The 60948-nt window shown below is 42.5% G+C and overlaps 1 protein-coding gene across 2 annotated transcripts; it reads left to right on the forward strand.

Annotated features, from left to right (window-relative positions):
- Positions 1-18206: 18206 nt before the first annotated feature.
- YWHAZ (tyrosine 3-monooxygenase/tryptophan 5-monooxygenase activation protein zeta) lies at positions 18207-46562 on the forward strand. 2 transcript variants are annotated; one of them, XM_068396488.1, is made up of 6 exons: positions 18207-18315; positions 20711-21014; positions 37918-38041; positions 41842-42005; positions 42097-42192; positions 45500-46562. In XM_068396488.1, the coding sequence occupies exons 2-6, from the start codon at positions 20721-20723 to the stop codon at positions 45557-45559; spliced, it is 738 nt and encodes a 245-aa protein (XP_068252589.1). In that variant the 5' UTR covers positions 18207-18315; positions 20711-20720; the 3' UTR covers positions 45560-46562. The 2 variants fall into 2 exon arrangements, with proteins under 2 accessions (XP_068252589.1, XP_068252590.1); XM_068396489.1 differs by lacking the exon at positions 18207-18315 and adding an exon at positions 18502-18523.
- Positions 46563-60948: the final 14386 nt, after the last annotated feature.

The following is a 60948-nucleotide window of genomic DNA, read 5'->3' on the forward strand; positions in this document are numbered from 1 at the left end:
AGCCAAAGGCTCCTCAGAAGAGCTGGTGGCACGGAACATTGCCATCCTGAGGACAACCAGGGCTGGGTTGCTCCTGCCATAGGAAAGGGGAAGGAAGGGCAGCACTGTGACGGAAAACCAGGCGTGTTAACCGCTGCCTCTACTGCAGAGATAGGAAGGGTGAAGACAGAAGTGCTGTTGCAGGATGGGGCCCTCCCTTCACCCCTAACAGCAGCTGCTGCCCTGGCTATCTGCGCTCCTCTGCCGGCCGCTGCAGCTGGGAGCCTGGTTTCCCAAGGCAGATGCATCATGTTGCTGTGACAGCCTGCGGTCCTGTGCCCGTGCTGCCCATGCCCAGCACTCACCCTGTGTAGGGTGTGTGCAGCAGCGTACCTTCCCCTGGGGAGCTGTGGGTCTGCATCTGCAGCATGTCCACACTCGGTGGCAAAACACTGTCCGGTCCCTGCAGAACGCTTGGCTAATACCTAATATCTAGTTGGACTAGATGACCATTGCAGGTCCCTTCCAACTGAACTATTCTATTCTATTCTATTCTATTCTATTCTATTCTATTCTATTCTATTCTATTCTATTCTATTCTATTCTATTCCATTCCATTCCATTCCATTCCATATCACAGAGCCATCTTACTCTTCCCAGTGGTGGCACCCCATATAGTGGGCATTTTGCAAGATGTCTGGAGTTAAAGCTTCTCCTCCAGAGAGAGAAACCATCGTGGGGTGGCTGGGGTTGGCAGCAAGCAGAGCATCCCGCATTCATCCCCGGAACAACAGAACCACCAGGCAAAGGAGGAAAGAAGACAAAACAGCAGAGATGGGTGTTACTTACAGGGGATTCCAGCTACTTTAGTTGGGGACTGGAATATAGTAGTGGTACCCTGGCTCACTTGTAACGCAAGGGGGGATTTAACATTTGAATTAAATGTAATGTTCTTCTGTTCTCCATTCTCCCCTTGGATAAGGTGTTGAACTGATTTTTTTTCTTTTACCCATCTTTTTTTTTGAAAAGTAAGGTAGAAATTAAGGTTCCTAGACACTTCTGAAAGTTTAAATAGCCCCAATTTTGGAAAATGGTTCTTTTTTCACTAAGATGTTTTCTAATAAAAAGATGGTTTGCGAGCACTAAGCACATGACACACTGATGATGTATCACAGCTCTAGCACACCCACTTTGGGAAGCAGTAGATGGGAAAACTGCTGTTACAGAAAAGCCAGTGTAGATCTATCTTGAAATAAAAGGTCTACAATTTTACCAAGATTAGGCATCCTATTTTGGGAAGAAACTGAAGAGAGGACTTTTTTTTTCCCCAGAAGACACTGACATTTCCAAAAGCAAGATATTCATAGGTGTTGAGACTGATTCACAGCAATAGGTGCACACAAACATCCACTTGCTCCTAGACTGTGCGCAGGAATATCAGAGACTCATTTGTAAACTGGGTGCTTGCACCTGCATGTGTAATATTGCAAACATAGGTGCTTCTGACTGTCTTCCTATGTCCAATTTTGAGAAATCTGTTCCTTGCTAGATTGAACTCATTACTTCCCAAATATTTTCTTAAATACAATTTTAGATGTGATATTCATCCTGGAGTTCTCTGCAGGATCAGTTGCGATGTTATGTTTTTGGATGTTATTTGTTTTCATTGTTCCATAACATTTTTCTGTCCTCCCTTTCATTACTATCTGATCTCCCATTAAACCTGTATAATCCTGACATGCTGTTTTCATAGTTTCTCCAATAACCTCTTTGAAGAGACTGGACAAGCTAGACCATCCTTCAAATGATGTAAAACATTTCCCTAATGTGGACATTATGTGTGCCAAGAAATTCCTGACTAAGTTTGAGTGTTTCCATACTGCATTCATGTATGTCAGCAGCAGTCACGGGAGCTGTCTGTCCTCGCTGGAGACCGCTCATTCCCAGAGAGGCTATTTTACACCTCTAGGTCAATGCATCTGCCTCTGCCGGTTCCAATAAAGGGCTCCCCATCCCTCATCGGGAAATATCCACCCCCCGCTATCACCTGTCAAAAGCCCATCATGACAGATTCTTTTCAGCATCCTATGAAACAATCAGTTCAGATAGCCAATGTTGGTTTATTTTTATGGCTAAATACTGTCCAGACACCTCTTTCTAAAGACTGACCTTTTGCAAGTTCTGATCACCCAAGCAAGGCCAAAGCAAAGACACTGTAAGCAGAGAGAGAGAGAAACAGGATCCTCTCCCAAGGCAATTCTGGATTTCCAGCAGAGCTGCTCTTCAGTTGTTGCAACAGGCTTTACACAACTGCTGCTCCTCTGCTCCCACCCGTAGGGAGATTGCAACCGACGGAGCTCAGCACCCTGCCTCCCCTCAACATAAAGGCTGTGCACAGTCCGACAGGCTGGTGCGACACGCAGCCAAGGTGCACAGGCAGACCCGGGGGCCTCGCAGCTCAGTGCCTTGGCTCACTGGGAGGTCAGTACTGCCCACAGTACCCCTTTGCAGTCTGCTGACCCCTGCATAGAAGAACAGGGGTCCTCTTGTTCCAAGCTGCTGCAGGCTCGCTAAAGGGAACGAGGGTTTGTTCTTCTATCTCTATTTGTGAGATCGTTCAAATATTGAAGTTAAATCTAGGCTTATCCTCTCTTTTCTTTACATAAAAGCTCCCACTCAGAGCAGACATTCTCAAATCTATTATCCTCTATATTGTTCATAGTGGTTCTAATTTTTCCCACGTTGCTCAAAGCTCTATCCTCAGGTGACTGTTCTCAGAGCTTTCACAGCTCAGCTTTACCTTTCAAGTAAGATTTATCCGTTAAAAAACAATTCCACTGCTTTTTGCAGCTATCATTTTGTCACATATGGATTTATTCAATAAGTGCTTTTAATAGCAACATTCCTAGGCTTTGTTTGTCAAGAGCTGCCAGGTTTTACAAGCCAGGGTTGGCACAGACGCTGAATTGCCTCTCTGTACTACCCAGGGGAGAGTTCCCTGCTGGTCATGACAGAGGTCCTGCACACACAACTAAATGAAAGGAAATTAAAAATATGAGTATCTACATAATTCACAGCCAGTAAATGGTGGAGAATATCAGGCTTCCAGCACCTTCTGGACCTCAGCAAAGCTTCTAATAAAAGCAGGGATATGTGATTTTAATCTGCAATTCCAAGATCTACCCAAACGCTTAAAAGCCCAGCTTCAACACAAGTACCAGGACAGGGAAATATATAAAGGCCATCAGCAAGAGCAAATTCAGCCAGCCCAAGGGCACTGGGAAGTAACAGCTGACAGGACAGAAGAGAGAGGTCAAGATCAGTATGCCAAAAATGTTTTGTTCCTGGGTCAGCCTGTAATCAAGCAGCATTGCTGTTGTCTGTCTGCTGCCTGCTGCGGAGCAATGGGTCTCTAGCATTTGCATCTCAGTGTCTGTGGCATCCACCCATGCAGGACCTAACATGTGTCTCCTGAACAACTGTGAAACGTGGTGATTGTTGAAAAAAAGGGAGTAAGTCTTTCTTTTGTTCTGTTTCCTCAATTCCTTCCTTTTTCTGAAGTCTTCAGATGTCTATTGCTAAATCCTTGGCCCAAATTCTCCTCTTTGAAAGTGGTGCAGTACTGAGTTTGTCTAAAGCAAAACTGAAAGAGAAAAGAGAATACATTGCCTAATATTCTTTTTTAGTTTTTCCAAGAATTATAAACTGCTTTTAGTGCCTCTTTTGCTTTCTTTCAATGAAGTATTTAACATGTTCAGACATTAGGAGGATTTCTTTTTGCTCATCTTCCTCCATTCTTTCCACAGTCACCCACAGTCCCACAAGGACTTATTAATTAAATTCTCTCGGTACAGTGTTATCTCCCCCTGACTATCTCTATTTTCTGTACTGCAGCTTGTGTACATTGTCGAGAGGAATCAGAGAGAGCAAAGAACCAAATAAAAAGATCCCTCCGGGAATACAGTGTTCGATTATACAAAGAAAACCTGCAGTTTAGATTGCTCGTCCTTATTTCCCAGAGGAGGCCTCAAACGTCTTTGTTCCTTGGCTTTTTAAAAATAATTTCCTTTTCTGGTAAAATCATTTTACCTGTGAATGGCAGGCCAGGTTTTGGTCACATTTACCTGCTTTTCCATTATCAGCTGTTACATATTGTTCTTCCCCATGCTCTGCTTCCACCAAACACCTTCCAGGGGGTTTTGCAGCACTCCCTCCCAGTGGCTTTGTGCCCAGACTCCAGGTCCTTCCACCAGCTTTGGGTTTCCTGAGGGGGAGCCTGGCTTCATGTGAACAACACAGCAGGTTCTTCTCACAAATGACAAAGTGCCATAAATGCATCACTGTTGATAACAGTGATGATGAGATCCCTGGAGAGGCCAGGGGAAAGGAATAAGCGAGGGGCCCAAAGCCTGCTCTCATCTCCTGAAGTGCTGTACCTGTTTTATGGACAAAGAACAACTTCTGCTTCCAGAGTTGTCAGTCAAAGTCAGCTTCCTCAGTGCTAAAGTTACTATAAATAACAGAATAACTCTTAAAAACATAAATGGGAAGTACTGTAGTATACATAATTCACCAAGCCTTTCAAGCTTGTGAACTCCCTGCCTCCCTGAAGGCCACAAATTTATATGACTCACAGGCATCACACCTATGTTATATGTGCACGCATACACATTTTGATATGTTCAGTATTTTGCTTGTCTAAAAATAAAGCTGTAAAATGGAAGGCGAAAACCCATTTACTCCCTTACCCGTTATGCTGGGAACCTGATATTACCTCCAGTTTGCTGTCTTCCCAGCTGGCTGGATACCATATCGTTTATGTTGGACCTCCTCCAAGATTAATGGCATCAGCTGTACAGTTTTAACAGTCTAATCTTGCTAAATCTCTTTGTTTTGAAATTTGATTGTGCCTGATCTTCATTATTTTAATTGTTTAATGTATGATAATTAAGGCTCAATTAGATCTAGCAGATCCCAATTCAGCCCAAAACATTCACATCCGCCTGCGAGCTGCGGAAGCACAAGACAAACCAGGCTGATTCCGCACTGGTTTTTCAGTCCAGAGACCAGGTACTATTTTTGCCACTGACTCGTGTTCAACTGCAGGCAAGTCATCTATCTTTCTGTTTCTCCAAGGGATTCCAGCTCGCTGTGTTTATAACCTAATCGGGTCTCAGCACTGGTTGACATCTTTACATACAAGCGTTATGGAAACAACAATAACAACCCACAGCCCATCCCATATGCAGCTGCCTTCTAATTGGGACTGACTCCTTTTTTATGGAGCACAGGAAGAAAGACCGCGAACACGGGGGCTTGTAAATATGCGTGTCGTTTCAGTGTAAAACATGGAAACATCCCTTTCCTCCCCACCCACCTCATATCAAGTTCTGGCAAGATTTTGGTACTTCCCAGAGGACAGGCTCTCTGCCTACGTGGAGGGATGCCTTCTACTCGCTGTGCACGACGCAGCCCCATTGCAGCCATGCCAGTCGTCTGAAAACGCCGTCGCTGCAGCGCGCACGGGCCTGGCCTCCAGATCCCCTGCACCATCTCTCCAATGGTGTATCTTCATTCTGCCTGCATCCAGGCTGCAGGGAAGGATCTCTCTTTGCCAGGGGTTAAGAGCCAGTTGCTTCTTCCAAAGGTGGAGCTGGGCGAAGAGCAAGCAGGTATCATGTTTTCCTTTCAAACAGTGAACAAAGTTGCCTTCCTTCTCTTCCCCGTCACCTTAACCCAGCACTTCAGCGGGAAGACCATTCACTCAGGACACAGAGGATCCAGATTCAATTCACTCCTCCACCTGAAAGAAGACAAACCCATTTCTTCAGGGCACACTCTTGCTATTAGGCTCCACAAGGGGACTTTTAGCTCCTGCTAAAAATTTGTCATATTTATCCAAAAATTAATGACAGAACATTGATCCTGAGAGCAATCTCAGCCTGCTGGTCTGCTGGCCAGAGCTCACAGCCGAGGGTGAGGGGGCCTGGGTCTGCTCCATGCCCTAAGGACTGCTTCTGTGTCTTATCTGGTGATTATTACTGTGTAAAATAAATAAACTCAGATTACCTTTTTGAGGAGTATCAGGGTTCCCTAGCACCTTCTGTGCAGCAGTAAGCAGTATGGCGAAAGACCGAAACCACCCTATAGATAACAAATCAGACCTTGATTTACTTCACCATAAAAAAAAAAGATGAGAAGAAACAAACACACGCAGAAACCGGCCATTTTCATCTCCACAAGGGAACTACACATTAGTGCCCCCCAGCCTGATAAAAGACATTCCCTTCGGCATTGCAGGCAGCCAGCTGCGCGGGGTCGCTAACTGGACAGTAACGAACACACGCTCGAAGGAAGACGCAACAGGTATGAGAGGAAAAGAGCACACGCACAAGGCCCAGCAAAGATGCCCCCCACTGGGTTACAGAACAAGCCCCCACTAACGCTGCACTCCTCACAACCGCTGATACTGCAGTCTCAGTGGGTTTGTGGGCTCAGCAGCCAGCCTTTTCTGGAAGTGTTTCATTCAGATTAAGACCCTCCCCAAAAAACCCCAAGAAGGAATGTATTTTGCTTAGGAAGCTCGGTATAACAAAAGCAAAGAAAAGGATCTCTAGCAAGCATGGGGATAGATAGAATTTAGATTTTAAATCCCTAGGAGCAAAAAAAAAATGTGCCTCCTTTATTTTTAAATCCCTTTGAACGTTTTCAGATCTGTAAAAATATTCAGTTAGAACAACTGCAATCAAAATAATATACTGTGTATTTTTGCAGTCTAGTTTGGGGATTCTTTTCCACTCCCAAAACGTAACACAGGATCGGTTTTGGGTAGAGAAACATTTTTATTTTTGTAATTTATTTTTTCTCTGAAGAAAATGCGCTTTTAAATCACGTGCAGGATAGATTAATAAATTTGAAGTGTTTTGCAGGCTGTTAGAGCCAAAATAATAATTTAAGAGTTTGCAGTGTTGGGTCCAGGTACTCTCACATCCAGCCCTTTCTGATGAGACAGTCCCAATAATGGTTGGGTACAATTCTGCTGACGACTTGCTCTTTGTTATGCTGTCAGCGAGGCTGACGAGCATTTCTGACTCAGGTGGGCAGAACACTTCACACCCCAGTAGCCATGGCCACAGACTGGGAGGAACCCAGCAAGAGCTATTGTTGCCAAGGGAGAATTTGTCAGAGCAAGAAGCTCACTGAGGAAGTGCTGGGGAAGGGAGGAGCAAGCCAAAATCACCAGCAAGGCTGGTCTGTGGGAGGAAGATCATGGCAGGTGGGGGAAAATTTTTGGTTGATGGCAAAGCACCAAGGCATAGAAAAAGAGCACTTTAGCGCCGTGTGTATCCAAATGAATGTATTGAAGAGCCCTCTGAACATCATTTGAGCTGCTGTGCCTTATTTCTTTGGAGAGGTGATAGGCTGGAGATACAAATCGCTCTGTGACTGTCGGAGTGGTGCCAGGGACTGCGTGAGCCAGGGGCAGGACATGCCTAGCAAACTCCCCAGTCTTCCTGGGAGTGGCACACTGCACAAGTGCCAGGAGAGGCTTCTCCATTTACAGCTGAGGTGCACATATGTCAGCCTAGCTTGTTACCCAAGAATCTGCAGGAAAAGTCTTCCCCAACTTTGCGTCCAGCTGTTTGAGGGGTAGGTTTGCTATTGTAGATAAGTACCTGTTGCCCCAAGAGCTTAAAAGTTTCATCAGAAAGAGAACTCTTAACCGTCTTTGCCTCATCACCAGCTATCTGTAGGAGATGGAGAAAACAAATAGTTTGGAGAACTTCTTGCTCAGTGCTGAGTAGCTGTAGCATATACCACACTGACTCATGGAGTTCAGGACATCTCAAGAACTTCCTGCCTGAACATCAACCATAGCTCTAGATGGACACTTCCGAATCTCCACCTTGTCTTATGATCTGCTTATTAACATCCCCACCCCATTGCTTTTCCAATAGTGGCAGGATGCAGTATGGATCTTTCCATCCCTTAAGACCATCTATGGATTTCATCTGTAGCAGTGATTTTTGTTGCTTCTTTTTCTTCAGCCAAATTCTGAAACTAGATATACCTCAGACTTCTTTTAATACCTTACTTTCTTTTTATTTTCACAGCAGGTGATGATCTTAAAGGTCCCTTCCAACCAAAATGATTCTATATGATTTTCTACCTTAGGTTTTTTGGGTTTATTTTTTTCCCCCAAATCTTGTCCCTCCACCTATTCTCCTTAGACGAGCACCCAATCTCTGGTTTTGAGTTTTGATCTTTCCTTGCGCAAACCATCTTCTCTGAAAATTGGCACTGGTACACATCTTAATCCATGGCCTAGCAAGTCTTCCTGTGCGCTTTTGTCTCCGTACAACTTTTTGCATTTGCAGGCGAGAGCTGTAACCAGCTCTGGTGACAGTTTTTCTGTTAAAGAAGAAAAATGACATTGTAAAATCTGGATCTGATCAACAAATCTGTTGGTGAAGCTCAGAGGAACGCACAGATTCTAAAGTTAGTCTACTGCTATTATTGCTGCTTGCATGCTACTTATTGTATCATAGAGATCATTTCGTTACAGCCTAGTTGCACTCTTAATTAGACTAACCAGAAGCCTGCCAAGTTTGAAAAAAAAACCTGTTTAAAACTGACAATTGAGACATATTAACTATTTGAGAGATAATAACATCCATAAACTTGGTAGTCTCCTTCAGCAGTTTAACTTTCTTGCCATCGAAACCTCATTTTCAAGTTAAGTAATAAGAAAATTCAGAAGTTGGAGAAAAAAAAAGAGTACCTGCCCTGTGAGACCTTAGGCCTGGAGTTTTTGCTTCAAAAATCTTTCCTCGAGGCTTAGGTTTCAAAGTCTGCCCTAGATAAATGACGAGAAAGATTGGCTTAGTAGCTGTGGCCCTGGATTGCAAGTGACAGGGTGGGATCTCAGCCCCTTATTCGGCCTCAGGTTTTCCATATGGCCACAGGCAAACCACGCGGACTTTTCCCTGAGAGCTTTGTCCCCACAGAGCCTTATCCTGCAGGACTGGGTGTAGATGTCAATTTGCTGCTGACCTTTAAATGACTGTAAAACTGTAACTCAGCCACACTGGAAGCACTCCCACTAATTTTATAATTCCTGGGGCTTATCTATTATGCAAAACCAGGCAGGTTTCACAAGCTGTGAAGCTGTGCAGAAGAGCAGCATTTGTCATAGCCCAGTACTATGTATATGTCTATTCTTTGTTTTGACATCAGCTCAGTTGTGTCCTGTTTAGATAATTGATCAGAGAAGAGCTACAAAAACTTTCCATGCTAGATAAAGTATCCATCTTGAGGAAGAACCTGACAGAAAAGACAAGAAGGAGATAAGGCATTTTTCTTTGTTTCTCCAGCTAAGCTAATTTGTAAAATACACAATTCTCACATGTTTTTTTACATGCGGGACAGTCGTAAGCCTCCATACCTTATAGGAATATTCTAAAAACAATGTGCTATTGGGTTGGATATACTATTTGAAATGTTTGTATGGATTTAAAAAAAAAATCATTTGCTTAATTCTAGTTAGCTTCTTTTAAACTAGATTCACTAGTCTCACCACACAACGTCTGGATCTTTAAAATGTCAGGTAGCTGGCAGGGGGCACAACAAGAATCCACAAATGTTTGACAAGTCTATATACCAAAGCAGGAGATTCTCTAGTCAGGATGGAAAGGGGTCTGTACCAATTAGTTTTGTTACAGCTATTGATATGAGCACATCCTAACAGCCTGGTTGAACTTTTTGGGTGAAGAGACAGCCATTAACTGGCTCCCACCAGGGTATATCTGAGACCTCATTACTAAATCGGACAGAATTCTTAGGCCGGTTAAGTTACAGGAATTGATGCTGAGCCAGGAGAGCAAGGGGAATACAAAGATAGTAACAGACTCTGGAGATTCTGGGAGGAAAAAAAGTGTCCAGGGTGGGAAGGAGGAAGAAGAGGCAGGGCAAGAGAACGGAGTTGCTCTGCAAGAAATAAAACAAACAAGTCAGGGTTTGATGGATTGTTTTCATGGACTTGTATTCTTTGTCTCCTAAAATCTCCTCTGCCATAACAACCTCAGGTTTTCTTCTGAAACCCACTCTCCATATAGGGCACATGCTATGCTCCATCAAAAATCTTTGAGCATCCTCTGGCAGGCTGGTGGCCTCTCAACCACTATATAAAGGCTGGCTTCCTCCTGCCTTTTCCACAGTGCAGGCATTTAATTACGCGCTTTGTCCTCTGTACAGCTGCAGTTTTTCACAGACCTTATTTATCTTGAGATTTCAGCTCATCTTTCAAATTTGGTTGAAAATGGGCCCCAAAGTTTTTAAGGGGAATTGCTGAATGTACAGAGAGATAAACAACACAATCTCATAAGCCTCATTTCAAAGGCAACCAGGCTAAAAAATGCCAGTTTTTAATTTCTGATCCTGTTCATGCCAAATGTTGTCTAACATTTCAGCAGCAATCTGTGGCCCTGAGAGCCTCTTTCAATATCCTATCAAGAATATAAAATAAATTCTGATAAATGTAGTCAGTATAAAATAAAATCAGTTGAAATTGGTTGCTGGGATGCAAACCTGAAGTTGACAGGCAGTTGAGAGGAAACTTGCAAGAAAATGCTTATTTTATGTATTTCTTTGGGGCTTAGCAGCCTGGAGCTGTCAAGATGGTTTTGCACATGCTCAGCAGCAAAAACAAGGGAACTGAGCGATTTTACCAGTGGAAAATGTAAGTTCCTATTGTATTAAGAAAACCTTTAAGGTTAGAAATGCTATTAATGCCTATAACTTGAATAAAGTTACTTAGATGTTTATTTAGGGTCCCAATTTTCCCTTGTAAAACTACATCCTGAATTTCTTTAGTAGCCTGTTGTGATAATTTTACCAAGGGCTTGTGAAAATCTAAATAGAATATATTAGTAAGTTCTTTGTCCATACCGCTATTGAACCGTTCAGATACAGTAAGAGATGAATGAGACAGATTGTTCTACTCTAGAAATTGTTGTTTCTTAGATCACCTCAGAAAATGACCTTTGAGATGCTGTACCATTCCATTTTTAAGTAGAACTTCAAATGATCATCTAATACACAATTCACTGTATTAATAACTCCTTTCATTACCTTTTAAAAATACAGGTTCAATACATTACCCATTGATCCTTTTAATGGCAAATGTTTATAGTGAGAGTCTACATATATCCTATAGCAGCTATGCTATTTCATTTTTGAGGTCCTCCAGAAATCCTTAGGGCATACCCTATGAGACTGGTCACTTGTACCTTGGCATTTTTCTGATGCCTTCAACTCTAACAGCTACTGTATATTTCTAAAAAACGTAAACAAAATAAATAATTTATAGTTTAAAAAAATAATAGACAAGCTAACTCAGGATAAATGCATACAAGACAAGAAGGTCTGAAATTAAGTGGCAGAACTTATTTGAAACAAGGCATTATGGAGCCTTTTTCCTGACAATCAATGTTAACGTAGCATTATCTAGTAAGCTCAAATAAATAAAAAATAAGTCCCAAAATAAATCAAAGTAGGTATAATAGAATGATGTTAGTCTTAAGTTTGCTTCAAGACACCCTGTCTCTTCTGGTAACACTTTTTAAGTTTTATCTTGCTCACTCAAGAGCAGTTACACATAACGGAAATGAATACAAGCTAAAAAGGGTTCCAAGTTCCCAAATCCCAATGGCTATTGTTTGTGAAAAGAAAAGAACTGTTTTCATCTATAAACCAACAGAATTACTCAGGATTCAGTAATTCAGGGTGTATTTTAGTCCTGTGTAGAGCATCAGGATCAGACCAATGCACAGTTAATTTATCAACACCATATTAAATTCACTCGAACTTGTACTTCCAGCCCCGGAGGACCCACGTTCGGTCGGTGCTCCCAGCAGAGCAGGTGGCCAACTGCCTTCACGCATCCCAGGGCAATGCACGCCCGTTTCAGCGCCATCCATCTTGCTTCCTGTAGGGAGAAATGGAGAAGAAAACACAGGTGGTACGCTCTTTCAGTATATCTTTGGAAGACACACAAATACCTCAGCATTGGGCAATTGGTTAGGAATGAGAATATAATAAAAACATAATATATAAACCATATATATTCCACTTGCAGGCCTCTGTCTAGCCAAGTGTTTTCCAACCCTCGTGTTTGTTGCTGATGGTTGAGGATATTTCATTTGATTTCTTCACAGTTCTGATGACTGCAGCAGCATCCCTAAAACGCTCCTTAGCTGCATCTCAAAATAGTCTGATTAATCAATCTTGTTCAAGGGAGATAAACTTTGTTATTCCATGCAGCTTTTGAGTTTGCATCTAATATTGTAAAATCAACTCAGGTACAACACAGAAACAAACTGAACTTTCCATGGGAAAGCAGATACACCCAAAGCAATGCCAAATTGCCCATTTTCAAAATGAGCTCTCAGCAATTCCATTTGCACACTTTTACATTCAATATGTAGGTGCTCAGATGTCCGACGTACTCACACGCTACAATGAAAGGAACCAAATGAGATCCATGTATGGACCAACATTTTATACGTAACAACCTTGCTACCCAGACCTCTCAAACCCTCCTTCCAGCTAACTGGTTACTGAAAGCTATTGCAGCCCTTCAAGTGCAGACAGGTCCCGATGTTCTCCCCCATCTCACACACCAAATGTCAGAAATAAAAGATTTTTAGATTAAATTCAGCTCTTTAATGACACCTGTGCACACTTAAGTCTTTCATACCTTTCTGGAGCTTTTTCTAAACAAGGAAGAACAGCATCTTGCTTCCTTTCTCAGAAAGGTCAGTAGGAAGTGAAGAGCAGTGCTGATTTATCTTCATCATTTGGTGACAAGTTCTGTGAAGGAAGTTGCCATTTTACATCACTTTTTTTCAGAATGAAGGAATGTGCTAACTTACAATTCATCACTTCTATGCCATTTATGTGGTGGGTATCCAGACATCCTTCTTAGATACTTGTCACTTTGTTGACAAGATGTTTGCAAACATTTTTAAATTATTTTTGTGAAAATTACCTTCGCATTTTATTGATGGCCGAATCTGAGGAATCATCCTTTGGGACACTTTCAATCATGCAGTAACTCTCTAATATATATATTTAAACTAGTCCACATCCAAAATCATGTCAGGATTTTAATCCAAGGTACAGAATTACTTAAGCAGGACTCATTGGTACTTTGATTCTTCAGCTAAATGTGTCATTTTTTTGTAAAACTAGACTATGGACAGGTGGGTGAGGAGATTAGAGAAGGTTCTCAGGACATCTTCGATGAGGCAGAGAGAAAAGCCATGTGAGATCCAGCAGCTCTAACTACTTTCCACTCAGTGATGGAAAACAGCAGCTTTATCCACAATGTGTATGTTTTATCACTGGCACCTGACACAGAGTCAGAATCTGACTCATTTTAGACCACTGAGGAGGAGAAAAGGAACAAAAAGTCTAAAATGCATCCATCCTTCACTAAAGTCTCTCAGTTGGGTCAACCTACAAGAGTGTCCTGAGGATGAAGGGTGTCAGTTGTTCCAAAAGCACAATCAGACTACAAAGGAGAGGAATGAAATATCTCATTCCCTTGTGAAAAACTTGAAGTTTGGCTTGTAAATCACAAGCTGTGGCCAAGGGGAGAAATAAAGATAGCTAGGACATATTCCTATAAATGTTAATAAATGTTTTATTCCAGAAAGGTGGTAATACTCCGACAATCTTTCTTTTGCTAAGTGGGGGGCGAGAAGCTCAAAGACCTACAGAAGCACGCAAAGGCTGCGTAAGGATACTTCTATACACAGTATAATCATGTAGCCCGAGAATCAGCACAGAAAGGTATGCAACGAAGTCACAACAGTCAGGATCTTGAGCAAGCAGCTTTCAGAAAAGTAGCTCCTGACAGCAGGAGAGCACACAACACGGCTGCCAACTCTTCTATTTTTCCCTCACAGGCCATAGATTTGCAGAATCATCTCCTGGTCTCTGGAGAAATGCCCTTTGCTAGGCTGCCTTTCCTCATTTTCCTGTTCCCAGGAAAAAAACAGTCAATCAATCAGAACATCTCCATTTTCTAGCAGCAGCCCGGTTAGCACCGACAGCAACCACCACTGCGCCTTCCAGTCCTGACAGCATTCGTGGACTTCTAAGAGCTATTCCTATGGACTTCCTGCAGTGCCTTCCCTGGCCTGTGTGGGGGTAACCCCCAAAAATCCTACCATCCTCTTCCAGTGCGTGGATATCCCTGCCTCACTACCCATCCACTTTTAATTAAATATGGTTAAGCACAGGGAAGAATAACTGAAAAATTACCTGAGAAAGGATGAGAGGGAAGAAGAAAGAACTAAATGCTGTGTTAGAGGGAGAATGAAAAGATATCTGGGGTCACTTTCTTCCCCCCATCCCTCAATTTCTTCCTTTCATATAAGAAAGAAAGAAGCAATGTAAATAAACATACATCTATGTACTTTTATATGCAAATGTGTCTAACTCTACAATTGAGTTTTTGCTCCTAGCTGCCGAGAAGTACGCCTGACAATCTGAGATAGTGAAAGTGCAAGTCATCGAACAGAAAGCTGTGTGAGAGCAGCAGGAAAAATGCATTTGAAGAAAAGGGAAACTGCTTAAAGCCTATGTTTTAAGAGACAAAGTTCCCTGGTCAAAACTGCAACAAGCAAGACAAAATAAAACATAACACACTGGGGGAAAGTGCAGGAAATATAAGAATAGAAGACGGCAGGAGAGTATCTGTTCACGAGATGGCATATGCAAAGGTAAGTAATGTCTAATTCCTTGGATCTGTTTCAAATGGCAGTGTTCATGCAATCCAGAGGAGTGGAAATGGTGTTTGGCAAAAATAGCCCACTTAAAGGGGAACGAGTGCAGCGTCTATTGACATCTGAGGCTGTGAGCAAACAAAAACTACGGGTAGTGGCAATGAGGGTTGTTGCAGGAGCCCTTCCATTCACTCAAAACCAGAAATGATGGAAAGGAGTGAATGGAAAGGTTGATGTTTTCCTTCCACAAAACTACTAACATTGCCCACAGCATTGCAGCCTACAACACCAGGGGTTCCCCTATATTTCCTGGAGATATCAAAAAGCAATACATACCTGTGCTTCCTCTAACATACACTCCAGTCTGGATTCTTTATGCACTTTGAAGGATTATTATTTTTCCTGTATCAGTTAGTTTTTCATCATGTTACTGCAAAATATTCAAGTACCTCTGAAAATGTATAGTCTATATTTGGGTGGTTGCCATTTCAATAAGACTTTTCTACAAAATAAAGGTTTAAAGCTTATGTTAAAAATGAACTCTGTAACATAACTTGAAGCAAGTTGCAGCAAATGCTGTGCCATCATACCATCTGTGTTCAAGTACAGCTCTCAAGCTCTCCTCCTATTGCTTCCTAAAGTGGAAAATAATGATAAAAAATAAAAACAGATAAGATGAAGCAGCATTGTGTATTGGAATGCATTATGAACCTGAGCCTTACGATGCTTGTTTCAAAAATGAACTCCTCTGTATCTGTATACCCCAACAAAGCATCACTGCGGAAGTAAAAAGGAAGGGAAGAATTCTTCTTCACATTTAAATTAAGCAATTATGTTCCCACCTGACACAGCTAGTAAGTTTTGGTGAGCTTTGCTCTACCCGATATTGCCCACTTTGGTTTTTTTTAGCTCTCTTCACAAGCATTCCAGCAATATTCCACAGAAACGTGAGTGAAATTCATTAAGCCTTAGAGTAAATGGAAAGCACTAGAACTGATGAGAAATAAAAAAAAAATACCCCACTGTTAAATCAATGTCTAAGATAACAGAAGTTGCTGGACAAAACTTATACGGAGAAAAATGTACATTATGGCAAACCCCAACATACATCTTAGGCCATGAGAAAGGGTAGTAAGAGATCCATAGTAAGAGATTCATAAACCAATGCTATATGTAAAAAGCCACCACAGAAAACGTAACTGTTCTTTATATGATACAGCTTTAAGGGTAAATGAAAAAAGCCCTATTCTTAAAAAGCCAACTTTGTCATGCGGAGCTTAAAATAGCACCTTTCTGATATTCAGTCGCAACACAGGATCGTTGTTTTGAAGATTTAGAAACAAAACCCCCGTTCTGGTCATTTTATCGCACTGTCAGGCCTACAGTCACTTCCATCAATGCAGGGTGGAAGGAAGACAAGGAACACGCCGAGAAGCTACTCCAGAAGCCCCTGGAGAAGACAGAAAGAGGCAAGACCAGGAAGCACGAGACAGAAGGCAGCATGTCTGCAGGAGAACCTGTTGATGCTGCTTCCTCTGGTACCGTACCAATCTGGTCCTGGGCAGTCACTTGTCAAGAACACGAATACATTCCTAACTTCCTCTTGCTTTCCAAGAAGCAAGCACCTTGCTCTTCCTATGCTATTCCCACATACTGCCCTACCAACAGATTTTTATGACTCTGTCTACATAAATACATGTCTGTCCTGCGCTGTGGCTATTTCGGCGTGAGGTGTTTTGAGTGATTAGTCAAGCAAGTATTTGTGATCCGAGCAGGAATCGCTCAGGAAGCTGCTGTCGCTTGATTTCCAGTTACGGCTCCACAGCTGGGATATGGTAACCGACCACATAACCAGAGCCTGAGGTTTTATATGAGACCTGGCACTGAACAGGGATGGGGCGGAGCGCTCACCAGGGCTTCCCACAGGCACTAGAGCCTGGAGCAAGGCCCTGGGGGGGCATCTCCCTCTCCCGCTAGAGATGCTCCTGCTCCATGGCATTGCCACATACAACGTGAGTCTGGAAGGGAAAATCTCCTTACCCCCTCTATCCTACCCAACCCTTTTCAAAAAACATGGAGGTGCTTTCTCCATCTTATTCTTCTCCATCTTATTTCTAATTCTGTGAGACAGTGCTGATCCCAGACCCCATATGAGAGGTCGGGACACCGCATTCTTGAGTCAGGGAATCAAGCTGGGGCAAGCTCTTCAAAAAGGGGACAAGTGAATGCAGGCTTTGAACACCTTTGGGAAACACTCTTTTTCCAAAAAAAAAAAAAGCATTTCCAACAACAGCAATGTTTATTATATTAATACTCTTCCTACTCCTGTCAGCACATTCTCATTGACGTTTGCGTGCTGCTGGCCAAAATGCCCGTTCGCCTGTCCAAGGGAGAGACTTGCAAAAGGATTGTTTGCATCTGCAGAGCCCGGCTGCGTGTCCACCCCTCCATCCTCAGGCAGGGTCTCTCAGGGCCCTGTGCCATTCCCCAGGCTCCTTCGAGAGCCTGGGGGTGCCGCTGCCCAGGCTCCCTGTGCCGTGCTCCTCTTCTGGGTCTTTCCTTTCCAACCTACAACCCCCTTCCCGCTCCTGGTCCGGGATTAGGGTCCCAGCACGCAGTTCGATGCCTTGCTGGGCACACGCAGGCCGTCAGGCAGACCCGTGTGCCCCTGAACAGTCCCCATCCCCTCAGCACCCCGGAGCTCACCCATTGACCTGGCCCAGGTGCCCCACACTGCGGCCCTGCAACTGGAAGAGACACTCAGCCAGGCCCCGCGGGGGCTTGGCGAGGTGGGTTAACTGGAAAAACTCGGCCCTCGTGGAAAGCACAAAGGCAGGAGAGGCCGCCTGGGGTGTGCGGCAAGGGCGGGGGGGGGGGGGGGGTGACACCCACACCAAACCCCCGGTCACATTAGGCGGTGCCACCCCCCGCCCCGTTCCCACACGGCGCCCTATGCCGCAGGCCCGGGGACAGCTCCGCCGCCGCCGATCTCCTCAGCCGGCCAGCGACGAAGGCGGGGGAGGGTGGAGGGGGCTCCCCGCCGGGCGGCGGCCGCATTGGACCGCGCCGTGCCGGCCGAGGCGAGGCGGCTGGCGGAGTGTCAGAGGCCAGGGCTGAGGGGCGGGACACCGCCCCGCCTCATCCCGGCCGGGCCCGGCCCTGCGGCAGTCCCGCGGCGCGACCCCCCCGGCTCGGCTCCGCAGTCGGGGGAGGGGGGGGGGAGAGGCGCGCGCTCGCGGGCGGGGCCGGCTCCAGGCGTGTCCCGCCGGCCCGCGCGCCGCCGGCGCCCGCGGCGGTTGGCGAGGCCTCCGCCCTGTGGCGCGCCGGGGGAGGCGCGAGCCCGCGCCTCCGCCGTTGCCATGGCCCCGCTTGACGTCACGGGCGGTGCGCTGCCCGTGCGCTGCGGCGCGGTGATTGGCGGAGACGCCGTGTGTGGCGCTGGGAGAGAGGCTGCAGCGCAGCGAGCCGCCAGACAGGCACAGTCCGCGCCGGCCGCCCGCCCGCCCCGAGACACCCGCCGCCGCCGCGCTCCCGCCGCGCACAGGTAACGGGGCCCGCCGCCGCCCCGCCTCCGGACCCCGGCGCCGGGCGGCCGCCCCAGTACCCTGCCCCCGGGGGCTTGGGAGGGGGGCCCGAGCCCTCCCTACCCCTCCCCTCCGGCCCCGGTGGCGGCAGCGGGGCGCCTCCGCGGGGAGGGAGCGGGGCGGCGGGAGCAGCGGGGGCTGCTGCGGAGGGCGGCGGGGGCCGCGCAGGTGAGGCCGCGGCTGCCCCTCCCCGCCGGCGCGGAGGGAGGGAGGGGGGAAGGGGAAGAGCGGCCGGGGGCGGCAGGTGAGGGCCCCGCCCGTGGCGCGGCGGGCGGGGGCGACCCCGCGCGCGTGGGGGGGGGGGGGTACGCGCCGCCTCCGGCGGGGGCGGGGGGCCGGGGCGCGGGCGGCCGCCGCTGGGTGTGGTCTCCCGCCGGGAACGGTGCCCGGGCGCGGAAGAGCCGCAGCGGCCGCCCCTCGGTCGGGCTCGGTTCCCTCCTCTGCACCGAACTCCCCCTGCCTCCGCCCATCCTCCCCCCCGCCTCCGCCCCGGGCGAGGGGTCCAGGCGGTAGTGGCGGCGGCTCCCCGGGAACGGGGGGGGGGGGGGGGGGGGGCTCCTCTTCCGCTGCCCCCTCTTTCCCCCCCTCCGTCCCCCGGCGCTGGGCCCGCGGGCTTCTCGTCCGGCCGTTACCGGGGTGGGGGCGCGGCATCCTCCTCCGCCGCCCCCGGCGCTGGGCGGAGGTGAGCGGGATTAGCGCGCGCTGAAGTGGGCTGGGCTCCGGCGCCCACCCGCCATGACAAAGGCGGCCGGCGAGGCGCTCGGTGTCCCCGCGGCGGGCGGATGCGGCGACCGCAGCGCGCCGCCTCGCCCCGGGGTGCAGCGCCGCCCGCTCCTCCCCTCCCCGGGCCGCTCCATTTTCTGCTGTCACCTCGCCTCGAGGGGAATCGCGGGCAGCGCCCAGCCCTCGCCGCGCCTGCGGGCCGTCGCCCTCGGCCGCCGGGAAGGCCGGGCGGCCTAGGAAGGATGCTGCCGTAGCAGCCTGCGGGCAGCCTGGTGCCCCGATAGACTGGCGTTGCGGCCGGCGTTTTAACCACGCTCGTCCTGGTCCCGCCGGGTGGTAAATAACCGTAGTCAAAACCTTTGCCTTAAAATGGCTCCTTAACAGGCTCTTGGCGGTGCGGTCAAGATCTCATCGCATGTTAGCAAACGCTGGGGAGCAGCCGCTGAGTTTGTGCCCCGGTGTTGGTGGTAGATGCTACTAAAACTTTCCCTTTCAGGTGACTCGAATGCTAAAACGTGCTTAATTTATTCCTAAATGGAAGGTAGTACTGCTATTGTTGGTGGTAACCTCATGTGAAAGGACGAAAAGGTTAGTGGTTAAAGATGAAGATGCTGGATTGTTGGGTATGGAACATACAGAAACACATAAAGCATACATGACCAAGATTGGTTCTTGCTTTAATAAGCTAGTCAGACTTAAAAGGATGGTGTACCCCAAAGCACATTGCCAGGGCCTCAAAATGATCAAGTCAAGATACATAAAAGGATGGAGGGTGAGGGAGGACTACTGATGTACCAAAAAAAAATACCTGTTATCTCTGTTCAGCAGAGATTGATTTTTGTAAAAGAGCTGATAAGATGCAGGTTATGAAGTATCTCAGCCAGGTTGTGCTATCTCAAATTCTGATGTTGAAGTAATATTTTTAAATAGTATAATTTCCTTTTGTCTCTGAAAGCATAGCCGCTCAGGCTAAGAAGTGGTACCTTGCTCAGAACGTCTACTGTATCCCATTTTGGGACAGGAAGTTAACGTTGTTGAAGAGTGTACACCTTGAAATTTAGATATTTGGAGGATTATGACTCTAACATCCAGTGTAGAATTTGATTTGCAGATCCCTATGCCAAGTCTTTCTGCATGTGACTGTAAGATTCTGTTAAAACACAGAGTTGCCTGGTGCTGTTTGTTTAGCCTTTGTTTGGTTTGTTCCTGTGAAAAACTTACTATTGGATATTTTCTTTGTCAATTTTGTTATATTGGTAATTGGATGCAGTCGATGCTGCAGCTTGAGTGTAGTATTATGAGAGTGATGGCAAAGAACCAGGATCGTCTATGTGCCTAAGATTGGAGTGATTTGCTTTCAGTTCATCTTTGGATGCTTTTGTTTGCATTGATTAAAATAATAACATACTTTTAAAAGTTAACAATTTTTCAGGAGGAAGCAGTGACTTCGATTCACGTATCTGTGTGTTAGAGCATTGAGTGTTTGTATGTCTTGTGTTCTGGATTTCAGTCATACTTCTTACAACTAAGTAGTTGCAAACTACTGAGAGAATGGTTGCTCTGCATATGAAGCTAAAACACCTTTGTCCTTGATCAATGTCTGAATAATGCCTCACTGTTTTTCCTCTTCAGAAATATCAGCATGGATAAAAATGAGCTGGTGCAGAAGGCCAAACTGGCTGAGCAGGCTGAAAGATATGATGACATGGCAAGTTGCATGAAGTCTGTGACTGAGCAAGGAGCTGAGTTGTCCAACGAAGAGAGGAATCTTCTCTCTGTTGCCTATAAAAATGTTGTAGGAGCCCGTAGGTCATCTTGGAGAGTCGTCTCAAGTATTGAACAAAAGACGGAAGGCGCTGAGAAAAAACAGCAAATGGCTCGAGAATACAGAGAGAAAATTGAGACTGAGCTAAGAGACATCTGCAATGATGTGCTGGTGAGAAATAATGAAACTGTTGATCCATTTTTGCTTAGAGTTGCAGGGTAAATGATGCTGGGCCCTTTGGGACTGTTTCTAGTCTGTCAGTAAAGTTGTGGTCTCCTATGCTATTTCTGAAGGATAAGGTTTAAAAAAAAAAAAAGGTCTTAACTTTTCTTTCCTTCTAATCTATTGATTATTTATTTACAAATCATCATAGTTATGAATGCTAGTGAATTTGGAGACATGTTGCAACATTATTGTATATAAAGTAATAGGTATGAAAAGTCAACATATTTCAGACTGAACTAGATACAGGTTTAGTTTGGGGTTTTCGCCTCTGCCCTCCCCCCTCAGTGCAGCATTTGTATCCTAGATCACTTTGATTTCTGCAACTTTAATATACTGCTCTAGTTGTAAGAGGTAGTTCTTACAATACGGAAATTGTGCCCCTCCCTGGGTAAGATGATGTAATGACTCAGCCATGCAGAAAATTGTCTGCAGGAAGAGGCAGTAAAAATGCTGTGATACCCTCTTAAACTTAAACACCCTTTTAGTTTGCTACTAAAAATTTTAAGTGAGACATTTTCTGTGGCTTGTAGTTATGTTAAAATGTGCATGTAGCCGGCAAACAACCCTGTGTTTTTGTTACGAGACTGGTGTATGAAATCCAAACCTCTTCCAAATGCTTATTCCAGATTGTCAGGTTTTTTCAGCTGAGCACACGATTAACGGATGTCCAGTCCTGAAGCCACTTGTGAGGTAGATCTTACTGTCAGCAATAGAATTGTAGAGTTGTCCACTGGACTGTGGACCCTGCTTGTGTGTCATCCTGTATGTGATGAGTGATCACGTACCTGGAGGTGACAGAATGACATGTGGTCTGAGGGAAGTGTTAAATAGCTAAGTATGTGCTTGAAGATTGATGTCAAATGAAAATTAAGATCAATGAGTAGCATAAATTTTGCTTACTGTGTAAGATAACTAAATGACATGGGTAGTAATTGCTTCTAGAAGACTGGTTCTCCAAGGGTTTGTAAAAGTCGGCATGGGTAACTCGTGAGTCTCAGCTTCCAGTTTAGGCTGGCTTCCATGGTTATTATAACACACCCAGTTTTGTATGTTTTGTTATCTCATGTAAGGATAACTCTTAAACTTCCACTATGAAAATGGAAATACCAAATTTACACATAGGAAAGAACTGATTTACTAGTGTTGTTAAGTGGTGGCTCGTCTACTTAAGCCAGGGAAATAAGGATCCAAATCTGGAATTCTAATTTCTTGTTATTTCCTTTTAAAATTAATTACTTATTTTATTATTGGGAAAGCCCTTAGGGGTGGATGCTTTCAGTTCAGAGTGATCTGAAATTCTTTTGTAAACTACGTTTGGGTTTAAGTAATCATTTCAATTAAGTCATTTGGCTTAGAAACCCCCTTTTAGAAGAACTTAGTGTTTGCAATTAAATTGTTTTTCTGATAATGGAAACCAGATTGAGGTGAAACTAGCTTTTATTGTGCATGCTAAATAGAAAAACTAAAACAAAAACCCAGCTTTCGAGTTTGCTGCAGCAGCTAAAGTATCTAAGGGGGGGCACACGGGTGGAGACTCTTGTTAAATCTTCTGAATCTCAAAATGGACTTGAATTTCTCTTTGTGTTTAGTGAGAGATACATACATTATTCAAATAAATTATTATTCTTTCACATATTGCTACTTTTAGGCAATTAATGTCTTACTAATTTTTACTGTTGCCAGTCCAATTTTTCCTAATAGATTAAGGAAAAATAACTGTCCAGAAGAAACAATGCCTTAGGCAGTGATTAGCAGTAATAAAACTACTTTTTTTAGGCTTAGGCTGAAAAAGGAAAAAGAAAAACTTTCTTTTTTCATTCGAGGGATAGGATTTAAAAATGCTTTCAAATGGCATGCACTACATTTGACATTGCTAATTGCATTGAAGAATTAGCTTTATATTTAAAAACATATTCTTGTTTCCTTGTTGGAATATCCTGTTCACGTACATTCTTACTTACCTAGAAAGATGACTGACTGTATTGCTTTATTTGACATCCACTTTGCTTTAACAAAGAAAAGAGAACTGTGGTAACATATTTAGTTGGATTTTATTAACAGGAGTCTGCACAATGCTACATGCAAACGTAGAACTGGGATTTTTTTTTTCATAAGATCCTCCATAATTTTTGTACTGCATCCTCTAGTCTATAACTGTTCACAGAAGTGAAATACAAGGCTTACCAAATCTTGATTGGCGTGAAGTATGCCATTAATAGGACCTGAAGTGTTAAACTTTCAAAGCTTTCAGTCATGAGCCTTATCAATTACAGTACAAAAGCACCTCGGAAACTTTGGTATCTTCTGTTATAATCTGTTTGAGCTGTTGTGTCTTCAGTTGCCTGCTAGGCTCTTAAGTAATATTTAATACCCTGGGGTGTTACATCACAGCTGAGTGTGGAAGTGACTGGTATCCTAACTTCAGTGTTGAAGGGAGGAAACCAATTAAGAGAATGTGTTTGTGACTAGCAGAATGTAGCCAAAGCTGGCTCCTCTGCAGCTTCTCGATCTCTTCCCTCATTTGTTGGAATCAAATTACTAGTGGATAGGAAGAAATAGCTCCTCTAATCCAGTAGACACAGGGTATACTAAACTGTGCCTGGGTTCTGTTCCCAGCTCTTCCGCTAACTTACAGAGTGAGTAAGAACAATTTATGCTGGACTTTTTTCTTGCTTCATAACTATTAGATTCAGTGATAAAAATTCTAGTGGTTATGTGGGTCAGATTTGACTGTTTATTTTTTTTCTTTACACTGACCTTGCAGCAGGAAAAGCCAGCATCTATGTCCTTACCACTTTGTAAATCTTCCCTCACTTGAACCTGCTGTGGAGTACCTCTACAGCTCTACAAACAGCTGAACTTGTTCTCTTGTTTGCTGCAGTCTCAGAGTGCTGCTGTACAAAGAAGAGACACCTAAAATCTCTTGGTCCAGCACCAATTCTGTCAGATATGCATGGGAGTGTATTCAGGTGTAGTATAACCGACTCTAATTTGGAGTTGGTCTGGTAGTGCTGATAAACTGCAAATAATTGTGACACATTGTGCATAGTACAAGTTCCTCCCACTGTAACAATAAAGACTGAATTTCCAGATTCTTCAAGAATTAGTATAGTGTGTATGGGAAAGGAAGCATATTGCCATACATCTTAAATGTACTTGAGTATTATAGAAAATTTCCAGCCTCAGAAATTTCATATTGATACAGGAAATTAAGCTTTTTGTTAAGTACTTTTCCTCATGTTAGCTGTGTGCTTCACATCCTGTGTCACTTTCTGTAGTAGAAGGGAGGGTCTGTCTAAAATACCAGTATAATGATCTTTTATTTGTTATTTCCATAATAAAAATTGTTATTAATCTAACAGGTGTGGATTTTCTTCAAAATGCTTTTTGTGGTTAATGGGAAACAGAGCTGTAGCTGAAGTGGTTCAAATTAAATCTGTCGTAAGATGAATTTTTCAGCTAATGAGAGTTCTGAAGTACAGAGAAGAATGTATGGAGAGGTCTTTGAATAGCTAACAATACTGCTTGAATGTTAGAAGTTCTCAGGAGCTCTAAACTACTAGTAGCTTTCAGGTAGTCTTTGACGTGAGCTAAATGTAAACTAATCAAAACACAACTGGCTATCTTCACTTCAGTATGAATGTAATTCTGGACAGTTACACTCTCTTCCCTAGGCTGGCACATACAGCAGTAGTTCCCTGCATGTCCTCCAAAGTGTACCGTATGTGACAGTTTCCATGTTCTCGCCTGTGCCCAGCCTTCAGGGTGATGTCTATTCCTCCCCCAGCTTCCCCCACAGTCATGCCTTGAGTAAATCTATTCGCTTGCAGTGCCCAAGTGCTTTGTTTCACTGTTTCTTTGTGCTTTTGCTTGTTCCCCTTAAGGTCTAGAGAGCTTCCTGAAACCTTGGGTGCCCTTCAGCATTTCAGAGTTACTGTTGCGTATAGGTGCTACACAGCTCTTTTTCTCCACTCCCTCCCCCCCGGCAGAAAAGCTGGAGGTCAATGGTGCTGTTCAGGACCCTCTCAGTAAGATGAATTGTTTGCTTTCTTCGCCAGCTTGTTATTTGTTCCTAACTTCATACTCAGAAGCGTAAAATGGTAGTTCTTGTGGGCTTATACTATTTAGATTTCCTTGCACTTGTTATGGGTGCTTCGCTTTTTAGAAATGGTAATTGTTGTGCAAAGAGAAGGTGAAATTAAATCTCAACTAAGTGACTTCAGTTTTGCAGTTCTTTCATATGTATATTGGTTTTGGGGGGAAGTAGGAGAAGGTTTAGTAACCTGTCATTGGGCTGCAGTTCACTGGGGGGAAGGGAGTGTAATTCCATTCAGAATGCATCTAAATGGCTTTTTAAAGAACATACCACAGAATTAATGCCTATTGCCATCACATTCAAATCACTGTGGGACTCTTTTCTAGTTGCCTGCAAACATCTAATAGATTACTATGTTAACATGTATAAAACCTGTTTCTGCACTAATTCTTGATGACAGGATTAGGAAATGTAGTCCTCTCTCTGACATGCACATGTGTGGTTTTTTTTTTGAAGTCAACCATTTTATGCTTAGTGTGTCCTACTGATGGTCAAAGAGCACAGCTAACCTATAGAGTGGTGCTGACAAGCAGAGGAGCAGATTGTTTGTGAGCTTGAGTGACTGATAATACCACACAACCTTCTATGCTATGAAGATATCTGATACTACCAAAAAATTAAATGTTCTGACTGAAAATTGCTACCTTTAGTTCTGTGACTCTTTCATGCTTGCTTATGTTTTTATTTTTGACTGCACTTTGTTTCTGACTTTGAGATCTGTGTCCTTTATTGATATTTTTGGAAAAGAAGGGGATGCGTTTGTAGAAGCTTCTATTTGCAGATGTTGATCACAGAAGGGGGGTGGTTAATTTGTTGAAATCTAGGAATTAGGTGCCCAGAATCTTTGTGTTGAAAAACTTAGTCCTAGCTTAGTCTAAGCTGTTTTGATTGAATAATATAGTTTGGAAGGGAGGTCATTTAGTTCAACTCTGATCAGAACAGATCCAGTTAGATCCCATTGCTCAAGGCCTTGTCAGTCAAATTTTGAATATCTTCAAGGATGGAGATTCCACAACCTTTCTAGACAGCCTGGCATAATATTTGGTCTTACTTATGGTTAAAAGGAAAGTAAAAATCATTCTATGTAGTCAGAACTTTTCATGTTCCAACTTGTCTACTGCCTCTCGTCATTTCACTGTAGACCTCCAGGAAGAGTCTGGCTCCATCTTCTCTAGGCAGCTGTACACAGCAGCAGGATCTGCTGGTCTTCTCCAGGCTGAAGAAACCCAGCTGTCTCAGCCTTTCCTTGTACATCAGGTGCTCCAGCCCCATAATCATGCTGGTGGCCTCCACTGGACTTGCTTCAGTATATCTGTGTCTCGCTTGTACTGTGGAGCCCAAACCTGGATATAGAACTCCATGTGTCATTTCAAGTTGTTAAAATTTGTATTAAAAGATGGTAATTGGTAATGTGCTAGTGGCCTATGTGAAAATATGCGAGTACCTCTGGTTCACGAATGCTTCTTTCAATGAACTTCTGTATTGCAGAGCAAAATGTAGCCAGGGTTTACTAACTACCCAGGATGGTTACAATTTAAGCTTTTGATTAACTCTCCAAGCCTAGCTTTTTCAGTTAGGGTTTGGCTGGTGTGATTGCTCACATATATTGAAGGTAGGAGGCTGAGGCAATTTGCATCAACCTCATGATTTCACTTTGTTAATCCTTTAATCACTTTCTTGGTTGTAGCTACACCCCTTCAGGGTTGTTTTTTTGGCTGATGGGTTTTTAGTTTGGTGGGTTTTTTTTCCTTTTTTTTTTCCTTCAGTGAAAGCACTGCCTAAACCAGAGTAATTTCCTTTACTTTTTTTAAGCAAATTAAACTGTTGAAAAACTGTTGAATCTTGGAGAATTAAAACATCATCATGGATCAGCTCAAATATGAGATGACTTGTATTGGTTTGTATTTATTCTACATTGTTCATTGAATTGTTGGTAAACGCATGAAACTTCAGCTCATGTTTGAAAGGATTTTAGATTCCGGCATATATAAGTAATTTACTGATGGTTGGGCTGCATGAGCAAGGGTGAGCTTGTACTTACTAATCTTAGCAAGAAGTGCATCCATAATGTTGATACATGTGTTTAATGCACCCATTTATCATAAAATCAGCTAAGGTGCTCTGCATAAATGCAAAAAAATATTTAAACATGTAGTTACCTCTCATATTAGCTATGTACACACATTTGTATACATATATATACACGTATCTATATCCTCTTGCATTTATTGGAAGTAGAACAAATCTTTACTATGACCAATAGTGTACTGTATTAATTTCACTTGGCATTAATGTTTAATAATTGGCTTTGATTTAAAAAAAAAGTACATGGATGCTTTTGAACAGTATAAGCACTAAGAAACGACTTGCTTTATTTGACAGCAACCTTCAGTGTTCAAATACTTCATGCACTTACTGCTGATATGCAGTTCTAAGCAGCAAAATACAGTAAGTAGATCAGTTTAGTCACCTGTGACAGATACTCTCCTCCTTCTTCCGTGCTGTTGAAGTAAGAACTTCATTGCCTGTACTTGTCATTTTGTGAAGCTGCTAAGTGTGTTTGTTTCACTGGTTGGTTACTTAGAAGGACAAGAGTAGGAACATTGCATTGTTAAGATACCAGCTTTTACTGTGCCTGTGAAAGCCATAAATGGTAGAAATACAAAATTTAGAATATGAGCAGAGTTAGTGCATTATCTCTGTATATCTGTATGAACAGATGCCACACTATCTTTGGTTTTATCTGGAAACTTCTGTATTGTTACTATGCACTTGACAGAAGTACGTGTTTCTGAAACAGATTCTCAACGCTTTACTTGTCCTTTGCTGTAGGCAGACACAGCGACTCCTGGCTCTGAACCTGAAGTTGATTGTCCATTCAGGCAGTAGTTGACTACCATTTTGAAATAGTTTGAGAAAGCTTGTGCTGTTAAAGTTGGTTGAAGAGCATTAAGATTGTGATTATTTCTTAAACTTGTTTTTTACTGAATGTCAGCTCTTGTGTAGTTGCTTATTTTTCTTGAAATCTGACAAAAGACTGGCAATGCCTCTTCTAATGAGAAGGAATAATAAGTCATAGAACCATAGAATCATTTTGGTTGGAAAAGACCTTTAAGATCATCAAGTCCAACCATTAACCTAGCACTGCCAAGTCCACCACTAAACCCATGTCCCTAAGCACCACATCTACACCACAGCATGCTGCTGCTGAGATGGACAGTAAATTCTTAAATTTTTTGATCAGATTTAATGCAGCTCAGATGAGGTAGGGAGCAGTTGTGGGTTGTGGATTTTTTTCTGGATGTTGTTACCCTCTGTGATTATGCAGGTAACAAAATATTTAACAATGGGAATCCGATCTCTAACTGATCGGATTCTCTTAGTGCAGAGTAGGCTTACATCGCTAAAATGGCATTTTTGCTTACAAAATGCTTTTATTAACAGCCTGTGCTATAATGAACTCCTAATAGGTACGTAGTCTACTTCAGGAGGTTTCAGGTCTGCTCAGAGTGCAAGCTGCTAAAGATAAATGGTTCCTATTTCTGTTTCTTACCAAGGATAAAAAGTGTTACATCATGTTTATGGGGCTTTTTAGTAGTATTCTTCAGAGACCAGAACTGTAGAGGCATGGGACATGTAGAACATGTTCTGATTCAGAGTACAGCCACAATAGCTATTGCTTAGACCTGCCTGTCTAGCAGAAATACCCAGCTCAATTCGCCTCAATTTTGTTTTATCTCAAGTTTCTCAGAAGATGTTTTTTTTCTTCAAAGAATAATGAGGGATGCATTTGGAACCATTCTATTTTGTTGCAAGTCCCCAATATTCAAGAAAGAAAATAATGAGATGGTGCAAAAAGAAAGGTAGAAATTGCGTATTTGCTTTGATCCCCAGCGCAAACTGTTTTGTGTGTTAATGTCTATAGCAATGCCTCAACAAATTTAATACTTTAATCCTAACTATTTTTCTATTAAAAGTCTTATTGGCTGCTGCCTTTTGTATAAGTTTTCTCAGAGTTGGTTACTGAAATGGAGGGGTATTTTTGCCTATGCACCAGAATTTAGTTCCTTCACTGTCATGTGCTGTTAAGCATCCTTTGGTAAAAACCTGTAATCATTGGCATGAAAGACTTTGAAGGGGTGACTTCATCACAGTCTACAGCTTCCTCAAGGCGGGCAGTAGAGGAGGGGGTGCTCATCTCGTCTTTCTGGTGACCAGCGATAGACACAAGGAAATGGAATGAAGCTGCGTCAGGGGAAGTTCAGACTGGACATTAGGGAAAGGTTCTTCACTGGGAGGGTGATCGGTCACTGGAACATGGTCCCCAGCAAAGTGGTCACAGCACCAAGCCTGTCAGAGTTCAAGGAGCATCTGGATGACACTCTTAGTCATGGTTTAGTTTTAGGTAGTCATGCAAGGAGCAGGGAGTTGGACTCAGTGATCCTTATGGGTCCCTTCCAACTCGAGATACTCTGTGATTCTGTAAATAATCTCAAAGATTGTGTCCTAGTATTAAGCACATTTGCTTTTTTTGCCATAAACACTAATTGGAAAGCAAAGTGGTACAAGGAACAAGGTAGCGAAGGGCATGATAGTCTTAAGTTGGGGAGGGTAGTTCTGCAAGGAGAGCTATGTGTATGGCTGCAAAAGTGTGGAATGAGAGATACTGCTCCCCATTGCCTCACTTCCCATCCTTTTCTTTTTGTGCAGACCGGTGGTGTGTCCGTCCATACATGCTGTATCTTGCCTCTAACCACCCTGTAGGCGTTGTAGTGCATACACCTACTTCTTATTGTCTTCGTTCTATCCCCTAGCATATGTGTCAGCATGACGATGACTTTTCTGGGTGGTGTTCTCCTTTCTTCTCTGTTTTCCTCTGCGTGCCCATGTGTGATACTGCTTTTGTTTTCTTTTCTTAAGAAACACATTTAGACTGTTCCAGTAGTATATTTTTGAATAAGCTAAAATTTCTTGCCATTCTTTCTGTTATACAGGATTCCCTTTTCTCCATTAGTCCTTTAGTTCTTTTTTCAGTTATCCTCTTATTAGTCAGGCATCGTTTCCTCCATATTTTTTCCCTTTCTAGATCTTCACCAGGTGGACTACAGCAAAACTGCTAACCAAGCGTACCTTTTTCCTGCTCTTACCAATCCCAGGTGTCCCTGTGCATGTCACATCTCCCACTGTTGCATGAACTCCTTCCTCTGTCCCTGCCCCCTGAAGATCCTTTGTCTCAAATTCTGAGTTTCCCCCCTGCTGAGGCTCATCATTCTCACCTCACCTGTTCCAGCCAGGCTTCTCTTCTCACCTTTTTCAAACTTGTGCTGCTGACTGTTTGTGTGGGCAGCCAATCTGATGGGAAGAGAGAATAACTGGTACTGAGAACAGGCAGCCGGCTTGCTTCCTTCTTCAGCAGATGTTTTACCAGAGAGATCTCCAGTACCAGAGAGATCTCCAGTGCCACAGCAGCCACTAGCATTTGGCAGATTTTCTTGTATTCCTGTTCTAGTGAGCAAAGGAGTACGTAGAAATCTCTAGCCAACTTTAAGCAAGAGGCTTTGCTTTTGGCCAGAGTAGAAGGCTGACAGCAGAACGGTCCTTTTGGTTTTCCCCCAAGAGGGTTGGAGGTCACCTGTGAGGCAGCAGCTGCAGAGCCCTGATCCCGAGCTCTGGGTAGAACTGTAATCAGAAGCAGCATAATGAGCCTGTCTCAAAACAGCCTGGGTTTGGGAAGGGATTGTCTAAAAATATTCCCATTAAAAATACAAATATTTGTAATTTTCCTCCAACAGTTCAGATAGATGTGTGTAAATAAAATTTCTACTGGCTGCAAATGGCTTGGTTAAACCCTTTGTAGTGTGTGTGCCAATCTGCAGTGCAGCTAATTGCACGTGTTGTTTTATAGCTCAAGTAACTTTCCTAACTGTGGTGCTGAGGCAGAAAACACATGGAAAATCACACGCTAGCTTTTTATGGGAATCATAGGTGTCTTGAACTTATCCGAGACAGGTGTCTGACTTCCATAACTTTGTCATCAAAATAGAAGTTTGTAAAAGAATAGCTTAACAAAGGTGTGCTACAGTTACTGTGCTGGTTGGTTAGTGGGTTCCACCTGATGAAACCAAGTACGTGTACCTCTTCCCCTGAAGTGTGTACCTGGAAACACTGATCTGAATCAATATTTTTGAATGCCTACCTAAGTACACCTGATACTTTATATGTGTAATTCTTTAAAATACTCATGCTCAGCTGTGCAGGTAGTCAGAAAACAGCAAGTCAATGTTGCAATGGTGGTCTGGATACTTTTGTGTCGCCTGCTGCAAAGGAAGGGTTGTTGCCCTAGGAGCACTGGGACACAAGAGGAGCTTGGTACTCTCTGGGTTGCAGTGGTAAGTGTATCTTGATGCATCTGGAAAGCTGAATCTTAAGATTCAATAGACTGTAATTTTATTGCTTGTTCTAATACAGTGCTTCAGCTGGATGTCCCTTTTCTTAATGTCCATCACATCTTATTTTTCTTTCCCTCCTCCTCTGCTGACCCTCTTCCTTTGTAGCAAATAAAGTAAATAAGGTACCTGGATGGTGTGAAAGTGCAGTGGAGGCTTTTGATTCCTGGTTGGAAACGGTACTGAAACTCTTCAAATAATCTGAAGTTAAATGGTAGTCTTCTAAAAGAAATGCAGACTTGAGTACCAGTGCTTTTATAAGCTAAACTTTTTTTTTTTTTTAAATGAAACTGCAAAGTGGGTTTAAGACAAAAGTAACACTTTCTCGTGTGCAAGTAGTCAAGTATCTCCAGCTTCTCCATAGTGTATTGTGGGTATTAAGGTTGTGTTGATGTTAGGGGAGTTTGGACAATGTGTGGAATGTGGATGAGAAGCCTATCAAAGGTTACTATATTCAGAGGATCCACATCTGGTTCAGGAAGTCCCTAGGCATTGATGGACATAATGGAAGCATGACATTTTGTTGCTTTTTTAATGTGCTTATCTAATGACATTCTCTTCTGGGCAGTGTTGCAGGTAGGTTAGTAGACAGAAGAGTCCTGTCAGCCAGTACAGTCCTTCCTGTGTTCTTGTAATGTCTTGGAGAATGATAGTGGCATACTGCTTACGTGATGAAAATATTAGGCCATTGTCAGTTAGTGTGAAATAGGTTTCAGGCTGAGCTTAAAAAAGGATATGATGTTTCTTTTATGTCTTCCATGAATTTAAAAAAACAAAGAGTTCTTCAATGTTGCCTTCATGCCTATGCCGTATACCACAATGGATGACGAATGAATTAAAGTTCAGCTAATACTCCTGTGGAATTTAGGAATAATGTCATAACTATGTCAGGTGGCTTTCGATACTGCATGAAAACAAAAGGCCTGCCTGGTTAGCTCTGAGCAGAACTGATACTGTTTAAATTACCTAATGTTTGTCAGTGTACTCTTGGATTTTTGCCATTCTACACCTTGGTTCTTTTGTGTGAGAGCAATATCTTTTTGTTTCTCCAATAGTTCTAGAGTTTTTACTCAATTGTGTCTCTTAATTATGAATTTTTGGTATTTAAAAACAAAGTTTCTTCCTCTCAGCACTTTAACTATACATTTAACTATACATTACCTGCTCATTTACAACTATATTTTTCTAGAGATGGTGATTTTATTCTTCTGTTTGTCAGGAGGGAAATATCTTAAATAGAAAATTGAGCTATTGATGCAATCCTCAAGTGCATTAATAGTTATCTAAAGTTCCCAGGCAATAACGTGTACAGAGACCAAGCCTTTAATAAAGGGAAATATCCAGAGAACTATAAGCAACAAGGCAAAACTGAGGCATTGATTTCAATGCTATTGTGATGAATTTCAGAATAGTCTTCTGGCCTACCCAAGTCATTTGCCAAATATGTAAACAAATGCTTTTAAAAGAAGGGTAATTTTAGGCTTCAAGTGTCAGGAAAGGACTATTCAAGTCTTTATGGGTTGGCTTCCTGTCTTCAACTGAAGTTTGCACCACAGCTTGACAAACTGAAGCATGTCTACTTGCAGTAAGAAGCAGGCAGACTTTTTGTAGAGGGTTGGGCGGTGTGGGGTTTTTTTTTTGTTGTTGTTGTTACACAGAATTACTTATTATGCTTCCTTCACACTCCTAATTGAACCTGCTAACTCTTACCTTTTAGACTTACCTTGCAAAGCCATAGGAACAAGTCCATAGGGCCTTTCATCAGAATAGGCTCAAAACCCATTGTGCTTAATGTTGCCATCTGGTGACTGTGTCCTGCCATGGCAAAAGAGTGTGTGTAATAGTGAAGAAAGTGAATCTCTTTCCAGCTTAGTGTTTAAAATAAGCCAGGATTGAAGTTTGCCAGTAGAATAACAAAGCTGTGTGCATGCAGCCTCTGTCACATCTTTGGAGACAAAGAGTTTTCTCTAGTGCATGCTTGCTGGGGGTGGGGGAATGTACCAATTCGAGATTTCTTCTCTGTGGTATGTGTGAGTATAGCTGACATCTCCTGAGTTCGAATGTGCTGTCTGGCCCAGTCCAGAGTACCAGAAAGCTGTTAATTTAGTCGTAATCACAGTTGCAGATGTGAAGTGTTAAAGCCTGTTCTTTTCATGGCCAAGCATATTAGTAAGAGTTGATATTCAAATTTAGTACATGCATGTTGTTTTTTAAAAAAAAAAAAGGTAATAAGTTTCCATTAAGTCTGTCTGGAAAGACTGTGTATGACTTTGCTATAAAAAGTATTAGAAGCTTTTTTTTTTTTTTTACAAGCTGTTACAGATTTTGGCTGAAAAGTGCTCTAAGATGCTGCTGCATGTGCCTAATTGACTACAATGCTATGGTTTGTTTCACAGCAGTTAGATTCTTGCTGTCAAATTAAAAGCTCTGACAATTACAGCTGAGTAGTGGGGTTTGGGGGGCAGGGAGTCGTGTTTTGGTTTTCTTTAAAAAGCTATTTCTACCAGATTCTGATTGAGGCACTGTAATTAATTGCCCATGGAGTTGTAGTTAGTGCATACTAGTATATATCAAAAATGGATGGAATTTGGCACGATAGCAGTAATGTCACAAGTGAGCGTGAGGGCTTAGCTACGTACCATGTAGCTATAATGCACCCGTGCTATATGGACTTCAGTTGTCGGGGTGTTGTATGCATTGCAGTGACATGGATCACCTAACAAATTTAGTCATTACAGATCAGCTTATTGGTCCTGTCTTGGACTAGCTGTTAGCACTTCAGTGGCCCGTATGGTGGTCAGCTCTATACTGATAAACATTGTCATATCAGCTGGTAAAGGAGAGAGAAGGTAGGCATGGATTGGTGGTACTATTGAAACAGTTCTTGTTTCTGTTTCTTCTGCTTTAGACAAACAGAACTCATCGATAGCATTTAAATATGAAGGTATTCCTCCTTGTGGAAAAAATTGTATCCTCCAGAGAAGCCTTGCAGTTAAAGCTATTTTTAAAAAAAAAAAATAATAAAAAAGATAAACAGTATTCCCCATAAGAAGATGTGTTAGCAGATAACAAAGTGTTAGATTGGTTATGCCTAACATTTTATGTTATCTTCTGTAATTGAATTCTAGAAGGTCAGTAGTTTTAGTGGTCTCACCTGTATGACCTTCTGTAGCCACACCACCTCCATGCAGGTTGTGGCTTTCACAGCCACTCTCTAGGATCAGTCAGTGTACTCTGAATATTCAGGCTAACTTTAAAGGAGTGTTTTGACTTTACTTATACCAGTAAAAGAAAATATATCCTGAAATAAAGAGACTGGTACAAACAGGAGAAACTGAATATATAGTACTAGATAAATAATAGGGTAGAGAGCTTCTTTCAGTAATTTCACATGCTAGCTTTTAAATGTTAATCTGCTTTCAGGTTTTGTTGTTGCTGTTTATGAAGTATTTGGCATACGTAAAATTCTCTCAAAGATACGTAGCCTACCAGTCCTACGTGTTGTTTGTATAGAATAGAGTCTTTCGTCCAGATATGAGCAAGCTACCAGTGCAGTCCCAGAGTCAGAGCCTCTTTGCATCGGCTGTATTCTATGAATAGCTGTTCAAAGGGATTTTCTTAGTTCGTCAGTCTTCTAAATTTGACAGAAGTTTAAAACTTTTTTTCAATACAAGATTTACACACTGTCTGAGCTGCTGTTGCCCTGCTAGTATCTATCTGATTAGGAAGACTTTCTCAATTGGTAGTCTTTCCTCTTCTCTGTCTGCTGGTGCAATTCACCCATTCAATTAGGTGTTCCTTGGCAGTGTTCAAGGCCAGGTTGGATGGGGTTTTGAGCAACCTGATCTAGTGGAAGGTGTCCCGGCCCGTGGCAGGGGAGTTGGAACTGGATGATCTTTAAGGTCCACCGTTCTATGATTCTGTGAACTCTACCTCATTTGTGACCTGAGAAAAGTTTAGGTCTGAAAGTTTGGTTGCATGGGAGTGAGTAATTGAAACAACCTTCTATACGGATGATGAATAATTTCTGTTTCTAGAATCACTGAAAATGTTTTGGTCTGACCAATTAATGGAGGGTACAGAAGGAGGGCAACTCCCTATGGTGCCAGAAGGGTAGGTGCAGACTGACACGCCTGACTTAATTGCAGTCTTAGAGAGAAAAGCTAATAAGGAGCCTTATTCTCAGTAGCTGGGAACCTTCAGTTGTCATTGAAGACGAAGTTTCTTGGCACTGATGAAAAATGTCATAGCTGTGAATCTTGAAGTTCTCTAATGGTGAGAACAGAGCGTGCAAGTAGTTACAGAGAGCTGAAGCGTGTCAGCCATATACCTCATGGCCTTCCACTTCGTTCCAGCCACACTGGGGCAGAGGTGGCTTGGAACCCTTCTCCTCGCATAGTGATAAGCCCTGCAGAAGGGTGCCCTTGGCATGAGGCAGCTCGGCAGCCCGTTTGACTGTCTCCATAAAAATACTGTTGCTGCCGACATGCTCGTGTTGTGTTTCCTTTGTTGCCAAAGGGTTGTCTCTGCTGTCATTCAGACGGGAAGCAAGGACACGCAGCATTTTTCGATGTCTCCCTGTGTGGTTATAAAATGAAGCTATATACCAACCCCCACAATACTGGAAATATCTAATATTGAAGATGATTGAATTAATACATTCCATTATGTTGAAACTAATAAAGTAAGTCCACTGACAGGTTTTTATCTCATTGGAGCATAGGCATAGCTGAACCTTGTCTGGCTTTGGTTTCTGTCAGCTAGACTTCTTCATTATCCTGTCTGCTGAGACAGAAATGAGAGAGAGCTGCCATAATAGGTCACTTCCTTTGAGGGGTTTCACATGAGTTTGAGTCTACCAGGCTAAATATTCATGATATATATAAATGAATTGGCAGTTTAAAAAAAAAAAAAAAAAAAAAAACCAAACAACCAACCAAACTTGTTTACTCTTCTTGCTCTTTCTGTGAATTACAAGCAGTTTTCTGTAGCTTTATGTTGGTTGGCCTGTTAAGCTGAGCAGGTACCACAGGTGTCTGTCACAAGACAGTGGTTACAGCCCACCATACTCAGGCATGCCTATCCCAGGAGTACGTCATGTGAGATATTCACTTAACCTGTGGGGTGCTATCTAGAGGAAAGTACTGTAAAGCAGCCATCATTCTGTGGGTTGGAACTGAATTAGATAGTCCATTTCTTTGGTGTCATTGGAAATACAAGCTAAAACCAGTGAGGCAAAACTGAAATGTCAGTCATCTAATTTACAGGGGAAAAAAGACACCTGAGAATTCTTATTAAAACCTGTTTTAATAAATTGTTTGCTACATAGCCTTAGCAAAGTGTATGTAACAGCTTCTGATTTAATTTTGAGTATTGAAGAGCACTTCTGCACTTTTATGGCTTTTAAATAACTGGCTTGTCTTTCAAAGTCTGACTTTCAGCCCTCAATAGCAAGAAGTTTGACAAGCTTATACCTTAATTTGACTAAATGTGTTGGAGCTAGTGATTTTTTTTTTCCTTTTTTTTGTTTTCATCATAGTAGAACTCTTGACATGAATGCCACAGCTGGGAACTTGCTATCTTAATTTAATAAGCAGTTCAAACAATCTAGAAAAACCTGGTCTTAACTGGCAGCCCACAGGGAGGATTTGGTGGAGTAACTCCAGAGAGCAACCTTTGCTTTGGAAGATATAGGAAACACCTGTTAGGGCAGCACATAAAGTCAAATGGCTGATCCTTTTCAGTGCTACACAGCTGACTATCAGATTGTCACCTGTCTGGAAATGCAAGAATCCGGGTTCACCTTGTAGTTTCTTGCTGGTGATGCCAGTACAGTGTTCCAGTTAATGGGAACTAGGTTAACGAGGGTTATTTATTGCCTGTGTATGTAAGATGTTTGGGTCTCTGATTTGGCAGCTGATACTTCAAATCCTTTTATTATCTTCTGTGGATGCAGACTTTCTTCCATTGTATACACTCTGCCCAGACTCTTTGGATTACCATATTTTTGTCAGGGTGCTGTACAACAGCTTACAGAAAACCTTCCTTTGGTCATACAAGACTCGTCTTCTAAATTAACATAGCTGCCTTCTCCCCTTCGAGTCACAGCATGCAACGTTCCTTTTTGTACCTAGAATTGTGAAACAGAACACATTCTCCTTAGCTGAATATGCTATGTAGGATGTGAAGAAAATAGGCAAAAAGTAAAGCTGTCTTGACTTTGAAATAGATTGTGGTATAATTTTTGGTTCAGCGTGCTGTAAAAGTATGTATGTTCAAAACACTATGTTCTTTGTTTCTCTTTTAGTCTCTGTTGGAAAAGTTCTTGATCCCTAATGCTTCACAAGCAGAAAGTAAAGTTTTCTATTTGAAAATGAAAGGAGACTACTACCGTTACTTGGCTGAGGTTGCTGCTGGAGATGACAAGAAAGGTATTGTATGTCAGCTTGTGGCTAAATATTGTCAAATTAGATTGCTTTTGGTGGGGCGGTGGCAGGACTCTAATTTTAGAATAATTCTGACTTGGATGTAAATTTCTTTAGTAACAGGCTTCCTGTTTTCTGAAGAAAAATCATAGGTCGTTGGCTTTCAAATGAGTTATGAACGTTTCCATGTACCTCTGCTGTTTGAAGCAGGCAACACAAGTTCAATCATGAAATTTTGAAATCAGCTCCAACTTACGCATGCATGCATCTGGTTTATCACTGAAGTACAGATTTGTGCATTTTCTGCCTGACAAAGTATTGGTTTTTTACCCCTTTGTGTAGGGGGTCAAAGTCTTGTAGCTTTTTGAAGTCTTGTTTGTGCTATTTCTTCTGCATTTCTACAGAATACAAAAAGTCTACGTAGGTTCAGTGAGCAGAGACTAGAAACCACCTGGAGAAAAAAAGGATTGATAAAACTAATCTTACTGTTAGGAAAATTTCTTCCATAACCATGGTAGTTCAATGTCCAAATGTTTTTTATTTCCTCAAGTTTCTTGTATCTTCATGTAAGCAGCTTGTCATAATTGCAGGTAAGTTGCCTTCACCTAAATTTAGTTAGAAGAGTTAATATAAGGCACTTATATATTAGGTGGCTTAACTGCTGTAGTTGAAGAGACACCCTAACAGCACGCTGACTCCATGCAGAGTCACCTTCGATTCAGAACGACACATTATGTTTAGATACGGCTTGTTGCAAACAGTGATAAAGCTATTTCCTGGAGGCAGTTTAGGACTGGTGGCAGCATGCCCTGAAGAGCAGTGCACTTCAGCACAGAGCCCAATCTGGTAACTTCTGCTAGCCCTGAGCTATGTTCTTGCAAGCTCAGCTTAATCTGCACTCAGTCTGCAGAAGTATGGGATGCTTGGGAGTGTGCCAACAATCTGAGTTCATGGAGTTGGGACCCTCGGGGATCATTGGAGAACCGTTCAGCTGTGCAGCTGGTGCTCGGTAACACTCTGCCCTTTTGTAGGACTTACTAGGTTCCTTGCGGTGCCCCTGTGGCCTTGTGCCACTCTCAAGCTAATAAGCTCTCCCAGTATGACACAGAAAGATGTCTGTGTGACTTCACAGAAACTAGGTTGAGTTTGGTATAGAGGTGAAACAGACTTGGAATAATTTCAAGGGGATAGATGTGTCTGCTTTAGCTTTGTGGCTTATGTGTTATATCCATATGACATAGGGTAGCTGAGTTTCCCCAGTATGCTGGATAATAGGGAGTTGCATAAAGATACTAAGACTTTGTATAATAGGGCTTGGTTTGACTTCTGATGCTTTACTGAGTGCAAACTGACCCAGTCTTGGTGGTGGCAGAATTGCATATGTAACAAGTACTTTAGATCTGTAACTGTATGGAGAGTAATTATAATTTCCTTTTAGTAATCTCTATTCACATGCATAGAAGGTACAATATTTTGAGTCCCAAAGTTTCTTTTTCTGTTGAGGATTAAGTTGTAGACTCTAAAATTAGACTGGAAATCTTTGTTTAAAGTGGTTTTGAAGTTCATTTTTATTTAACCCAGTCTCCTGGCTGAGCAGTTTTTGGTGGGTTTCCAGATGAAGAAATTTTTTCGAAAGCCCATCTAGCTCATAGTTGCTGTGGCTCCTAAATTTAAGTTGTTGTTTTTTTTTTTTTCTCCCTCCCCCCCCCTTTTTTTTTTTCCATCTCACAGGCTTTTTCTGTATGCTCTCTGTGACCTTGAAGAAGAGCAGTTTATAATTATTGTTTAGGAAATAATGGCCACGTAGTTGGACAGTATCCTTTCAGCCCTTTGCAATAAATACAGCAACAGTGTAAAGCTCCCAAGTCTAGGAATTGGTTTTTTATCTGCAAAAAACAGATTGTTTATTTTATTGACTGGGGTTTTCTTACAGCAATCTAGAAGACAGGAATGTCAAGCAGGTACCTCACCCTACTATTTTAGCTGTGAACTTTGGAACTGTACAACACTTTCTAAAGAATTCAAGTTTAAAAATCTTGCAACTTCTTTCATACTGGGTGACTGATTTAAAAACTAACAGAATTTAAAAACTGACAGAATACATCAAATTTTGCACTAAGTTCCCCAAATCACTGCTCAAAAGGTAACTGTATTTTCTCAAATAAGGAGAAAAAAATAGGCCCTTTTTCGGGGTGGTGGGGGGAAGTTATTTATGTTAAAGAAAAATGATTAAAAAATAAAATGCTCAGCTTCATTCCTTGAAGCTACTTGTTTTTCATGCTGCTTGTTTTGCCTTCCATAACCAGTGCCATTTTCTAAGGGTTTTCCATTGTGAGAAGAGTGAAACACTTCTCACTATTTCTAAATTTAGCTTACAGTAAACCTGATTCTTCTCAGCCGTAACATACCAATTTACGGTAATTTTCAAGGTGTTATGGCAGTGTCTGATTTTTCTGAAACACTCCATTATTAGGGATGAGTGTAGAGAGGACAAAGTGTTGCATAAGAGTGCAGTGAGTGTCCTCCCTCTTCCACGTTGAAGAGGACAATATGGTGCTTTAATTTTTGTGAGTACGTAAAGGTGAACAAATAGAGATTGCATAGACATCCTGAACATTGGTATTCAGTTATTCTAAGACTTTGAGTACTCCTGACTTAGATACTGATGTATTTTTGAGTCTTTAGCCTAAAATTCCTTTCACTATTTTTGAATACATGTGACTGGCGCTGTTGCAGAGATAGTGCTGGATGCATTTCTGGTTTGATCGAGAACTATTAGGATTGGAATCCTTTTGCATCTGAATTGAATGACTTCCTGCCCACCTTTTTATCAGATGCTATTAACAGTCTTGGAGCTGCAGGAACAGTGGTCCCTTTGTGCTCAGTGTCTAGCGGGTCTCTTGCCTCCTACAGTCATCAAGGGCATAGTCCAGCTTGTGGGCTGTGTTGGGCCATGATCTCTGACTTGTGCAGGCATAGTCTACTCATAAGTTCAAGTGTGTTTAGTGAGAATGGAAACTGTTGAGCTCTTTAATCTTAGTACACAAAATATAGTTGTTTTTTTCTGCCAAGCACTTATAACTTGTACAATTGAACCAATTAAGAGAATGGCAAAAGATTAATCTCTTAAAAAAAAAAAAGAGACTAGTTGTTATTTTTTCTCCCTTACTTCAAAGTTTATAGGTACTAGAACTTTTAAGTTAGGTAAAAATGCTTTCCATGTGTGCATTGGAAATGGAACTATGTTGGAAGCTTTTAAAAATATATGTTCAGGTTGAGGTATGCCACACTATCTTTGCCAAGCAGTTTAAATGGGAATTCATAGATGACTGTTACTGAAAGGGTTCAGCATGATAGGCAAAGGTCGGTCAGTGTTTTCTGTGACTAAAATGTGGATCTGTAATGCTTTGCGGTGTTTAAAGACATTGAAATTGTGGTACTATATCAAACCTGCACGTAGTTAAAACATCAGTTTTGTACCTTTTCATGGAGGTGGTGGGTTTTATATTCCTGAAGTGCTACAAAACTGCTGCAAACATTTGTAAATGCAAGTAGTCAGTCACAGGGTGGCAGGGAGAGACTCAAACCTGTGATTTGGTCAATGACAACTTCCTTTTTTTGAATAATTTATAAATGTAATTTAGTAAAATCTTCATAAAATAGCAACTTGTTAGGTAACATGCTCATTCACAGGCATTCACTCTTAACATACTTTGTTCATGCAAGCATGAATGCAGTCCTTGATTGTATGTCTGAATATGGCATGTGAATTACTTACTTGTTGTGGTTTGTTTTTTTCCCCAAAGGGATAGTGGAGCAATCACAACAAGCATATCAAGAAGCTTTTGAAATCAGTAAAAAGGAGATGCAGCCAACACATCCTATCAGATTAGGTCTGGCTCTAAACTTCTCCGTGTTTTATTACGAGATTCTTAATTCCCCGGAGAAAGCCTGTTCCCTTGCAAAAACGGTAAGTCCAGGGGAGGGAAAAAATCCATTTATGTTATTTGAATAACCTTTTGTCTCATAGCCAATGGAGTTGTTTGTTTTTATAACCCTAGGCTTTTGATGAAGCAATTGCTGAACTTGATACATTAAGTGAAGAGTCATACAAAGACAGCACGTTAATAATGCAGTTACTGAGAGACAACTTGACAGTGAGTATCGCTAAAGTTTGTATATTGTTAATAACAGGATTGGTCTTTGTGGAACTCAGAGTTGTCCTCTTCATTCTTAGCTGCGGAGCTGTGTCTGTTGTTTACTTACAGATGAGTTTACAGTACATCATGTTTCTGAACTACATCTTTTTCTCCTGCCTAGTCTTTTTTGTCTGCATGCTAATTAACACGGTTTTCTGACATGACAAATTGACCAAATTTTTCATTTTTTTTATTCAAGGAATTTAGCTTGTTCAAGTGACGTAGTTTGGACTGTGACTAGCAAAGCTATTATCTTCTGTTAAACAGCAGTTGAGAATACAGTCGCATTTGCCTCTTCAAAAGTTATGCCAAATTGCATATAGCTTATTTTGTGTGATTGCATGTGCAAGGAGTAGATCCTACATGAAAACTACAAACAAAGCTAGCAGGTCCATTTAAGGGCCTGTTTGGAATTCTCTTGTTCTGTTTTAATTTTGGTACAGCTGAAACTGGAATCGGTGCTAGCCAAGCTATTACCATGGCAGTCGTAAAACCACTGTCTTAATTCTTTTTTCCCTTGGACTCCTAGCTGTCTGTGGTGTAAGTTATGGATCAAGATTGTGTTGCTCTGTCAGAGTAATCAAAATCTTCATCTTCTGTGTGGGGTTTTTTTAACCTACTTTGAACTTTAAAACTGGCAAAGATAAACATCTAAAGCAAATGAAACAGTAAATGTAAGCAAACATGCAGTAGTGTAATTAATGGCGTAGTTCACTCCTCGGTCTTCGTGGGGGGAAGGGAGAGCTGCAAGCCAGAACTGAAAAAATAAGAAGCACCTCTTGTCACCAGATGTAACCCCTTGTTCACAGTCTGTGCCTCTGATATCAGAGACATTTACAGAATAGCTGGGCCTCTTTTAACATAACTAGAAGTTGTACAGTTGCATAAAATTGGAGTTGCCGTATTTTCTGCTTTTGTTTCTAACACTTTATTTCCCTGTTCCTTGGAACGTTTTCCACTAGAATGGCAACTTAACACTACTGAAAAATCTACTTGTGATTGTTCCAGCTGTTGCTTACAAAACAAATGGAAGAGATTTCTCAACCTCTGTAATGGAGACATACAGGGTTGGCATCGCTCTCAATGTCTGTGTCTGCTGTCCCCTTGAGTGAGATTGCTCAAGAGCTGTCCTCTGATTGAGTGGTATTGAAATAGAGAATAGAAGCTGACTTCAATTGCTAGCTTCCCAGTAAAAATAATGTAAAGCTTGTCATAGCAATTGGAAAGCCAATTGTTCCATACAAGAGCAAAAGTTGGATTGAGCTACCATAGTGTGTGAATTACAGTAGTAGGCCTGATAATTGATGTGAGCTTTTCATTATAAGGGAGAAAGCTGTAGACAGCTGCAGGATTCTGTATTCTTGAATGGATGATATGTCTTGCCTTAAATGCCTAGAGTGACCTGTACGAGTGCATTGATTCCATGTTTTTCCACAATTTCTTGAGGTAGAAAATAAGTTTTGATGTATGTGTGACAGACAAAGACTGCAATGAATTTTGTAAATGTAAAAAAGGTCTGTTTTGCTAGTTATGCAAGTCTGGTAAAAAGGCTTTTGACGGTGATTCAGTATGTTGATCAGTTACGTACAGATGCGGTTTCCTCAGTTGCGATTCTTTTTACATTGAGTCTTGTAGGGCTGAATAAGAGTCTGTGTTCATTCTCAGCGGGGACTGAAGGCAGAGAAGTGTTCAGAGGGTTGTTTAATATATCAAGTCAAAATCTTGTTTTACTGGGATTGCTAGATAATTCTTTCTTTGCTCTGTTATGAAATTGGTTTTCCTTTAAAAAACAAAACAACATAAAAGCATCCCTTCCCCCTAAGGGTTTTTTTCCCCAGCAGATTCGTTAAACTGTGCTCTCAATTGGTAATCCTCCATTCATACCAGTCGGGCCCTTTTTATTTAATGAATAAAGGTAAGTATATGTACATATCTGTAGATACTCTAGAGGTGAGGATTTAGGATAGATGCCTCTGATAAAATTCTAATAAAACTGTTTTTACTAACTGTTCTTTATAAAAATATCACTGAAATTGGGAATGACGTAATATTCTAATAATGTAGTACAGGGGCTAGAAACAGACGAGTATGCTGTTGTCTCCAGTGAATGAACTTGTTGCTTAATGCCTTCAGCAAAGAACATTTAGTGCAGATACCGTGTATTATTATGTTAAGAGCAAGGCTACTGGTCTTGTGCAAGTTTCTCTATTGTCTTGTACTCCTGGAAAGGAGAAAATGTTTCTGATGGTGGCTTTTTTTTTTTTTTTTTTTTTTTTAGCATCCTGAGACCTTGGTGTAGGTAGAGAGTTGGCTGTAGGTAGAGAGAGAATTAGTTGTTCTTAGGTTTTACCACCTTATGCTATAGAGTGTGAAGGATTCGATTAATGCTGCTGTAACTCCGTAAAGCAAGAGATTACAAATCATACTGAGCTGGTAATAGTTTGGAAGCAGACAGTGTAGCGAAATACTTGGTTCACAAAGTAATTTCTTTGCCCTGGGTGTTGCTCTGGAACTGATGCTTAGTTTCCTTAGTTGGTACTTAATCTTGATATATGGCTCTTTGGTATGATTTTATGGAGCTGAAAATAAGATTTTTTGCATACTGCATGTTTAGCCTGATTTTCTTCCCTCCTCGCCTGCTTTCCAAGTTTGGAAGCTCTGTGTTCCAAAAGTTGCTGAAGGGCGGGGCACAACTGACTGAATAGTGCCAAGGGATAGACATTTCAGTGAAATGTTTTTGGTTTTAAAAAAACAAAAAAAACTTCAGATGCCTGTTTTGAAGAAAAGGTAGCGTTGACTCTAATGTTGGAAGTGGAGAGAGACCCTTACTGAAGCCCTTCCTTCAGAAAGACGTGTAAAGCTCACTTGAGGAGAAGGTACAAATCCAGAGGAAACCACATATTCTTAGTTCCTGATTCTCATGTATCTGTTCTGTAGGTGTGATTCTTGCCTGCTTGTAAGTGTATTTTAGTGAGTCTTGTGGATATGAGACTTTGGTTTTGACTGTTCATGAACTTCCTCATTAAATGCAGTGCAGGTTTGGGGCACCTAGGACTAAATTCCCATTTTTATCTTGTGTAGTAGTAATAGCCAAGAAATAGATTCATGTTAATGTGTGCTTTTTTTCCTTTTCCATGGTGCTTAGTAGGACCTCTTATGAAATTATTATTTAAGAAGTAGGCTTTCTTTCTAATAATTCCTTATTAACTATTAGTCATAAATGTTAATATCTTACATATTTTACCCTGTTTTCTTTCCTGAACAGTTGTGGACATCGGATACCCAAGGAGATGAAGCCGAAGCAGGAGAAGGAGGGGAGAATTAACCAGCCTTCCAACTTCCGTCTGCCTCATTCTGAAATTTACACAGTAGACCATTTGTCATCCATGCTGTCCCACAAATAGTTTTTGTTTACGATTTGACAGGTTTATGTTACTTCTATTTGGATTTCTATATTTCCCATGTGGTTTTGTTTAATATTAGGGGAATAGAGCCAGTTAACATTTGGGGAACTTATCTGTTTTCATCTGAGGTGGCCAATATAGGGTTGTGAAATTTTTATACAAGTTTTACATGTTTGGCATAGTACTTTTGGTACATTGTGGCTTTCCACAAGGCCAGTGTTAAAACAGCTTTCTATGTCAAGCAAAGACGGCTGCTTGCATGTTGGTCTGTCACGATGGAAAAAAAGGGATAATCAGTTGCAGCCACAGGTGTAGTTAGCACGAGTATTCAAGCTGGAGGACACATGGCTATGAATAAACTGATGTCCCATAGATATTGCATGTCAAGTCAACATGTGAAATCTGTGGAATACACCGATGAAGTGTACATCTTTGATTGCAGCTGAAGTGTTCCTTAAGACAGTTTGATAACCCAGTCAACTTTCTCTAGAGAAGGACAGAGAAACGGTTCACATTCCATTATTTGTAAAGTTACCTGCTGTTGCTTTCATTATTTTTGCTACACATTTTATTTGTATTTAAATGGTTTAAGCAACCTAAGAACAAATGTACAAGTAAAGATGCAGTAAAAAATGAATTGCTTGATATCCATAATGACACTGTATATCGAGCACAGCAGTAAAACAAAAACCCATGTATTTAACTTTTTAGGTTTTTTTGCTTTTGTGATTTTTTTTTTTTTTGATACTTGCCTAACATGCATGTGCTGTAAAAATAGTTAACAGGGAAATAACTTGAGATGATGGCTAGCTTTGTTTAATGTCTTATGAAATTTTCATGAACAATCCAAGCATAACTGTTCAGAACATGTGTATTAAGTTGATGTAAGTGGAATAAAAGTTTTATGAATGGACTTTTCAACTACCTTTGGTGTAGATTTCATGTGATCTGTCTCCCCACACCTTTTGGAGTAATGGCAGTATTATACACAAATTCAATATGGAAGTACTTTTATTATGGAAAAATCTTAATGCACGTTTAGGCATTTAGTTAATGTCAGGGAAGTCATGATTGAATACTTCATATCTGATTTTAAGATTGCTCTAATTAATTAATTTACAACTTTTAGATGCCGACAGCTTTGTGACTGTCCAGCTGGTACTCTGGATATACCTTAACAAACATATGGTCCCCAGACTTACGGCAAAAGGCATTTAAGAGCTGACCTTTGGAATAGGTCTGGTTCTATGGAAACCCATAGCTTGCTGCTGTTGGCTCCTTAACGGAGAACTGAGCAGGAACCTCCATAGAGTTCAGAGGGTTCAGACACTGCAGCTCAGTTTGTGTAAGGGTTCCCCAGAGTAACAGTGCTCTTCCTTTCCTCGTCCCCAGTGAGGTCTGCACTGCTGGTATGCACAGAATAACTATGGCATTTGTAGAGACTTGGTTTGACATGGAAATAATTATGGGGAAATTGAGACTAATTTTCAAACGGTATCACATCTCTGTCAAGAACTGAGACTCTTGGAAAATAACTATTACAATACTCTTGTATTTATGTAGTCAACATAAGGGAAGCTAGAGTGGCCTTTTTCTTGATTGAGCTGCACCTATAAGCACAGTGTAAGTATTTTCTAGTTTTAGGTATCTTTTATTTGGGTGAAAAGTTATCTTGGTGTTACCAGGTTAATCTGATACCTGGAAGCATAAGGTGAACCAAGTCACTGAACGTGAACTCCATTGCTTTACCCTATTGCACATGCAGTGAACTTAAGCAAGTTACAGGTCTGACTTTTTAGAAGTTCAGTGTAGGCATTTAAAAAAAAAGTTAAAACACTTATCATTGCATTTGGAATGTGTGCTCCATTTCTAGAAGCAGCTCAGCCCTTTGTCCCAGAATTTAAGGATCGAGATAGGTAGAAAAGGTGGGTAGGATAATCTTAAACCTTAAAAAATTAGTTAAGAACACTAATCACCATTCCTAGAATTGAAAGTTAATAATCTGTTATAATAGGTAATAAAAACTAGAATCTGATTAAGAACAGGAAGAAGGGAAGAATATGGAGGGCAAAGGTTAACGAGGCTTTCTAAGGGAGAACTTAGTATATCCCTCAATTGCTACTGAAAAAAGTAACAATGACTTCTTTAATAACATGAAAGCACTTGTCAAAAGGAAAAAGCAGTAATCAAATGCATTTACAAAACAAAGGGCTGCATTCCAATCTGGAAGCAACATAAGTTGGCAGACCATAACTAAAAAATTCCTTTGGGGATATTGGATCTGCTTGTAGTAAGGGAAGACCGCAACTCACTCTATAGCAAATGTGAGTTCTGTCTCTTAGAAAGGCTTTAATGAAGACGTTGCCCTTACTGGAAGGATTTGGCTTTCAACTTGCATGGTAAACTGCTTTACTCTAAACATTTAAATTTAAGCTATATGAAATAATGTGACCTGAAAATGCCTTTTTTTTTTTTAACCTTTATCCAACTGTTTAAGAAAATTTTGAGTTAATAAGGTTCTGTAAAATTACTCCATGTACCTGGAGAAATCAAGGTATTACTGAAAATTAAAAAGCACATATTCAAATGAGGACTGGTGGGATATAGCAGAAGAAATATTTTACTCTTGGGCCTTTAAACACACAATATGAAGGTATCTTTACATAGGAGGTCATTGGACTTTTTTTGGTGTGATGTTTTTTATTTTCTTTTTTTAGGAAAGCCTTCTCATTTCAGTACCTAAGCTGATCTTCTAAATATCACAGGAGGTTCACCCCTGAGTCTTCATTTCCTCCATTCCTCCACTAGAGTGATCTACAGTATTTGATCATGAAAAAAATGTCCTGTATTGAATGATCAGCCTCCTCTTAGTACAAGCATATTTTCATGTATTTTTATTCTTTGTTCTGACATTGAAGACCCTCTAAAACGTGGCAGTGTTGCTTCACTTACAGTGCACATCCCGTTCTGCAGTGTAGTCTCCTGCTCTGTTGAGCAGAAAAGGCTCACGGGGACCTTGAATTTCTTGAGCCTGTAGTGCAGTGGTAGCACTGCGCACACTTGCGATACAGAATGCTGTTTCTACGGGAGCTGCATGGTGCTTACAAACCGGGGACTACATAGCACAGGCTGAAGGGGCAAAACGATGAGAGAGGTTGGGGGTGTTTCAGGTGAACTGCCTGTTGCACTGAGGGCAGCCTCGCATCCCCCCGCAGCCTTGGGCTCCGGAGGGGGAAGGCTTCCAGAGTGACAACACGGGCAGGCACAAACTTTAAAGATGCACGTTCCAGATGCTGCAGAAGCAGTCTCTGACAGCCCAGTTAGCACCTGCCTTTTACTCGCCTTTGCTTCTGGCCCTTTTGGAAGGCAGGTAGCTAAATAAGCTACACCTTCTGTCGGTAAGCCGTCTGTGCAGCTGGCAGTGTGTGACTGGGTATGCTTCCTCATTTCCAGTAACTTACATCTCGGCGAGATCCTGGCAGGCTGGTATTTCCAGATTCTGAACAGAGGAGGGAAGGAAGGACAGCCCTATGGATAAGAAAATGTATTGGAAGTCAAGAGTTAGCCCCTATTCCCAACTCTCCTTGAGGTTTTTTTTTATGGTAAGTAGCTTTATTTTCTTCCCAGATGCAATTAAAAGTTGTTGGAAGATAGGAACCCCAGCCTTTCTGACAATGGTTACTCAAAGCACCTTTTCAATGAGGGGAAATTGCTTGCTACAGATGGGGGTGTGGCGTTAAGGTACCTCAAAACTCATGTAAGGAACCTATTGAAAGTGAGAACTAGTCTAAACAATCGCTGTAGCCTTTGAGCTGTATTCAAAGGCCTTGCATTAATCTTGTAGATATAATTGAAAATAACTTTTTGCCTACCCCACTCTTAGAGAAATTAGTATTACCTGTCAGCTGTAGTAGCAGGAGCTGCTAGTTGTGATGACTAAGATCCAAGCATGCTTTCCACTCTTGAGGTTACTAATTACACTGTAAACGTTGCTTGATTTGTTTATTCTTCTGTTTTAACGTAACAAAATAATTTGCTTTAAAGATTATTCTTTTATTATATAACAAAAAAAAAGAAATTCCTTTTAAACCTACCAAGTGCTAATTGCCGTAACAACTACCTGCTTTTTAAAAAAATTCGGAAATATTCATGACAAGAGACAACTCCAATATGAACCCAGAAAATGAAGCTCAATTCTATGTTTTTTACATTGTGCCTCGCTGTCCCAAAGCTCTCCTTTTGACAGATAAGTGACAGGAAAGTGCTCCAAAGACTTCCTATCCCATGTAATTCAGTTTCCAGCTGAAAGCAGAAAAGCTGAGGCTGCTCTCCTGGCTTGGTCTCAGGGTGAGAGATCCACCTGGGGTTGGTGTGATTCTACTGGAGTCAGCATTTTGCATTATCATTAGTTGAGTCATGGGTCAAGTTATCTTCTACCCTCTCCTCAGCAAGGCTGACATGGAGCTTCAGTAGATGCAAAGCACAGCAGTCTTTACATGGGTGCTTGAAGCAGAATGAACTATTTTAGACGTGTAGACTTGCTTTGGAGGCAAGATGGAACATTAGGGGTATTAGTCACCCCATTAGCACTGGCTGGTGTGGGAGGACTCTTGGGCCATGGGGCAAGGCTGCAGCTACGCATCCCTTACCTGCACCATTTAGATCAGGGATGAATCCGCTGGTTTTCCAGTTATCAGCAGTGAAATATGTACAGGGTAGAGCCAAGTCAATCACGCTACATAGCAAGTTGCTTTTTTAGCACTAGAGAGAAAATGGCAATTTCAAATTCTGTTCCTAGGCAAAATAAGGCAACAATTATGGCTTGGAAGTAGGAGTTTCTAAGGGCTTCAGAGGTTCCCTGTGCAAGCCGGGCAGTTTTGCTTGGCCTCTCAGGAACCCACATTTTTGGAACATCTGAGGTTCCTGCAGTGAGCAGGGCAGTTTTAGACATGTTTGGAAAACTTTCTGGTAGAGCTGTTCTGCAGAAAATTATTCTTTTAAGGAAACTTTTTCTAACATTTAGATGGATGCTTAGTCCTACTGGCAAAACCTCCAGACATTACCAGATTGTAGTGGCTGAAAGTAGCCTTGAAGGAAGCTAAAACATACAGAGATCCCGAACTCAATGACTAGATGCAGATCAGGAATGCTGTAATTCATTGCAGACCCATTACTTCACATGACTCCTGACTGGGAGGAAGAGGGCAAGAAGAAAAGGTTTCAAGGACAGAACTTCAAATATGTCATGCCCTGGATTACATATCTGGGGCTTGTCCTTAAAAGGACTTGGAAAATAGTATAAGAAAATAAGTATTTTTAACTGTAGGCTACCTTTCTTTTGTTGTTTTTTTAAATTTCTTAGGGTGGGTGTCTTTTATGTTTTCTTTCTTACTAGAGATGTGCCTCCCTGAAGCAACTGAGCAAATTATTTCTGTTGACCAGCCATTTCTTGCCTGACAAGAAACATGGGTTTTGGTGGGAGGAATTACTCCCTTCCTGCCTCTGCTTGCTCCATGTTCTTTCTTCTCCTTCCTTTTAATCCTGGTCTATTGTATAAGCTGTGCTGTAGTGCTTTAAAGCTGGAGCATTTCATCAGGAATCCACATATTTGTGATGAGTAAGGTGATAGCTGCGTATTGGAAGCATTCATTTACAATGCCACTATTGCTGTAGATTAGAGTGCCGTCTACATAAGATCTAAATGTCATACCCTTGAGCTGCCATCACAGCAGACCATCCCAGCCAGACTGGTAAGCGTGTGTGGACACCAGGTGACTTGTAGGGCAGACATAACAGCTTGTCAACATGTGTGCATTTGCAAAGCCAAGTCCCAAGCTGCTGAATTTTTTAAGATCCTTAAAGAAGAAAGAATTAGTTAAATATAAATCCTTATCATGGTAAAACAGCCTTATTCATAGATGAACGTCAAATTTAATTCCATAGAGTTATTTCTTTACATCTAAATGTGATAATTTTTTTCTTTACGTTTCAAAAGTAATATTGGGAAATGTTCTGGTCTGGACTGACTCTGCTGGCTGTACAGCCACACACCCAGTGGAGATGAAGACTGATCCCTAACTTTGTGCCACAAAGCCTACTGCTTGTCCATCGCACTGGGCATTTTTTAAGAGGCTCATTATAGTTTAACCTTCTGCAACAGGGTTGTTAAGCTGTTTTGCTGTTAATGCTAAGCCATTTAGCATCAGCAGATCTAATTCCAATGCCAAAAGGAACTGGAGAACCCTTCTAGGTCAGTGAGGTTGTCTCTGGATTGCCAGCAAGTGTCATTTAATGAATGAGAATTTTTCTGACTAAAGATAAGGATGTACCGTTGCCTCTCTTGGTTGCATAATGTGTCCTGGGATGACCAGAGGTGATGGACTGTAGGCTTTGTAGAGAGAAAACTAAGCTTCAGCAAAACATCTGTATGAGTGTTTTGAGACCTGACAGCGTTTCTGTACTCGGTTTCACAGTTCTGCTGGAAGGTTAACTCCTTAACACTTACAGCTGAGGTTTCACCCAAGCTAGATGATGTAAGGCATTTCAGTGGGAATCCAGACCATGCACCTCCTACATTCTCATCCTGCCACATGTCCATGAGCAATGGCCATGAAGGGGTGACAGGCTCTTACACTAGAGCAAAAAATTACTCATTTACTGAAGCAAAGTGCTTACCTTTTAATAGCAGGAGAACAGAAGTGTAAGTCTATTACCTAAAGCAGTGAACATCAGCAATGAGTGATTTCCTCCGAGGTGAAACCAGTTGATGGTTAGTCTGCAACTCTAGCATAGCTTGAACTTTAGTCCTGACCTGCCAAGGCATAAGGGTGGGTTTTGCTTCCTGCTGCCCATCAGTAGTGTCAAAGAAGTTTAACTTTTGCACAGCGAATTTTGTGTACTATCCATCTTTTCCCAGTCTATTTTGTCAGGCTTTAAATTCATGGTGTGCTAAACCCCCAATAAAACAGAAGGTTGCATAGCTGGGGCTGTAGACATAGCTTACTTTTAAACGTTAGGGGAGATAAGTCTGCAGTGGTGTTATGTATTCTGGAAGATAATTTTTTTACAAAGAATGCAAACAGATGTTTTGGTGAGGTGAGCGAAGAAAATGCTAATAACAAGACTACAACAAAAGGAAGTAAGAAGAATTGCTGAGAGAGATAGGGAAGTGAGGCAGCAAGAATCTAACCTCAAAGCACATTGGAGATTAAACGACCCAACTTCCGAGCCAGCCCTCCAAGCATTTCGGTGAGGACGATTAGAGTAGCACATTCAGTGGGACCCTGACATTTCGTAGGGCTGTGAAGTGTTTTAAAAACGTGGACTTGATAAATGAGAATTTTTAGACAGAATGTGACCTCCAGAAATGGTCTGGACTTTTGCAAAATGGGATCAAGTTCATTAAATGCGACCTTCAGAGAAAAGCAGAGTTAGACTTGTATCTTTTTGTTTCCCCCTGCCTTTTTCTAAATTAAGAATTTATATGTTAAGCATATGTCAGGCCTACGTTACTTATAAAACTGTGATGGTTTTGATTTTACTGCTATCCCCAGTAGGAATTCAGGTCACAATTAAGGTCATAGGGGAACCTGTAAAGTGACAGCATCAGAGTGAAGATACTGAATACTGCACAGATGAGGGTGTTAAAGAAAGTGCCTAACTGATTTTGATTTTTCTTAACTAAAAAACCTGCCAGTGCCTGATGAGCACTGGGGCATGTCATCACAGATTCAACAGTCTCTCCTTTTCCATTACTGCAGGAGCTCAAAATTATTATCCTGAGGGGTTGGTCAGCAAAGGCAGTTTTTGCTCCAGTGACTGTTACAGTGATATAATAGACACCAGAAATAATTCTTCCCTGCTCTTGAGTCTACCATATATACAAGGACCAAGGTTTTGAATACACTTGCAAAGTAAAATCAAAATCAGACTTGACATTCCCAATTGCAGCATGTACAAGCCAAGGACAATCTCCAGCCATCATGCGGGATCTACCTGCCTGCCACCCACCCAGCAATATCCCGGCTGCAGACAAGAGGCCATTCGCTGCCTTCCACAGCTCCTGCTGTCAGGAACAACTGCCAAGATGGACAAACTGCCTAAGGAAGCCCTGGGGCTTCCCAGGGGTGTTAAGCAGATTGGGAGAGAGGTGTGGAATTGGCAAGCAGAAGGTGGAAGGACTGATGGATTTTCAAGGAGGGAAAGGAAATCTGATGGTTAGGATGCAGTGGAGAGTCCTTTTATGGTGGGAGAAATACAGTAATAATGGGGAAAAAAATCTCCAAAGAAGTTCCTTGTTAATATTTGGTGGTACCTCATGTTCCAAACCCATGGAAATGTAAAGGATGAATCTAAGATGCCTTCCAGTCCAAATGGGCTTAATTAGGGATACCTGACAGTCAAGTGAAAGACTAAAACTGATGCCTAAATGAACATGTGGTGGTGGCAGAAAAGGTATGTGTGGAGGAGGAGGATGGCTTTTAATGATCACTGTGCTGAAGTTTGTAATGCTTTTGCAGCCTCACCAGGTTGTGCCTCATAGCTCTAAAGAGCCACAGTGATTCATGAGTCACCTTCTCCTTTATCCCACTAATACCTTGAGATTGATAACAAAAGGAAGAGAAAAAGAAGTTGCTGTGCTGGTTTCAGCCAAGAAGTTTTCTAAGAAGAAACTTTACTCAGACTAAAAAAATCTGGATTTTCTGTCTCTGAATGTCAAGATTTTTCCTTTTTTCCTTTTCCCTATCAAATGGATGAAACAAGATAGCCAATTATTGAATTGTCTGTTCACTTTTTTCTGGTAATACTGTATAGATGGTATTTTGTTGCAAATCGAAGAGGATTGATCTTCCCCGAAGAAGTTCAAGAGCTCGGTGTCTCTGTCCTATGCCATGCCTGATTTCCAAGCTGTGCTGCTTTCCTCTCTCTATGTGCATCTTGACCGGACAATAAGCGTGTTTAGCAACTGTTGCCGAACACAGCAGTGCTCCAAGGGCTGCATCCCCATCTGTGATTTGCTTCTCTGAAACACTGAACAAACCAGCTTCAGGGACGAAGCCATGAAGATCTCCTTGCAGGCTGATACAGTGGGTGCCTGAGTCATTTTTGCAGATTAGTCAGTTAATGCGTTATGGTCATTAACGCTTTGGAACATGAAAATCCCGTCCAAGGCTGATGGTATGAATGACAAGTCAACCAGTGAAATGGAGAGCCAATTCTGAGCTGTCTGGAGAGCATGTGTTTATGGCCATCATCATCATCACTGATGCAATATTCTGTCATGATTCCCCAGAAATTCAGTTTCTTGGAACCTGGGAAGATGATGTGACCAACCTCCTTTACCCACCTGTCAGCTCCTCCTCCGCTTGAGATGGCAATGCAAGTGATAATCCTCCAAGGAGCTGGATGGATTCGCTGCAGGCGTCTAGTGCAGACTGGTGATGACGAAGTTCATCCATCAAAGGCCAACCAAACAGGCCAGCTCTTTCTCTGCTGCAATCACACCATCTGTCATTGGTGCTCTCTAGGTTTTGTGGCATGGTAATAGGAAATTACATTTTCTTGGAAGGATAATGAGGAAGCCTAAACTCTCCTCCGTCCCTAAAAGCTGTCCCTAAAGGTCACAGCTGAGACATTGGCAGAGAAATTCAAGGTGGCTGTCTGCCTTGCTCCTGCTCCTATTCCCCAGCTAAAGAACGAACTTCAGTCTGCAGGGCTGCCCAGTTTGACTTAAATTCGTATAAGAGATCTTTTAATTGAAAGGTTCAATTAAAACATTTATTATTCAAACAAGAAACTTCAAGATGTAATTTAAACCTTATAGAAAATCACAGATATTTTTGAGGAAATGTGAGCTGAATTTGGAGCAGACTTCATGCCACATACTGAGCAAAAGCTACATCACAGTCTTCCTAACGAGGTTCCTGGGACAAATTAAAGAAGTAATTAAACATCTTTCAAGAGGAAATAAGATGTCCAAGAGGGATGAGCCAGATGACCTTTTCTTGATTCAAGAAATGTCTGTTACGCTCTGATGATACATTTTTCTTTTAGTTGTTAACCCTACAGAATGGGCTGTAATACTATTTTTTGTGACATTAGATCCTCTTTAATTATGTCTTTCCTCCCATGTAGCATGTGCTAAGGTTTCCAGTTGTGTCATAGACTTAAAACTCCTTATGTTAACACCATATGCAGCTGAAGATAAAACTCAATTAAAAAAACCCCAGATCGAGAAGCTATCAGATACTCTAATGCAATTTCAGTGGTGTAGAAGCAAGAAGTACTTCAGCAAGAAGTAATATCTACCTTTCAAAAAATGAAAATGTTGCTTATGTTGTTGATGGAAAAACAAGTATTTTTGTAGTTACTTAAGAGCTACTGCTCAAAGTATCTGACACCCACCTTTAGCTGCATCTCTGACGGAGAGCCTGAGGATGCTGTGTAGAAGTCTGGCTATTCTGTAGCTGAGGAAGGAACACTGAGAGAAGGGTTTGTTGCTTCTCAGAATTGCCAGAAGATGCAGAATTATCTAGGAGAAGAGGGAAGTCTCTTAGACGTTTGTGCTGTTTATAATGGCAGCCAGCGCTGTGCTGGGCTCTATAGAGGCATACAAAACACATGCCCTGGGGGTCTTACGCTCTCAGCTGTTGTTCAGTGCATCTGCAGAATTCCTCCAGAGGCTGGACATGATGCTGGAGTTCACATCTCTGTCTGTGACTGCCTGGCAGCTCCATCTGCTACGTAATCTCAGCGGAGAGTTGTCCAGAGACGTAAGTACTAAAGCCTCAGTGCCTGCAAGTAAGTGCTGTTGGCAGTCCACGCTGAAACTCCATTTACTGTAGTAAATAATGAACTTGAGCGCTCTTAGCAGAGCAGCAATATGTGTGTTTTCTATCCAGAGATACCTGTAATCTTTCTTTTTGCTTAGCTCGTAGGACAGCATCGTTATCTGTCTCATGACAGCAAGCATCTGGTGTGCTGGGTCACGTAGTAGGAGAAAGATGTCAGGATCCCCAAATTCAACACCACATCCAGCCTAATGGAGCATTTTTGAGCACAAAGACCCCTGGACAGTATTCCTCAGCATAAAGCCATAAAAGAGGGCACGGTGCCAAACTGTAAAGTGTCTAACCCTTGGACTTGGTGCAGTAGATGGAGGAGGCAGAGTGGGAGTGCCCTCTCCACCTGCCTCCAGGAGCAGGCTTCAATGTGCAGGGTGCTAGTAATCCCTGTGGCCCCCTCTAAAGCCAGCAGAAAAGAGAGGGACCCTTTACATGGGTGGCTGACCCTCTCTGTAGCAGACACAGGGTAACCTGGATCTTCTGGAGATGCCCTCACTCCTCTGATGGGGAAGCAAGCCCCAGGTTTTGATGGCTAAAGTCAGAGGAGCTGCTCCTCCATGTCCTGACTCGTGCCTGCTCTTTGTTTAGTGCGTGCAGCCTTGCCCGCTGCCCTTTCTCCCCACATCAATGCCAGGCTGCTTAAAGTGGTTAAAACTCCATGTCCCCAGGAGCAGGCAGCTCTGGCAGCGCTCCTCAGCCAACGTGCATGAGCAGCTCCCAGAAAGGGCACCCTCTGCCTGGCTGGAGATGACAACTGGAGGAGCAGGGAGATTCCTAATCCCATTGTTTTTATAACTGATTCCCTGCTGCCGAGCAGCCGGGAAAGCAGCGGGCTGTTCCTGCAAAACCCTCCAGGTTTCTCTCACTTCTGCACTTACGTGGCCGGGGCAGGAGGGCAGCAGAGCAGGTCAACCGCCCCTCGGCAGGGCTGGTACCTCTCCAGGGGCCCTGCCTGCGCTGACCCCTGTGCCTGCAGGCACCCTGGGGCCTCAAGAAGCTATTTCTTGGCAAAAATCATCATCTCTGAATAAACAGAGGTGCTGTGCAGATAATAAGCCCTTGATATTTCAACCTGTCATACACATGAAGCAGAGCACTAAAGTGAGATGACGTGAAAAGCTGCTGAGAGTAAGTATTGAAGCAGAAAAAGTGATCAGGAAACCTGCAAATGGGACCTACGCATGTTTTTCTTATCATTAATTCAAAGCTGTCTGCAGCACAGTGATGCTATCTGCACACAGCGGTGCACACCAGGACCCTGACCCCATCTTCACTGCAAAGCAAAGGGAAGGAGCCAGTCCCCACACACTGCCGCCCATCAGAGTGGGCCTCCCTCTGGTTTTGGGGGCTGGTCCTTGCTGCTGTGCTGTGCTCCATACCCGGGGGGGAATTACCTGTTTCTGAAAGCAGCTGGGGTCTTGCTCTCACCTTTCAAAGAAACTGGACTGGAAGCTCAACAAGGCAGAAAGCATGTTGCGATTAAAAAGCAAAAGCATCGTGGCAAAAGTTGTAGTTTACAGTGGAGGGAAAGAATTACAGTTCTGCTGTGTTTCTTTCCCAGGAGGACTGGGCTATCCTAAGCGTCCCGTCATGTGGTTTCACAATCAGAAAACTGATGCAGCTGAAAACTAATCTTTATTTTCTACACTACGCTAGTGCCAACACCAGGAGAGTGCAGGACCACCCTTTCTGATCACAGTCCACTAGGAAACCGCAGCCTGAAGTTAAAGCTTGAGCCTACAAACTTGCAAGGGCTGCATGTAGTACTCGGCTTTTCCAGCCTGTGGAGCAAAGGTGTGGGTTTTGTGAACATCTGTGACCTGAACTGGGCTGATTCATCCAGAAGCCACTCCCGCATGAAGCAGAGGTCATGAAGTGCTGAACCCTGCCCTGCACGCTCTCAACTCCTGTGTAAGATATAAATAGTTATTGAGCCTAAAAATGTTTACAATTTTTTCTACACCTGAAAAGAAACTAGGTGAGGCAGTAAAAAAGCTCATTGCTTTGTCTTTTTTTGCCCTAAGGAGAGAGGAAGGTGAACTTTCTGTTTCTAGACTATACATGTAAAGGTTTTTCATCAGCAGGTTTATCTCATCCTCATGTCGCATTGTGACTTGAGGGTAAACAATGTGCTGATGAGATCTCTCAACATTTGCCAAAGGTTATGGTTTTAGCAGCACGCTGCTGTAACCATGACGAGCTGGAGATAGAAGCAAAGCGAGCTTTGTAGGGAGATACCAACACGTTGTATCAGACCAAGTTTAGATAGTAAATGTTGAGCACAGCATTTCTCAGTGCATTTTCACTTGAGAATCTCCCCATCACATTTGGTCAGGATCCAGGGTGAATAAACTGAATTTTACAGTTTCTAGCATTTGCTGTCTCCTACCAGCTCAGCTGGAGGAGAGGGGACAGGGAAAGGGGGAGCACGGAGTTAATTCAGTTTCCATTGCCCCGTGATGTTTTTTCTTAAAACACTTCACCCACCACAACCCCACTGCGGAGCCGGACGCCAGCGCCTCTTCCAGAAACAACACAGGATTGTTCCCGCTCACCCTAATCGCTCCCCAAAGCTCGTGGCGTTGCCAGCAGCTGCCTGCAAGTGGGGGTATCGCTGCTTGTCAAGATGAGCCATGGTAACTGGAGAGAAGAAAGGAGTCTCCGAGGGTTCCTAATATTCCAAAATTCCCGAAGTACATGTGCAGTAAGATAAAAAAAAGCCTAATTCATTTTGCATTTGAGTAAGTCCTTTGGTGAAGAACTTTGATTTCCCAAATCAAGAAGACTGGCAACAACCACTGAACCAGTGTTAAGTATGGCAAAATTTAGTGGCCCCACTCACCTGAGATCAAAAGGCAGTCTGAGAAATTGCCTTTAAAAACTGGGTGCTGGAGGGAAAGGTACAATCTAGACATTATTTTTCATTATTTATGAACATGGTCATATAGCAGCTTCAACAGTTGATGTCCTGATGGCAGCTGCTTGGAAGATGCCTTGCTAAGCTGCTGTTGGCTTTGGGTGAGAACAGCTTTAAGTTGCGCTGTCTCAACCAGTACCTATGGGATGCAGGAGAAGAGGCCACGTCTCCTGGCCAGCCATTTGCACAGCAGAGACAAGTGGCCCAGCTCCTGCAGCCCCTCCTCTCCTCTCACCATCTGTCAGCCACTGGATCCTCTCTGAGACAGCAGTGGGGAGGATGCTCTACGTGCCGAGGCCACCGTGGAGGCCTGGGGAGGCTGCTGGGATGTGCCAGTGCCACAGGATGCTCCTTGACCAGCAAGAGCAGCGGTTGTCTTCCTTCACCAAGGTTTACTGAACTGGATGCACTCATATTGGAAATTAAATCCAAAGTGCCTTTTGGGTGTTTAGCGACAACTTACACCGCTGAAAAAGAGATCATGAGATCATCTGAAGTTGTCTTTTGTGCGGATTTAAAACTACACCATTTGGGATGTGATGAATACTGCTCACACAGATTCAGGCGACCACCCAGGAGTTAATATGATTAAGATCATTTATTCCTTTTGTAATTCTAAGAAAGCTTTCAGGTTCATCAAGTGAGCGGCTTCTGTTCCTTTTATCCTGAAATGGGTACACCTACTAGAGCTCGCTGCATGTCACTTCAACAAAATACATTTTCTGAGCCTTATCTACATGAAAAAAACCCAGATTATTATAAACATTTCCATTCACATCAAAAGCATTTTTATTTTGCAAGCATTTCTTTGTTATTTCCTACTTAGACTCGGCTGCTAAATCACAGCTGCTGAGAGGGGAGCTGGCACTGCTGCTCAGCCTTCCCACCTCCTGCTGCTGAACTGGTGGTGTTTCCATTCCTGCATGGGGATGTTGGGTCTGCCACCGGTGGCACATGGACACGCACATGCCCAAAATAACCCCTGGACCATCCGAGCTCAGAGCTTCAACCCCAGGAGAGCTGGGAAGTGCTGCAGGCTCTGGTGTCCCAACATTGCTCTGCCCGGGTTTGCCCATGCATGTGTGGGGAGACGTCCCTCCTGCCCCACCACAAGCATCGAGGTGAGAGATGGCCACCGACGTCTCAGCAGGGAGCCAGGAGAAAAGCAAGAGCAAGCAGCCCCCAGCTCCTGTTGAAACACGAGCTGGCCTGGTGACCTGCAGCGCTCTGCATCTGCTGGGCATCAACCATTGACACACGCAGGCAGAAGCTGCAGGAGAGGCGCTGCCAGCACTGGCAGGCGATGCGGAGGTGAACGGGCCCTGGGTGAGGAGACATCTTGGGCTGAGCGCTGTGCTGCTGGGACAGGGCCTGACCTGACACCTGTACAAATAGGGGAGACCAGAAGCTCCTTTTCAAGGAGGGAGCTTGCTCTGGCACTGGGAAGGACAGCACGACAGCAGAGTGGCATCTGGCCTGGCAATGTGATTCCCTCCATTAACCGTGGGGTAGGTTTTTTGACAGCTTTTTCTTGTTCTGCCAATCGTGT

This window comes from Nyctibius grandis, chromosome 3 (assembly GCF_013368605.1).
Source record: "Nyctibius grandis isolate bNycGra1 chromosome 3, bNycGra1.pri, whole genome shotgun sequence".
Taxonomy (NCBI): Eukaryota; Metazoa; Chordata; class Aves; order Nyctibiiformes; family Nyctibiidae; genus Nyctibius; species Nyctibius grandis.

Coding starts and splice junctions, on each gene's coding strand:
- YWHAZ (XM_068396488.1), top strand. CDS start 20,721: ATGGATAAAAATGAGCTGGTGCAGAAGGCCAAACTGGCTGAGCAGGCT. Junction 38,042..41,841: donor TGCTGGAGATGACAAGAAAG/GTATTGTATGTC, acceptor TTTTCCCCAAAG/GGATAGTGGAGCAATCACAA. Junction 42,193..45,499: donor TACTGAGAGACAACTTGACA/GTGAGTATCGCT, acceptor TTTCCTGAACAG/TTGTGGACATCGGATACCCA.